Source organism: Eleutherodactylus coqui, chromosome 8, assembly GCF_035609145.1.
Source record: "Eleutherodactylus coqui strain aEleCoq1 chromosome 8, aEleCoq1.hap1, whole genome shotgun sequence".
Taxonomy (NCBI): Eukaryota; Metazoa; Chordata; class Amphibia; order Anura; family Eleutherodactylidae; genus Eleutherodactylus; species Eleutherodactylus coqui.
In genome coordinates, this window is record NC_089844.1 from 105,406,768 (window position 1) to 105,478,856 (window position 72,089).

General features: G+C 45.1%; 1 protein-coding gene across 1 annotated transcript; it reads left to right on the top strand.

The window, feature by feature from the left end:
- The first annotated feature begins 29,189 nt into the window (after nt 1-29,189).
- On the top strand, nt 29,190-47,818 carry HAPSTR1 (HUWE1 associated protein modifying stress responses). The gene is made up of 4 exons (XM_066576168.1): nt 29,190-29,623; nt 29,911-29,991; nt 39,590-39,865; nt 44,953-47,818. Exons 1-4 carry the CDS (start codon nt 29,428-29,430, stop codon nt 45,195-45,197), a joined length of 798 nt encoding a protein of 265 aa, XP_066432265.1. The 5' UTR covers nt 29,190-29,427; the 3' UTR covers nt 45,198-47,818.
- The last annotated feature ends 24,271 nt before the right edge of the window (nt 47,819-72,089 follow it).

Here is a 72,089-nt window from a genome sequence, read left to right on the forward strand (position 1 = left end):
CTATGTCCAGCAGCCGATAGCTTGCAGTTGTCACCGCACAGACCCATGGGCTCTATTTCACAGTGAGACCGTCAATTGACAGCTGTATGGAAAAGAGCCCACTTAGTGAGGCTGTTAAAAGGCGTATCAGCGCTCACTAAGGGGTTAAGTACTGCAAATTGATACTGCTGATAAAGAATATTTTTTTTCTTTTGGCATTACCCAAAACTAGCTTAATAGCAGGTTTTTTAACCTTTTCAAGCATAATCACTTTATTATGCATATTTTTGACAATCAAGAATGTATATCAGCCAGGAATTCCGCAATAAAATCTGCATCAAAACCACAACTAAGGCCTCCTTCCCACGAACGGATTTCCGCCGCGTAATTCGCGGCGAACATCCGCTGCGTTGCCCGCAGCTATTAGGTTCTATTGAACCTAATAGCTCAGGGCACACAGTGCAGAATTCCACCGCAGAATTCCGCACCGTGAAATCTCCCGTCCTCACCCGCGGCATGCTCTATTTGCCGCGGGTGTACGCGCAGACAGCTTCCATTGCAGTCAATGAAAGCTGTCCGTTCACGCTATCTCCCGCTGTAGCACAGCGGAAGATAGCGTGAAAACGCTTCCCCGCCTACCGCCGCCGCGTCATATGACGCGGCGGCGGTGGGTGGGGAAGCGTCATGCGGGACCCAGAACGACGGATCCGCTCGTGTGCAGCCGGCCTAAATCCTCGTCTTTTAATGCGGATTTGCTAGGCAAAATCCATATTACTTACCTGTAGATTTGGTGAGGATTCCACAGCAGAAAATCCACAGCATTACTGCCAGGTGTGGAGTACCCTAAATATTATCTATATTTATGTTTTAGTATTGCTGTTCTTTGTTCTTTCATAAATAGTGCCGGGTAATTTATAGCTAAATAATAATATTTATTTGTTTAGAGTGTTTTTATTTAACATTTATTTAATAAAAAATGCTTCTGTAATAAAAATGCTGAGTTCATTTGTTTTTTTTCTTTTGTAACTTTCCCATTTAGGTTGTTTGTTTCTTTTTTTTAACTTCCTTTTTTCTAGTCCTGATAGGGGGACTTTTGACTTTTTAAATTTTAAACCTACTATATTGGGACATTTGTATATTCTGATATATTATTACCTGTACATATTTAATACACAGGGCACCTGTACAGGTGTATAAGGCCATTACTGTACCTCTACATCCCTCTGTAAATTACAGTATGTCCGATCGGATGCCACATTTTCTGCCCTAGAATTCTTGCTTCTAGTAGAACACTGTTCTGTACATAGGGCACCATCTGGAGGACTGTACTGAGGCACACAAACTGCTCAGAATTAATAAAAATTAAGAGATAATACATGCTGCAATTTAAAAGGAGTACCACATTGGCCCAAAAAATGGCAATAAAGTAACTGTAAACATAATATTAGCCCTTGCACATACCACTATTCTGTGTACATGAACCCATGCAGCACTAGAGGTACATAATATGAAGTCCAAAAATACCTCTGTGTGATGCTATATAAAGTCAGAGAGACACTAAGGTGTAGCATGGGCCCATATATTTCTATGGTCACCATATTCAAGATCTGTTGACACATATTCACTATATTACTGTGACTTGGCCCATATTATTCAATAAGGGAAGCTCTATCCGTGCATAGACACTTTAAAGAGGTTGTCTGGTTACAATATAATTTTTTAGCGTAGAGGGCTTGAATTAACAAAAACAGCAGTACTTACCTATCCTTAGCCCTGGTGCCCCAGAGCTGTAGCCCCGCAGTCCTCCCCAGTCTTTGTTGTTACACAGACACTATGTAACTGCTGCAGCTCATAGCATCTGAGCAGGCATGCCAGGAGAACGGCACTTGTTCACTGCAGCCTCTGATTGTGTCCATTCTACGGCAAAGACAAAGAGGACTGTGGTACTGCAGCAGGAGCTGAGGATGGGTAAGTACCTGTCCTGAAAAAAGTATGTTGTAACAGGACACCCTCTTTAAAGTGTCTTCACAATTATATAATATCTTGGGTAATTATGCTCAACAATGTGGCCAAGCCGTCCTATTGGCGCTTAACCCAGACCAACAGCTCCAAATGTTATTTTACTGATTTTAATTTTACTTGTTACTGTTCTTCCTCCTTTGATATGTATTCTTGCACGGTGATCCCTTTTAAGCAATGAGTACAAAAGTTATTGTAGCCATGCAAACTGTTATGTCTCAACACAACTTGGTACATAATAGGTTCATTCTTAGACGTGTGGTTGTAATAGAGGAGGCCTATTCACTACCTATCACTGATAATGTGGACAAATATATGCAATTGTACATATTGGAATCTCTATGCTTTGCTTATAATATTCCCTTACTTTGCTGTGAAAATCAAGAAAATATTTGTAGAAGGAAAATTCTATGGTAACGGGACAATCCCTTTAATATTTTTGCCAATACAACTCATAAGGAGCATACCTGCTAAAAACTAAAATCTGATTTTTCATACCGAGTAATTCAAAAACAGTGAAACATGAAAAAAATGTTAAAGATTTGGGTCTAGTTTGTGATCCGATGCCCAAAGTTTATAAAATCTAAACTCATCCTAAAATCTATAAATAAAATTGTACTAATCCCAGGGAATTTCCGAATGTTCTTTCTCCGTATATTGTGTTTATTTTGACTTGTGGTAGGTGCTTTCTAAATTCCATGATCTATAATAACCTGCTAATTACATTCACGTGTATCTACCCATCTCAGCTTCCTGCATTGCACTCGTGTTACAAATACATACTTTCATTGTTTACTTACTGACACTTCAAGGAATGATCATGTGTGCTCAGATAGCATTCAACCAGTAGAGCTGGTTCACTGTCATACAACAGCATTCTTTTGTGAAATCAAGGGTAATACTCCATAGCCTTTAGCCTGGATTTGTATTTCTGAAACAATGTCTGATATGTGATAGGAAAACCAAGTTTCCCTGTATGTGTTACAAGGATAATAGGTACCTTTACACTGCAGACTTCCTGCCAAGAACAAGTATCGATCAACATTTTTACAGCTTGCTTGGCACTGATTCAGCTCCTTTGAAATAGAGTGATTAGCACTTCTGTATGTATCCGAATGATCATTAGTATAATTGTACAGGCACGTAGAGTTCTAATGTTGTTGGCAGCACATCCCTGTTTATACAGGGTAATATGCTGCTGGGAATAGATGATATTTGAACAAAGTCTCATTTCTGATCATTGGCCGGTGTAAAAAGCTCTTAAAGGGGTTGTCTCGCGAAATCAAGTGGGGTTATACACTTCTGTATGGCCATATTAATGCACTTTGTAATATACATCGTGCATTAAATATGAGCCATACAGAAGTTATTCACTTACCTGCTCCGTTGCTAGCGTCCCCGTCGCCATGGTTCCGTCTAATTTCGGTGTCTTCTTGCTTTTTTAGACACGCTTGCGCTGTGCGGTCTTCTCCCTTCGGCTCAGCTCGGCAACATCGGCGTTTTGGCTCCGCCCCCTTGTACGCGTCATCGCGTAGCTCCGCCATGTCACGTGCCGATTCCAGCCAATCAGGAGGCTAGAACCGGCACACGTCATGGGGCGGAGCTACGCGATGACGTGTACAAGGGGGCGGAGCCAAAACGCCGATGCTGCCGAGCGGAGCCGAAGAGAGAAGACCGCACAGCGGAAGCGCGTCTAAAAAAGCAAGTAGACACCGAAATTAGACGTAACCATGGCGACGGGGACGCTAGCAACGGAGCAGGTAAGTGAATAACTTCTGTATGGCTCATATTTAATGCACGATGTATATTACAAAGTGCATTAATATGGCCATACAGAAGTGTATAACCCCACTTGATTTCGCGAGACAACCCCTTTAAGACCAGTGTTCCTTTTAAACTGCATGGCTGAGTGGCTGCTTAGTATCTACAGTGTCCCTGCTCAGCTACGCTAACATCTCACATACTCTTCCTACTCAGCCTTCTCTCTACTCTCTATAATGCTCTCTCACAGAGCTCCCGCTCTGTCTCACATCACACTGCTCAGCTTGCACTGGGTGCATCTTCTGTCCTCCTCTACTGTGTCTTGTGCCTCAGAGTAGGAGAGACCAGAGAACAGGCATGCTTCCCAACCATCCCAGGTTCTGCAAGACAGTCCCGGATTTGGGATGCTGTCCCACAATCCTGGGCACTAGGAGGCATGTCCTTTCCCTTCCCCCTGACAAGCATTTAACTCACTTGTAGTTCAGGTCAGGCGGCAGTGGCCCCGCTGTTGTAATTAGTCTGGCCCCTGACCTCTCTTGGCATCTGCGTTCCTGCATGCACACTCCGGCAGAGATGTTAGAGGTTGCACTGTTTACAGCAGTGGCACTGCTGCCACTAAACCTGGACTGCAAGTGAGTTAAATGCTTGTTGGGTGGTTGGAGATCCACTATGGGGTTACTATTATGACTTAGGCTACTAATGTGGGTCACTATTACTACAAAGACTACTAACAGATTTTGCTATTACTATCGGGGGGCACTCTGAAAGCACTATTACTAGTGAAGCCACTATTACTATTGAGGTCACTATGTGGGTCACTATTAGTACTGGGACCACAATGGGGGTCACCATTACTAATGGGCCACTAACAGGGTTAGTATTACTACTGACACCATTACAGTGGTCACTATTACTGTGAGGGGATCACGGAGGGACACAAATACTGTAAGGGAGTCACTGAAGGGCACAATTAGGTGATACAAAGGGTGCACATTTGCATAAAAGGGGCGTAACCTGTCATGAACATTTGCTGCAGTACAGTATGCGCGCTGCTACAGTTGTTCCTCTTCCCGTTGTTCAAAAGTTGTGAGATATGGACAGAGGCGTATCTTGAAGCTCCCGGGCCCCGATGCAAAACTTGTAACAGGGCCCCCAACTATAATGCTTTACTCATAGTACTGGGTTCCCTATATGGAGAAGAGAGGCCTTATGGGCCCCCTAAGGCTCATGGGCCCGGGTGCAACCGCATCCCCTGCATCCTCTATAGTTACGCCCCTGGATATGGAACAGTTGACAGACGACAGGAAATGCACCCTGTGTGATGTGAGAGAGTTCATACTTTGAGCATCATTAAAGTAATTCACAGTGTGCGCAGAAGGTAATGGTGGGGAGGAGCACTATTACTGTGAGGGCCACAAAGGGGGTACTATTACTCTGAGAGGGCACAAAAGGTACACAATTACTGTGGTGGCATCAATGGGTGCACTATGAATGTAGGATAGTGGTAGATAGCAAAAATAAAGGCAGAACTCCAAAGTTGGGTAGCATAGGAAGATGGAAAGGAGAGTGGGGATTGTGGGGGATTCCCTGTTTAAAAGAACAGACACAGCTGTCTGCAGACTTGGCATAACCTCACGAGAGGTGTACTGTCTTTTAGGTGCACAAATCAAAGAAGTGTTTTATAGGCTATCAAGACTCTTAAGTTCCACAGACTACTACCCATTGCTACTAACACATGTAGGGACAAATGACACTGCATAAAAGGACCTTGCAACTATCTGCAGAGACTTTTAAGAAGACATAGACAGAAAATTGAAGGAACTGGCAGCATAGATAGTCTTCTCATCCATCCTTCCAGTGGATGCCCATGGAATAAGGAAATGGAACAGGATTCTAGAGGTGAACAACTGGTTACACCAATGGTTCCGAAAGCAAGGATTTGGATTTCTAGCTCATGGAGTGAATTATCTATATGATGGACTCCTTGCTAGAGACGGGTTACACCTTACAAACACCGGAAAGCATATATTTTGCAGGTGCCTTGAAACACTCATTAGGAGAGCTTTAAACTAGAATAATATGGAAAGGGAGGTGAAAGGCCAGGCAAAAAACATACAGCTAGTGAATACAATTGAGAACCTTGCTATTAATTGAAAGTGGAATTGCTATTAGTGGAAAGAAAGAACAAAGACAAAACATTCAGAAGGAAAGTAGAGGAGCAAGTGACACCGATTACAAACTAAAATGTTTTTACACAAATGCACAGAGCATGGGGAGCAAACAAGGAGATAAGAGCTCATAACACAGGAAGAGAAATATGATGTCCTAGGCATCACGGAAACTTGGTGGAATGCTACACATTCTTGGAATACAAGGCTTGAAGGATACAAATGATAAAAAACAGACCTAATAAAAGAGGAGCAGTATTAGATTGCGCATCTGGGACCTGTGGTTCTACAGGTTTCCATGAGCACAGCTTCACAGGTGAGGGTTAATTGAGGTGGCTGGGTGTAGTGTTTCTCCAGCCAATCCCATCGGGTCCGCTGCACATAAATACCAGCAACTCTTGGTAGAAGAGGCTGGTTAGTTTACTCATTTTATCTTGTCTTTGCATTTTGTATTAATCCCACTCAGAGCTGGTGTTATGCCTGCTTGTCTGAAGTGTCTCACCTTACCTGAGGACGGTCTGGACACCTGCTGTCCCTCCCCTCCCTGCGTTCGAGTAGTGTGAGGTACGGTGACCACACAGGTGAATACAATGGCAGGTTTCTTCCTATCCCTTTACAGGTGCGGCCTCCATACATCTGATGTCTTATGTGTGTATCAGATGGGTGATGCCTGACACTGTTCCCTGTATGACAGCACGGTGGCAGACTTTCTTTACCTTTGGTGTGAGGACACTTGGACTAGCTATGGTTTACTATCTGTATGCATGTGAGTTCTGGGTGGGATTGCTGTTTTATGTGGCATGCATGACCCTGTGTGTTGGTGTGAACAGCGACTTGTTCCGTATGTCTGTGCAGGTGGCCCGACATGTGCTCTATGTGCAGTCCTGTTCTATGTGGTTTGCATGACCTTGTGTGTTGGTGTGAACAGCGTTTTGTTGTGCATATCTGTGTAGGTGGCCAGACATGAGGTGTGAAATGTCTGTGTTTAGTGTGTGTGAACAGTGTCATGTCCTGTGTTTTGTACATATCTCCAGGGCCCAAATCAGGGATAGCCAGGTCCCAGATGAAGACAGTGTGGCTGTCCTTATCAAGATAATCACTCTGCTTTAAGGAGGGGGTTCCCCACTTTCCCTTATTAGTAAGGGACAGGTGTCCTTTCATCTTTACCTAGACAAGTGTAATTGGTCTATGCAACATTATGAGAGTTGTTTTATTAGGACACCATTTTGTGTCCGTGCTGTGGTGCTGCACTTTCATGCGCCACATGGACGTAACAAAGAGGTGTTGTATGGTATGTTAGGAAACCATACATCTCCTCATATATTCAAGCTGCAGAAAATGGTAGTTCTGTAGAAATTGTTTTGGTAAGAATACAAGGAGAAAACAGAAAGGACACCATTATAGGCATTTACTATAGGCCGCCTGGACAAGCAGAAGATATGAACTCTTTCAACATCAGATGGCTAAGTTCTCAAAGAAAGTATGAAATTGTGAATATGGGAGATTTTAACTATCCAGAAATTTGTTGGGAATCTCTCTTAGGCAACAGTAATTTGTCCAATGTATTCTTATCCGCTCTTGCTGATAACTTTATCTTACAAAAAGTAAAAGAGAAAACAAGAGGAACTGCTATCTTGGACGTAATTCTTACCAACAGGGAGGAAATGGTTAAGGAACTAAGGGTGGCTGGGACTTTAGGAGGCAGTGATCACGCTATCCTTGAATTTGGGATAACAAGGAGAGGAAGACCTGAGAAGACTCAGACCTCAAGATTGGATTTCAGAAAGGCAGATTTTAATGGACTCAGGAAGAAGGTAAGAAGGATCCAATGGCTGGATGTTCTTAAGGATAGAAATGTCCAAGAAAGATGGTATATTTTGAGGAATGAGATTCTCAAAGCACAATCATTAACAATCCCTAAAAGGAAGAATAAGAAGCATTTAAAGAGACCAGGATGAATGAACACAGAACTTAAATACATACTAAAAAGGAAGAAAAATATGTTTATCAAATGGAAAGTGGGGGGAATATCTAAAGAAGAATATAATGTGGTCTTCAGAAACTGTAGGACAAGTGTCATAAAAGCTAGAGCTAATAATGAATTTAGGCTTGCAAGAGAGGCCAAAGGCAAAAAAGGGATTTTGAGAGGTACATCAAAAGCAAAAGAAAAGTCAAAAGATGCTATAGGATGTTTACAGGATGAAAATTATGAATTGGTTAAAAATCATGTTGAGAAGGCCGAACTTTTGAATTCTTATTTCATATCTGTTTTCTCTGAGAGAGTAAATGCAACATCAGCTTCCTTGTGCTATTGGGGAAATAAAATAATGCAGCCTATTTTTAAGCAGAGAGATGGTGAGAGAACACTTAGCTAACTTAAATGAATTCAAGTCTCCAGTTCTAGATCAATTACATCCTAGAATACTAAAGGAAACAGCGGAGGTAATTGCTAAAACACTCACCGTAATCTTTGAAAAATCCTGGACAACAGAAGATTAGAGAAGGGCAAATATTGTACCTATCTTCAAAAAAGCGAAGGTGAACCCAGGAAGCTTCAGGCCTGTGAGCCTGATTTCTACACCAGAAAAATATTTGAACAAATTGTTACACATCATGTATGCAAGTACTTGGATGAGAATGGAGTAATGAACTAGAGCCAGCATGGGTTTGTAACAAACAAGACAGACTAATCTTATTTCCTTCTTTGACAGAATCACAGATTGGGTTGAACAGGGAAGTGTGGTAGATATGGTATATCTTGACTTTAGTGAAGCATCTGACAAAGTATCTCATACAAACTTCTTGAAAGAACATGAGTCAAAAACAAAAAACTAAAACTTGACTTCTCTTTATTAATTCAGCAATGATGTTTTGAGCTGTAACTAGAGATGAGCGAACGTACTCGGTAAGGGCGATTTCGCAATCGAGCACCGCGATTTTCGAGTACTTCACTACTCGGGTGAAAAGTACTCGGGTGCGCTGTGGGTGAGCGGGGGGTTGCAGCAGGGAGTGGGGGGGAGAGGGAGAGAGAGAGGGCTCCCCCCTGTTCCCCACTGCTACCCCCCACTCCCCTCTGCAACCCCCTGCCCCACAGCGCACCCAAGTACTTTTCACCCGAGTAGTGAAGTACTCGAAAATCGCGGTGCTCGATTGCGAAATCGCCCTTACGTTCGCTCATCTCTAGCTGTAACCTCTTCTTCAGACTACAAGATGGTGTATAGCCATGAGGTCATGCTTGGCTATATACGTGGGACAGATGAGCGGTTCATATGCACTGCCATTATACAGTTGGGTTCAGAAGTATTTGAACAGTAACACAATTTTCATACTTTAGCATTTGTACACCACCACAATGGAAAATCATCAATATATATGATTGAAGTGTAATAATAATAATAAACTTTATTTGTATAGCGCCAACATATTCCACAGCGCTTACATAGACAGGGGGGATACAGAAAGACAAAAGTACAAAGATTACAGAACCACGGGGGTAATGGGGTGATACAGAAGGTAAAGGGGCTGGAGATGTGCACGGTATGGCGAAGTGGAGAGTGAGGGATGCTATACACATAGACAATGGTCAGACATTTAGCCGTGTGACGGCAGAAACAGTATGACTGCAGGAGCGGTTTATGATGGCTAGCAGGGATTGCAGTCAGTAGGTCAGGGAGCATGTTATCAGGTGGAGTAAAGAGGGGTTTATTTAGGGAATGCGGTATGCCTCCCTGAAGAGGTGCATTTTTAGAGCACGCCTGAAGTTCTGCGAGTCCTGGATCGCTCGGGTAGCCTTTGGTAGTGCGTTCCAGAGGACCGGTGCTGCTCTGGAGAAGTCTTGGAGGCGGGAATGAGAAGTTCGAATTAACGGGGCGCTCAGTCTGGTTTTGTTAGCAGAGCGGAGAGCCCGGGCTGGTTGATGTATTGAGATGAGGGAGGCGATATAGGGGGACACTGCACTGTGGAGGGCTTTGTGGATGAAGGTAGCGAGTTTAAATTGAATTCTGTATTTAACGGGCAGCCAGTGCGGTGACTTGCACAGGGCAGAGGCGTCCGAGTAGCGTCTGGACAGGAAGATGAGCCTTGCCGCCGCATTCAGGATGGATTGGAGAGGGTAGAGTCTGGTGCAGGGGAAGCCGATCAGCAACGAGTTGCAATAATCGAGCCGGGAGTGGATGAGGGCGACAGTAAGCGTTTTTAACGTGTCTACAGTGAGAAAAGAGTGGATTCTTGCGAGGTTCTTGAGGTGCAGCTGACATGTTCGGGCTAGAGATTGGATGTAGGGGGTAAAAGAGAGATCAGAATCAAATATGACCCCAAGGCAGCGGGCATGTTGTCTAGGAGTTATGGTGGCGCCACACACTGAGATGGAGATATCAGGAGGAGGTCGGTTAGTGGATGGTGGAAATACCAGTAAGTCAGTTTTAGGGTGACTACCCACTGGAGTTTTTTTCCCCCGGCGAAATTCGCAGTATTTTTTTCCTGCAGGGGTCTATGGGACTTGTAATGTTAAAATCGCGATCGCGCAAAATCGCAATTTTAACATTACAAGTCCCATAGACCCCTGCAGAAAAAAAAATGCTGCGAATTTCGCAGTGAAAAAAAAACTCCAGTGGGTAGTCACCCTAAGAGAGGTTTAGTTTTAGGTAGAGAGAGGACATGGTGTTAGAGACAGCAGACAGACAGGTAGTGATGTTTTGGAGTAAAGGTGCAGAGATGTCACAGGAAGAGGTGTATAGCTGGGTGTCATCAGCGTACAGGTGGTATTGGAGGCCAAATATCCTGATGGTTTGTCCAACAGGGGCTGTGTAGATAGAGAAAAGAAGGGGGCCGAGGACAGAGCCCTGGGGGACCCCAACAGCAAGGGGAAGAGGAGGGGAGGTAGAGCCAGCAAAGGAGACACAGTGTAGACTTTCAGCTTTAATTAAAGGGGTTCATCAAAAATATGTCATTAACCATTTAAGAATTACAGCTGTTTTTCGTATACTCCATCTATTTTCACAGGCCCAGTATTAATTGGACAGCTATCAGAATTATTAATATTATTTTTAATACCTGTACAGAATAGGTTTGCAGTCAATGACTGTGTGAACTGTGGAACATATGGGGGAAATATATAAAGACAGGCATTTTAAACCCTGGTCTTAATATAATTTCTGCCAGCGCACAATGCACCTAATATATGAAGAGGTGCATGTCTTTTCATATATTAGGTGCATCTCAGCTTGTCTGTGTACCTACACAAAAATATACACCAGGTCCAATCTGGCGTCCATTTATGGTATAATTTACCCCAATTTCTAGTGCAAATTATACATAAATATGTCTGTCCAGAGCATTCACGCCCCTTGCTGACAAGCCACACTCCCTTTTCAGGAAAGTGGTACCGAGGACAAGAAGTTATAAAATTTTTGCACAAGCAAAATGTTTCGATTTTTTATGTCAGAATATGGCATAAGAAAACTATGAATTTCCACTGTGGACTTCCCCAAATTCTGTGTTTCCTACCTTGAGGTGCTTTGCCAGGCCTTCACTGCAGCTACCTTTAGTTGCTGAGTATTTATGGATCTCCCTGTCTACACTACATAGACTGACAGCAATCTCCCCTTTTGTGTATGGGGAAAAAGCTGTAACTATGCAATATGGGCAGAGAAAGGTTGATGTGGCCCGCCTCCCTGACTCAGAGCTCAGTTCCAAGTCAAGCTTCAAAGTGTGTTTATTCTGAAATGCAACATACGTGAGGGGTAATAAGCATACCTGTCCCAGCTTCATGCTACCCATGGTTTAGGCAGCATGAACCTGGTGACAGACTCCCTTTATATGCTTCCACACAATATGGATAAATTTTAATCTACCCAAGGTTCTGCTTTGTAGCTAGGGTATCTGATATTTCCAATGTGTTTTCTCCAGTAGAAACTTTATCTAGCTGCGTGAGCTTCAGCACTGTCCATTCTGACTGTGGTTGTTTATCTGTTCTACTGTTGTGCTCTCCATTTTTCATAGTTTTAGTTTGTGTTTGGCCCAATGTCTACGGGCAGATTTGAATTGCGGAATCATTTGGTGGTAGCACTTCAATTAACACTTGTGAATTTGATTTACAGGTGCCATGTGCAGAAAAGAAATTGCAGCATGCTCCATTTTACCACAGATTCCACTGCGATGGACTCCATAGATCTCTATGGAAGCGAGCGATCCACAATGCATCAGCAATTCAACTGCGGATTTGTAGGCAGATACCTCTCTGGCTGCTTGGAGACCAAGCAGGGAGGTGGGGGAAGGCAGTCACTTTGAGCTTGCGATCGCCCACAAGCATTTAAAAATCATTTCCGCACTGACACATAGGACGTAAGGCCTAAGTTAGTCGTCTGCAGAGTTGCTTAAAGACCCTAGTAGTCCCAGTGCATGGGTATCATGAGGCTCCCCCTGTACCATTGCTTTACTGCTTTCATCCACAAACTTTTTTATGCCTAAGAAAATAATAAATACTCATACTCACCTAATTCTGCATCATGCACTCCTCTGTATAGCTTCCCCCAATCTCCAGGCATTTCTAGGTCCCATGGTCACATGCCTGTCTAAGCATGTAGCCAGTTACTAGTCTGAGCAAGACTGAGAATGGTGAATGGCCAAGCACGGATATGTGTTTAGATGGGTATGTGACCGCTGGAACCGAAAGTGAGCAAGCACAGCTGGGACTGAAACTGCAGAACCATGCAAGAGGTTAGTATATAGTGGATATGAAAAGTCTCCACAGCCTTGTTAAAATGCCATGTTTTTGTCATGTTAAAAAATTCAACAAAGATTAATCATTTCAGATTTATTTCTACCTTCAATTTGATCAATTATCTGTACGATTCCATTGAAAAACAAACTGAAATCTTTTAGGGTGGAAAAAATGTGGTTGCATAAATATGCACATCCTAAAACTAATACTTGGTTGATGTACCTTTGACTTTATGACAGCATTCAGTCTTTTTGGATAGGTGTCTATCACCATGGTATATCTTGACTTGCAGTCTTTGCCCACTCTTTCTTGCAAAAGCGTTTCAAATCTGTCAGCCCTCTTCAGGTCAACCCACAGACTTTCAATGGGATTCAGGTCTGGGCTATTCCAAAAGTTTGATCTACTGGCAAAACCAATCTTTTGTTGAATTTTGGAGGTCTGCTTTAGGTTGTTGTGCTAAAAAATTAAAATTCTCTTTCCTTTCTCAGCTTTTTAGCAGAGGCCTGAAAGTTTTGTGTCGAAATGGATTGATATTTGGAACTGTTCATAACTCTCTGCACCTTGACTAAAGCCCCAGTTCCAGCAGTAGAAAAACAGCCTCAAGGATCCCTAGCTCACTTAAATAGAAGGGTAATTGCTATTTAAACTGCAGCTGGGCTATGAGCACTGAAAGGGATTAACTCCCTCATAGCTGGTAGAAAATAGAACAAAGAGTGCATTCAAACAGTGGAAGCAGAGCAATGCCCACGTCTGCCCGTAAGAGCAAGAAGTTGACAGACACAGGTAGCAGACCCAACAGTACCTCCTCCTTTATGCCCCCTCCTCCTCATGGATCTATGAGCTCCAGATTAATCTCCTGGGGCTATGGATTTATTAATATCAGCAATTGTATACTCAGAGTGATGTATGATCTTGCAGAAGATCAATGCAACTATTTTTTACAGTAGACCCATTATGGAGAGAGACCACAACTTGTCGTTGAGAACATGAATAGCTAGTTTCACAACATCCACCTGAAAACAGATAATCTCATCTGCAACCGAACCATCCATGGCTTCACTCTTGATGCCAGTTGTGGACAGGGGGACAGGTGGAGCTACTTGGTTGCTTGGGAGGAGTGACATTGTCACATCATTGCTTCCTATTAGGTGAGCAAAGAGGAGACAAAACATCGTCATGACTGACCAAGGCTCTCTACGTCACCTTTGCAGGATACTGTAGTGATAAAGACCTCTCTGGCCGACTCTGGAGGATATGAGGCACTGAGGAGAGACAAATAGGTGGTATTGGAAGCAGGCACCTAGAATGGCACATCCTCCTAGAGCTCCAATAAAAGGTGGGATTATGCAGACAAAGCCAGACCAGCACTAGCAACAGAGAATTCATGAACTTTGGGAGAACCAGCAAGGAAATTTTTTCTGAGTGGAGAGCACCTACTTTCAGATTAAGTGGCTCTGTGACAAACTGAATGGTCTCGCAAAGGGTACCTCCACTTACAGTTGTCACCACCACAGGTCTCTCCAGAGGTCAGGTAGGAATCTAGTAGTGGTTCACCAAGGCCTGATGCCCGAAATTCCCTGCCGAACCAGAATCCAGACAAAGTGACATGGGGAACTGCGTACCGCAGTTGGACAATGTCACAGCTAAATACAAACCCAGAGGACTAATTTATACCTAGGGTAGCTATTCCTATTGACCCTAGGCTGAAGAGTTTTTCTGACTTAGGAGGACGGGTATGGACATTATGCCCCTTGGCACCATGGTACATATACTAATTTTTGGCACATCTGCGTATGCGCTCCTCCTCTGATTGTTTGAGCACATCAATCTGCATGGGCTCAGGGTCATTAGACAAAAAGGTAGTAGGCCGGACAAAAAGTGGTCTCTAGTACTTGAGTGCCAGGCAGATTGATATGTTCTCCTTGGATGCCTCCTCGGTCCTCCTCTGGAAACAGAGATCAATTTTTCTGGCTAGGGAGATTAAAGCATCCAGGGAAGTTGGAATCTTGCGACCAGCCAACTCGTCTTTGATGTCATCCATTAAGCCCTCCGAGAATGCCACTACCATGGCTTCATTGTTCCAATCGAACTCTGAGGCTAGGGTTCTAAATTTAATGATGTATTGCCTGACAGTGAGACTACCATGACGTAGACATAACAGGGAGGAGGAAGTAGTATGACCAGTCACATCAAACACACTCCGAAATGTCTTTACAAATATACTTAGGTCAATAAATCTATAGGATCGTCTCTCTCCCAAAGAGGGTTCAATCAGGCTAATGCCTGTCTGGAGAGGTGAGATATCATAAAAGCCAGTTTAGCAAGGTCAATAGGGAATTGGTGAGACAACAGCTCGAAGTGTAGTGAGCACTGATTAATAAACCCACAGCATTGTCTGGGATCTCCCTAGCAATGTGGGGGAGCAGGTAATCGAGGACCGAATCCAGTTGCAGAAACTGACTGTGGGAATGGAGACGGAGTTGTGTCTGCTGTTGAAGACTGCGGTACCGCTGGATCAGAAGATATGGAGTTCAGGCGAGCGTTCATATTGTACAAATATGACAGGATCTGTTCTTGGCAATCTTGCTGCTAAACCAATTCTTGGAACAAGTCTGAAATACCCCTGCAGGCAGGGTCAGTGGAATCTATGGTCTCAGAATACTGTTAGGGCTCTGGGTGTGGACCCACTGTGCTAACAAACCAAACCTGGCTTTTAGACCAGACCTGGTATGGCTGGCAGCTGACCCCAGTGGTCAGAGGTACTGAAGCAGGAATTCGTAACTTGCCCTTAGCTAAGAAGGAGGATGGGAAGACCCCTGCCTACAAGCAGGGTAGATGTCCTGATAAGAACAGCACCACGCTGGAACCTAGGGACTGACTATCCCAAACAGGAAACAGGGACAGTGTAAACAAAGCACAGAACAGCACTGACTACCACAGAAACAGGAACAATGCACAGACTGGACAGACACACACAGGGTAAAGCATAAGGCAAAGAATATACAAAATACACACATACAGGTACAGGATCAAACAGACAAAAAAGACCTGAAACAGGCAACCTAGAAATGCTGAGTGTCAGAGATAAACACACATCAATTCTAAGGCAAAGAGGGAGGGTCCCCAGCTCACTTAAATAAAAGGGTAATTGCTATTTAAGCTGCAGCTGGGCTGTGACCACTGAGAGGTGTAACTCCCTCATTGCTGGTAGAAAATAGAACAAAGAGTACATTCAAAAAGCAGGAGCAGAGCGATGCTCACGTGTGCCCAGAATAGCAAGAGAGCAGCAAATGTAGGTAGCAGACCTAATACTCTTGCAGACCATATAAATGATTACAGTACTATTATATCCAGTGATGATAGGTGACATCCCCTCTGACTGGAGTTGTTCACTTTAGCCCATGCCACCATGACCAATTCTCCCAACCTCAACTTGTCTCTGCATAATTTGACATACAGACATCTTTGGCTCCTTACTTTTTTAGCACCATCCCTTAGCTTTCAAGTCCTCTACACAATCTCCCCATCCATAGTGTCCCAGGCATAATTTGCTTCTGCTGTCGGTCGTAGCTAGCACTGTAACCCTCGGGTTCTCTACAACAGATGCTGCATCTTCTGTCACTTTCCCAGTCTTTGTGGGGTGGAGGTGCTGCCAACTCACTCCTTAACAGACACGTCTCTGGCTATTTTAGGCACTCTTCCCTGCTTTCAGGTACTTGAACAATTAGTCTGTCCTGTGAGCAAAGGTATCCTGATTGTTTCCTGGTTTTGATCTATGCATATTCTACTCACTCAACTTTTTTGTCTTCTCCATTTCTGACCTTGGCTTGCTTATTGACCATCTTACTCTGTCTGATGCCTGACCTGATCTCAGCTCTGTTCCATGAACACATCTCTGTTTGCTGCTGCAATACTGTAGTATGGTAACCCTGACCACTTTATATCAGTTGCCACTTAACCAAAACTACCCCTGAGGTACTGGTGTGGGGGTTCCCTACAGTGAAGATCATATCCCGATTGGTGAGGTTAAAGGGTGAATATCAGAGGACCCCTGGTGCAGCTCACAAATCTAGCCCTAAGCTAAACTGGTTTGTGACACAGCTGGTCAATATCTTAACACCCCTTTTTAAACCCATCAGTAGTAGTGCCCGATTATGCACCATCGTTAAAATGGCCCCTTGTGCCCAATTAGTTACAACAACCTGTTCTGCTATGCCATGAGTAATAATGACCCCTTATGCCAGCATCAGTACTAATGTTTCCTCTCATACCACCGTCAGTACTAATGGTCCTGTTCATCTCATCACACCACAACTCTAATCATTTGCATATCTGCCTCAGATGTAACTGCATGACAAGTTTTACAGCAATATGATAACTCCTTTTAAGGCCTTTTTACACACAACGATTATCGTTTAAAATTTGCTCAAAAGCCATTTTTGTGCACCCTTCGTGCACTTACCATGCCTTTTTGTCTATTGCTGAGTTCAGCTCACCTTAAAATCCACTGTCCCTGATAAGAGGGACCACACGCTAAGTTCTCTGTGGGCACTGCTGATAACATTCTTTCAGCTGCTGTACCACTGGAGAACAATAGTGATGTATTTAGAGAACAGACCACCCGCTGTTCTCTAAATACATGCAAATGAAGCTAGTTAGCTACTAATGGGATGACGAGCCCATTGGTAACTAATGCAAAATGATCACTCAAAACTGTCAGTTTCTGACAAATTTTGAGCGATCATCTGTGTGTGTAAATGGACCTTTAGGGTGAAGTCACACGAACGTATATCGGCTCGGTTTTTACGCCGAGCCGATATATGTTGTCCTCGTGTGCAGGGGGGGGGGGGGATGGAAGAGCCAGGAGCAGGAACTGAGCTCCCGGGCCCCCTCTCCGCCTCCTCTCCACCCCTCTACACTATTTGTAATGGGAAGGGGCGGGGCTAAGTTCCGAGAATTAACCCCACCCCCGTCCCACCTTTCCCCATTGCAAATAGTGCAGAGGGGCAGAGAGAAGGCAGAGAGGGGGGCAGGAGCTCAGTTCCTGCACTTGGCTCTTCCATCCTCCCCCCCTTGCACATGAGGACAATGTATATCGGCTCGGCGTGAAAACCGAGCCGATATACGTTCGTTCGTGTGTCTTCACCCTAAGGCACTTGACTTTTTTGACATAGACAATATATATGTATTATTTTTTGAGAGAAAGGAACATGGAACTTTTATCTTTTATAGACCCTAGAAATACCACTGGGGTCTGCACAGCCAAGTAACATGCAACATGCAGTAGGGAGGTGGCAAGTCCAAAGTTTGCCCTAGAGCTCTATGCAATCATCCCTGAGTGAATGACTATTTAAAGTGACCAAACAGCTTAATTTGTAAGACCTCATGCATCTGGCTATTCCATGTACGCTGACCAATACACTGTGTGTGACCTTTGTGTAAAATCCGAGGCAAACAGAGGCACAGTATGGGTCCAAAGGTTTGGAAGGATGGCCTATTCAAGATGCTTGTGACACATATTGTGACTATATGTGTGTATGTGCCCTCAGTATAGAATAAAAAAACACTGTGGGAAATCGCTCTACTTCACAATTCACAAATCCAGATTGGCATACATGATTGTTTGCATACCTAAAAAAAACAGTAATGGATAAGCATTAGTTTCACTGCATCAAATTATACAAGAATCTGGGCATAATTGAAAGGGTATTCCGGCTGTGGGTACTTTTTTCCGCCACCAACAGCTGGCTGCATACGGACGGATTTGCATTCCAGAATCCAGAGCGGGTGTCCGCCTCCAGATTCTGCAGCAAATACCTTTCACAGAATGCAATGGAAAAGCGTTTTTTCATGCCCACGAGCAGAAATCAATTGCGATTTTCCACTTGCGAGGGAAAAATTGCACTATGCTCTATTTGAAGGCGGAATCCATGCACACGGCTTCCATTGAAGTCAATGGAAGTCGCCCGACCCATAAACCTTCCGCAATCATCATTGTGGAAAGGATACACGATCCGTGTCATCGCCTAGCAATGGTGCGCCATTATCTTTACTGTGCATGTGCGCTGGCTGGCACATCCGCAGTACAGAATAGAAGAATCCGGACAGGTACGCGGGGGTTACTGGCCGGGCATAGGGTCGGATTCCGCATGTCGTGCGCAGTCGGCCTAAATGTCCTAGAAGCTATATTATATGTCGACAGGATAACATAGGTCGGATATTGAAATTGAATATCTTTTTTTGATGTTTAACATCAAAGACCCCAAACGCTGTCCCGCTGTGCACTAAAGATGGTGCCATCTGCTCGGGCAGGATAGTACAAATTAAACAATGCACAGCGCCCACTGCACGGTGTATGTGCCCTCGAGACGTTCTGTCATCTGACAGTATAGACGTCATCCTGCTGGCATACTGACATCTGGGGATGCAATCTGCAGCAATGTGAGAACGGCTCCTAATAGTATTATAAACTTTTGTAAAGCAATCAAAGGCAGCATATTTTCATCCACTCTGTACGGAGCCAGAGATGCAGAACGCACATATGCAATCCGAGTTGCGTTCATGAAGAAGAACAGGCACTGTGACGCTGGCGGCTATAGCACCTGCCCGACCACTAGGCCAGCAGCACTTACGGTTCAGATCAATGGGAGACCAAACAGCTGACAAGAGGGGGGGGCTTCAAATGAAGTATGGACTTACAGCTGCATACAAGCAAGTTTCATACACATTGTAAATTACAGTCTTTATTTATATGTGAACAGGAAAATAATTAGGATAATTTTTGAGCCCCGAATTATCCCTTTAACTATAATTTGTGTCTTCATACAGAGACATTCCTCTTACCTGTAATTGAATCTTCCTTGTCAACTCGGTTTTTGTCCGTACAGGTTTCTCGATTCATTCGCTTTTGTTTATCATGATTATAGCAGCGGCATGCTAAAACCGGCTTATAAAAGATAGCTAATTATCTTTAATTGACATGGATTACCGATAAACAAAACTGGAAGACATTTCTTGAGAATATTAAGCAATATTTGCTTTAGAAATTTTGATCTGTTTGGGGACATTTGTCCAAATCCAAACTGGATATATTGTTGTTAGAACATTTCCATACATTGTACACAAGAGTCCCTGTTGTAAAGTGGACGATGCATTCAGAAAGCCAGCCATAGTCTATAATGAGTGATATTCTTTTTTTTTTTTCCTTATCAGACTACATACAATACCCTGAAAGGACAAAACAAAATCAAGTTAGGCCTCATGTCCACTAGCTAAATGGGATTGTGGAATCCGCAGCGGATTTTGCCCATAGGGAATCATTGGCCATCCGCGGGTGCAAAAATCAATTTAATGGACCGCAGATGGCTAATGATTCCCTATGGGCACAATCCGCTGCGGATTTTGCCCATAGGGAAGCATTGGCCATCCGCAGACCATTAAATTGATTTTTGCACCCGCGGATGGCATTTTAAAAGAATTGCGTTTTTCACGCGTGGGAGAAAAAACGCGGCATGCTCCATTTTGCCGCGGATTCCGCGTGGATCGGCAACATTGCTATCACATTGAGGCCTCATGTCCATGGAGAAAATCAGATCCGCTGCGGATTTGTAATGCGGATTTGGGCTGCGGATGCTCTGTAATTGTCTTTTATTTTTCATGCGGCAGATCAATTGAGCTATGTGCTGTATGAGCTCCCGCACGCGTGATCCGCACTAAAATGGAGCATGTCCATTTTTTTTCATGCTCCAGAAATTTTTTAATTACCATCCGCGGGTATTTATCTACCCGCGGGTGGTCAATGCATTCCTATGGGGCGCGGATCCGCGTGCGGGAAAAACGCTGCGGATTTTAATTCTTATTTTCCCAGTGGACATGAGGCCTGATAGTGATGTGTGCAGATATCTGCATGCAAAAAAAATACCATTTAAAGCAAATCCGCGGCAGATTCTGCGCGGATTGTATTTTTCGAGTGGACATGAGGCCTTAATAGAAATGTGTGCAAATTTATTACCAATGATAAACGTTATTACCATATTTACAAACAGTAAGTATTTAGACACTATGCTATAACACTTTATTAAGCAGGGGACTCCCAACCTACTGCCATTAAAACATAATGTCTAAGCCTCTGGACTCTGAACCTGCTTCAAGACCTTGACACCCAGACAAAACACGCGGTCATCAATAGCAGATTGGTGGGAACTGAGCCTGTAGTACTATTCCTTGGCGGGGAAGGGGAAATTGATGACATTAATGGGGTTTTAGAGCTTTTCTAAAGCTACATCACTGTATAAGGGCTGCTGCATATGAACGGATTTGCATTGCGGAATCTGTGGTTGACGTCCACCCCACGGTTCCACAGCAAATGTCGTCTATAACATGCTATGGAAAAACAATTCTTCCTGCCAACTCGCGGAAATAAATCGCGATTTCCATAAGTGGAGGAAAAAATCGCAGCATGCTCTATTTTTGTGCGTTGTCCACACGGATGGCTTCCATTGAAGTCAATGGAACCCGTCCCCTGACTCGCAGCCCTTGACATTGCGGATAGGTTGCGGGAACCCGCGTCACGGCCTGGCAACGGTGCAAAAAAACTAAAATGTAAAAAAAAAAAAAAATCGATATTGCGCGTGTCCGATGACAGCTCGCCACGACAATCTGCAGTAGAGAAAAATAACAAAAAAGACAGGTACATGCGGACGCCGGACGGGCACAGGGTTAGATTCCACTGTGGGTCCCGCATGCCGAGTCCGACCTGTTCATGTGCAGGCGTCCTAAGGAAAAAGTATGTAACTTTCCAATGTACAGCTATATTGTATATACAATATTTCCAATACTTATGTTTGCTACTAGAAATGAGCGAGCTACTCGCTAAGGCAAACTACTCGAGCGAGTAGTGCCTTATTCGTGTACCTGCCTGCTCGTCTCTAAATATTCGGGTGCCTGCGGGGAAGAGCGGTAAGTTGCGGGAGTGAGCAGAGAGGATCGGGGGAGAGAGTGAGAGAGAGATCTCCCCCCCCCCCCCATTCGTCCCAGCTCTCCCCCACCATTCCCCGCCGGCACCCGCATCTTTAGAGACGAGCGGGCAGGTACTCGCATAAGGCACTACTCACTCGAGTAGTTTGCCTTAGCGAGTACGCTCGCTCACACAGGAGCGAGTATCGCTAGCTCTCTGACAGAGCGGCCAGCAGGTGGGCAGGTCAGCTGGAGATTTCACTTCTCGTTCTCCCCCACCCCTCTCTATTCACTAAACACAGCGGCCGTTCAGTACTGAACGGCTGCTATTTACACTGAACGATCATTATTCAGGATCATCGCTCATCGTTTATACTGTGTAAAATCCTGAACGATGATCGTTCAGTGTAAATAGTAGCCGTTCAGTACTGAATGGCCGCTGTGTTGGCTTGCGCCGCTGAGCCTCCAACTGGGCATGGTCGTGTGTGACAATGGCCGTAACCTTGTGGCGGCTCTGCAGCTCGGCAGCCTCACGCACGTGCCATGCCTGGCCCACGTCTTTAATTTGGTGGTTCAGCGCTTTCTGAAAAGCTACCCACGCTTGACAGACCTGCTCGTAAAGGTGCGCCGGCTCTGCGCACATTTCCGCAAGTCCCACACGGACGCTGCCACCCTGCGCACCCTGCAACATCGGTTTAATCTGCCAGTGCACCGACTGCTGTGCGACGTGCCCACACGGTGGAACTCTACGCTCCACATGTTGGCCAGGCTCTATGAGCAGCGTAGAGCTATAGTGGAATACCAACTCCAACATGGGCGGCGCAGTGGGAGTCAGCCTCCTCAATTCTTTTCAGAAGAGTGGGCCAGGTTGGCAGACATCTGCCAGGTCCTTGGAAAGTTTGAGGAGTCTACCCAGGTGGTGAGCGGCGATGCTGCAATCATTAGCGTCACCATTCCTCTGCTATGCCTCTTGAGAAGTTCCCTGCAAAGCATAAAGGCAGACGCTTTGCGCTCGGAAACAGAGCCGGGGGAAGACAGTATGTCGCTGGATAGTCAGAGCACCCTCCTGTCTATATCTCAGCGTGGTGAGGAGGAGGAGGAGCATGAGGAGGAGGGGGAAGACACAGCTTGGCCCACTGCTGAGGGTACACATGCTGCTTGCCTGTCATCCTTTCAGCGTGTATGGCCTGAGGAGGAGGAGGATGATCCTGAAAGTGATCTTCCTAGTGAGGACAGCCATGTGTTGCGTACAGGTACCCTGGCACACATGGCTGACTTCATGTTAGGATGCCTTTCTCGTGACCCTCGCATTACACGCATTCTGGCCACTACGGATTACTGGGTGTACACACTGCTCGACCCACGGTATAAGGAGAACCTTTCCACTCTCATACCCAAAGAGGAAAGGGGTTCAAGAGTGATGCTATACCACAGGACCCTGGCGGACAAACTGATGGTAAAATTCCCATCCGACAGCGCTAGTGGCCGAAGGCGCAGTTCCGAGGGCCAGGTAGCAGGGGAGGCGCGGAGATCAGGCAGCATGTACAGCACAGGCAGGGGAACACTCTCTAAGGCCCTGCACAGCTTTATGGCTCCCCAGCAAGACTGTGTCACCGCTCCCCAGTCAAGGCTGAGTCGGCGGAAGCACTGTAAAAGGATGGTGAGGGAGTACGTAGCCGATCGCACGACCGTCCTCCGTGACGCCTCTACCCCCTACAACTACTGGGTGTCGAAGCTGGACACGTGGCCTGAACTCACGCTGTATGCCCTGGAGGTGCATGCTTGTCCTGCGGCTAGCGTCTTGTCAGAGAGTGTGTTTAGTGCGGCTGGGGGAATCATCACGGATAAGCGTACCCGCCTGTCAACCGACAGTGCCGACAGGCTTACACTCATCAAGATGAACAAAGCCTGGATTTCCCCAGACTTCTCTTCTCCACCAGCGGACAGCAGCGATACCTAAGCAATACGTAGGCTGCACCCGCGGATGGAAGCATCGTTCTCTATCACCATCAAAAACGGGGACCTTTTTGCTTCATCAATCTGTGTATAATATTCCTCCTCCTCCTCCTGCTCCTCCTCCTGAAACCTCACATAATCTCGCCGAACGGGCAATTATTCTTAGGCCCACAAGGCCAAGTCATATAATTTTTGTAAACAATTTTTATACGTTTCAATGCTCATTAAAGCGTTGAAACTTTCACCTCAACCAACTTTTATTTTAACTGGGCTGCCTCCAGGCCTAGTTACCAATTAAGCCACATTAACCAAAGCGATTAATGGATTTCACCTGCCCTCTTGGTTGGGCATGGGCAATTTTTCTCAGGTACATTAGTACTGTTGGTACACCAATTTTTGGGGGCCCTCGCCTACAGTGTAATCAAATGAATTTTTAGCCCACCTGCATTACAGCTGACGTTACATCAGCTGTGTTGGGCACTGCAATGGGATACATTTATGTACCGCCGGTGGCTTCCTGGCACCCAGCCATGCTGTGGGTCCACAGGGAGTTGTAACTGCATGTGTCCACTTCTAAAGAACCCCAGTCTGACTGGGGCATGCAGTGTGGGCCGAAGACCACCTGCATTAAACATGACATTACCTCAGCTGTGATGGGCAATGCAATGGGATATATTTATGTACCGCCGGTGGCTTCCTGGCACCCACCCATGCTGTCGGGCCACAGCGAGTTGTAACTGCATGTGTCTACTTCTAAAGAACCCCAGTCTGACTGGGGCATGCAGTGTGGGCCGAAGCCCACCTGCATTTACTCGTACGTTACCTCAGCTGTGATGGGCACTGCAATGGGATACATTAATATACAGCCGGTGGGTTCCAGGGAGCCACCCATGCTGTGGGTGCACACGGAATTCCCATTGCGGAGTTGTACCTGCCTGTGACTATTTATAAAAAAACGCGGTCTGACTGGGGCATGCAGACACCTTGACAGAATGAATAGTGTGTGGCACATAGGTTCCCCATTGCTATGCCCATATGTGCAGCTCCTGATGGAGGTGGCACAGGATTGGATTTCTCATTGCTTCTGTACAGCATTGTGGGCTATTGCCCCGCCCCTTTTAAAGAGGGTCGCTGCCTAGCCGTGCCAACCCTCTGCAGTGTGTGCCTGCGGTTCCTCCTCATGGCAGACGCACTTATAAATAGACATGAGGGTGGCGTGGCATGAGAGCAGCTGAAGGCTGGGCAGGGACAGTTTGGTGTGCACTGTGGACACTGGGTCGTGGGGGGGGGGGGTTGGGCAGCATGTAACCCAGGAGAAGTGGCAGCGGAGTGTCATGCAGGCAGTGATTGTGCTTTGTTGGAGGTAGTGTGGTGCTTAGCTAAGGTATGCATTGCTAATGAGGGCTTTTCAGAAGTAAAAGTTGTTGGGAGGGGGGGGGGGGGCTCTTGCCGGTATTCTGGCTTAATAGTGGGACCTGTGAACTTGAGATGCAGCCCAACATGTAGCCCCTCGCCTGCCCTATCCGTTGCTGTGTCGTTCCCATCACTTTCTTGAATTGCCCAGATTTTCACAAATGAAAACCTTAGCGAGCATCGGCGATATACAAAAATGCTCGGGTCGCCCATTGACTTCAATGGGGTTCGTTACTCGAAACGAACCCTCGAGCATCGCGAAAAGTTCGTCCCGAGTAACGAGCACCCGAGCATTTTGGTGCTCGCTCATCTCTAATTTTAAACTAATTGGGTTTATTTTTGACCATTATGGTCAAAATAGGTACTTGAAATGTTATGTTTGCTGGACTGTGGTTGCATAAAAGATGTGGCAATGCCTAAGGCTACTTTATTATTGTGGTATGTCATTACATGTATACAACATTTTGGCAAGTTGCTGGATATTACACCTCTTGATATACACAAGTTATAGACAAGGCGCTTTAAAGAGAAGTAACTTTATTACACACTTGAGGATAGAAAGAAACACATTTTTGATGTTTACAATTATCACATGTTCTGAATAAAGTAAGACATTTATTAAATATTGGTCTTTGGAAATGTTGGATGTGATTCAGTTAAGTCATCCTGCCACATAATGTAAATATACGTCATGCAGTCACAGGTTGTATGGACCCACTGACAATGGCTGTGCTTGGAGCTAACTCTGATCGTGGCCATATTACTTAGGTGCCTACAACTTTAGGCTGGATTCACACAAACGTATATCGGCTTGGTTTTCATGCCGAGCCGATATACGTCGTCCTCATCTGCAGGGGGGGGGGGGGAGGATGGAAGAGCCAGGAGCAGAAACTGAGCTCCTGCCCCCTCTCTGCCTCCTCTCCGCCCCTCTGCACTATGTGCAATGGGGAGAGGCAGGGCGGGGCTAATTCTCGGAACTTAGCCCCGCACCCACCCCGCCTCCTTTCATTGCAAATAGTGCAGAGGGGCGGAGAGGAGGCAGAGAGGAGGCGGGAGCTCAGTTCCTGCTCCTGGCTCTTCCATCCCCCCCCCCCTCACACGAGAACAACGTATATCGGCTCGGCGTGAAAACTGAGCCGACATACGTTTGTGTGAATCCAGCCTAAAGTTGTAGATATTAAATCCAAAAGTAAATGGGAGTGTAATTTAGGCAATCTTACACAGTGAGGCGTCGCCCAACTGCAAGTCGTATAAATATAATATAACACATTTGTTCCACTTGTCTGCAGCTAGCTGTCACATGACTATTTTGGAGCTGCAATACGACTATTAAAAACCATTTAAAGCCCAGGCGAGTCGCAGTTGCATGTGACTTTTCACGGATGTCAATAGTGGAAAAGTTGCTTGCGACTAAATTCGAACCAAGTTGGATTTCTGCGCCAAGATCACTGGCAATTATTGGGCGCACCATTGCAGTGCGACACTGTGATCTTCGTGTTGCACAACATGTCTCTGTGCAGCCCCAGCCTACGGGTCCGCTTACCCCAAACACTATACATCAGAGTCCGCCCGGGCAGCCTGTTCATACAGGCAGATTAGCTCGTTCAAACGAGAAATTGTTCAGTCGTTCACATTCGCTGTATAAGGGCTCTTTCACATGAGCGCATATACGGCGCGTTTTCACGCCGGGGTGTATATACGTGCCCATGAGAGGCATTGATTTTCAATGCATCCGTTCACACAGGCGAATATACGGTGCATAAATACACCGGCAGCGTGAAAATTAGAACATATACGCGGCCGGCACATATCCGCTCAGCCAAAACATAGTTCTGGAACTATGTTTTGGCCAATATACGCCGGCGGGTTCCATAGACTTCCTTGGGAACAGAGAAAGAGAAGGAAGGTGGAGGCATTTATGCAGCGTCCATTGCTGCGAAAAGCTTACAGGTGCCTCTATATAGGCACTGGAAGGTATCCCGAGGATTTTGGCAGAGCGAGGGATTTCTGGGGTGCGGTGTATTTTTTTCGCTAAAAACAACGCTCACGGTCGTGTGAATGGACAAGACCAAATCTTAAATTGCATTGGTCGGATGTTTTACAGTGTAAATCCGGGCTCGCGCGAACGGGTCGGATTCTGCATGCGGATTTCCGCAGCGTTAGACCTGTGATCACTCATGGAAAGTAACTGCAAATAACTGCAGATGCATCTGTTTTTCTGCGCGGATGTAGGTGTATGCACAGCATATCATTCGCATGGAAGAAAGATCTTTCGCTCCTCTTCGGCCCGCTTTTCTATCTATTTTCCTCTGAAGTTACGAGCGTTTCTGCCGCTCATACACAATGTTAATTGCATATGGGCCACAGAAATCTCACATCCATTGACTTCAATGGGGGCTGTCCTTACGGAATCAGCACTAAAATAGAGCATGCTGCGATTTTACTAACACTCGCGGATACGAAATTCGTATCCGCGAGTGTGATTGAAAAATCAAAAATGCATAGCTTTCAAGGCCTGCATTTTATCATGGATCTCCCGTGCTGACAGCAATCCGCAATTAAAATCCGCTCGTGTGAGCCCGGCCTAAAGAAAAAAGAAATAGAGCGCAACTTTGTTTGTCTCCTCGTTTATACGTATAGGGAGATGTGTAGAATCTAGAATGCACTTTACAGCAAACGAAAGTTGGAAGTGAACTTATTTTACGGGCCAAAAAATGATGAGTGATGTTTGGATATCTTTATTAGCCGCCTCCCCTTTGTCAATGGATGACAGCGGTTAGTAATTGGACTTTCTTTGAATCTTGTTAGGCCCAGCCCAATATGGACAGTCGTGGTTGAGTGGGCTGACTGGATCGGAAAAAATGTTGCTTAATATTTAAACTTATCAATAAGATTGTTATATAACCCTTTTTCGTTTTTTTGGGTTAGTTTTTACTTACAGGCTGGGGTGGGGGGGATAAGGGCTTTCTCGCAGAAGTGGTTTTTTGCAGCGCACCACGTGCATAACTCCTGCGTGGGTGTATGCAGCAAGTACGTAATGACGTGTACTTGCTGCGTGCCGACAATCCCCATGCACTATCTGGGCGTGTATTCGCACATAAAACGTGCCAAGATAGAGCATGCCGTGATTTTTTTTGCGCGCTGTGTGTGAGGCATATTTGAAAGTGAATGTGAGATCGGTACCGCGTATTACGGCAGTCTACGCTCCTGTGAGACTTGAGGGTTGCTGTTTTGTATTGCATCCAATATCGTGTTCCTAAACGTGCGGATGCGAGGTGTTTTTCTATCCAAAACGCCTCACATCACTTCAGTAAAATAGCGATCTTCTGGCGTGGTTTTCAGGCGCGCCAGAGGACCGGCAAGTGCTTCCCATTGTTTTCAATGGGAAACCTTGCATTGGACTCGCATGCACGCCGTTTTTTTCGAGTACTATCCTAAGGCTGGGTTCCCATGCGACGGAAATCTTGTGGCTTGTCCGCAGCGGACTGTCGGCAGCGTGTGAACGAGATTTTTGCAAATCTCGTCCACTTTGCTGCTTAGTCTCAGGTTTGAAAATGCACACAGAAATTCCGCCCCGTGTGAACCCAGCCTTAGGGATCCCCACCAATCAGCTCACTGACGTGCTAGGTGAGCACTGCTCTTCCTTCAGCCAGGAACAGCACTGTACACTGCATGGCGGCTGTGCCCGGTATTGCAGTTTAGTCCTATTCACTTGAATGGGACAGATGAATGTCACCTCGCAGGGAGCGGCACGCGCTCTTTATTACGTTTACACACTGGGGGACTCGTTTGTGAGAAAGCAAAATATTTTATCTCGGCCAACCCAATCAGTAGTGCCGTCCCTAAATAAATCCTGCCTTATTAATTTCAGGAAGGGCAATATTTCTGGCCGTGAGTCAGGCGCAGGCAGCCAGTAATGTGCCCTGACAGCAATATCACAGAAAAACAACACCAGAAGAGCAAAGAAAGTACAGCTCCCCCAGCGAATGCCAGCCATAACAACCGAGATTCACGCGCATGCGCGCTCACAGCGTTCGGCCTTCCTGTAAAACCAAGCTTGACTGAAGCATTCCACCCTTTGTGACGTCATTAGACGTACAGCGCAACCGTCCAATCCCAAGCCGTTCCTAGAGTTCAAAGCAACCATTCCCCCAATAGCAGCAAGCGGAGACGCCAGTGGGCGGTTTTCTCCCGCTAGCAGGTTTTCAGCAAGCTTCCACTTAGTGTCAGGTCAGCGGCGTCACAGGTTCAGTTTGTTTGGAGTCAGCACGGAGGAGCCATGGGGGTGAGGTAGCTGCCGGGCGCTCTTAGCTTTCGCGGCCGCTTTCTTTTTAGTACGTGACGCGGACTTCTCCTCCGACCGAAGACGTAAAGCGAGAGGGCGTCAGCTGAGCGCCGTAACCGCTCAACACCCTACCCCGGAGGAGGAGAAGCAGGCCCGGGGGACGGAAGAAAATGGAGGACAAGAAAGAGGAGGGCGAGGCGGAAATCCAGGAGCACGGCCCTGAATACTGGTTCACCAAGTGGGAGCGCCAGTGCCTGGCGGAGGCCGAGCAGGAGGAGCAGCCGGAGGGCGACGCCGAGGACGGGCAGCACAAGCTGTGGCATCTGTTCCAGAACTCGGCCACCGCCGTGGCGCAGCTCTACAAAGGTCAGTCGTAGGGGGGCGCTGCGGCCTAGTGCGGCTCCTCGGAGGCCGGGGCACATCCGCAGCCCCCACCTCACCGCAGCCCCGAATAACAAGATGGCGGCCGCTTACCTCACAGGGGTAGTTTCGCGGGGAGCCTGGGGCGGCGCTGCTGTGCAGCCGGGGCGGCTCCGGACGGACGTGACAGCTGTGTGCGCCCCGACAAGATGGCGTTCCGTCTCCTCCATTGTGATGACAGCTCGGTGCCGCGGCGCTCCCCGCACTCACCTCCGCCTCTCTTCTCCTTGCAGATCGCGTGTGTCAGCAGCAGGGACAGCCGCTATGGGCCACCTTCCAGAACGCCGCCACGGCGGTCACCAACCTGTATAAAGGTAGGTACTGGCCCATGTGGGGCTGACTGTGCTTCCTGCCTGGGACACTAGGGGGCGCCTCCCCTGCACGGGCTCTGAGCATGCTGCTGCCTGGGGGGTCCTGGGAGGGGTTTTACTGGAAGGCCCTTACTAGATCAGCAGGGAGCTGTCTGCTTCCAGGGCTGGTATGGCTGCAGATAGCGCTGAGCGTAGCGCAGTGGCCCGGGGTGGTACTGCAGCTCCCAATGAACCTGGAAGTCGCCAATGGGAAATGTTAAAAATATACGGCTATTTAAAATAGAACAGAACTCCCTGCAGTCAGGACCGCTAAGGACTGGCTTGGTTTCTCCGTTTACACGGCTGCGGGAGCGCTTGGTTCTTGCGGGACGGATGAGTTTCAGCGGGGCCGTGTAACGCACTCCTAAAGTTGTAAGGGAGTGGGATGGGGGGTGTGTGTGTGTGTGTGTGGGGGGGGGGGGGGGCTGCGCTGCCATATCTAGCAGAGGGGGGTGGTTGTTTCTAAGGCGTACAAATGTGGCAATATGGTGTCCCTGTATTCCATGGGGCGGTACTATAAAATAATACAATTTCCGGTCAGCCATCTTTATTTTCCCATAAGCCTCCCCGTTTTTCTTGCTGGACACCTTGTAGTTACTATTAGGATCACACGAGTTCATGGGATTCTTGTATTCTAACATGACCCACACGCCCGGCTCTGGCATCGTGTGTTTCTTTTATATATCTTGAACTTGCAGTCACTTATACAGCACAATGAAATCCCACAAGCCGTCTATGAGCCGCAGTCCTGGGGGTCTTCAGTTGTCATGGCAGCCGGGGACCCCCTGAACAGTATCCCACAATGTAGGTTAGCGGCTATGATCAGCATTGGCGCTGATCGCAGCGGGTGCTTCCTGTCCGACACCCGCCTCGTATGGAGCCAGATCGGCTTGTGATCCCACTCCATATAAACCCCGGCTGTGGTGCTGAGGAGTTAGTTGGTGCCATGCAAATATAATCTACTGTCCAGACTCCTTCAAGAGCTTGCGGTGGGGGAGAACCTCAAGGGTCCTGGCTCTTTACCTCTTCCACAACAAGGTGCCCCCTTGTTTGCGGATGGACGCCCCTAGATGTGTCCACTGGAGACGAGGTGCTCACTGTACGATGGGTCATACAGGGAGCATGGCGTTCTAGCTCATCGAGTGGCCATCACAGCGCACCCATCATCTCAGTCCGGAGCAGGCGGACTGCCCATCGGACAGTCCGGTACACGCAGCGGGTAGCTTACCTACTGCTGTGGATATAATAAAGGTGCTGTGCTGTCTGTTCCTCCTCCAGTCCCACGGCTGTTTATTGCACTTATTTTGCAAAAATTCCCTGCCTTGCTTTTAAAGGGGTTGTCCAAGTAAATAGGGGGGGGGGGGGGGGGTATTTTTTTTCTTTTCCCCTCAGACCAGTGCGTGTTGTTCCTAGAGGACGGGACACTTTTCAGCGATCTCGTGCTTCTGCTTTATGGCCTGTCAAAATGATCTCTTTTGTCATGAGGCTCTCTTTAATCCCCCTTGTTTTATTATTGGGGGTAATGTTTACAATAAAAACTAATTTAAAGCTATAAATCTTTAAAAAATAAAATAATGAAGTACAGGAATGGGTTCACCATTTTGATATAATTTTGTAAACTCAGACGGGGTAGATGAGGCGCCGGTTTATCTTGAAGGACTGGGGGGGGGGGGGGTTCTTGTTCCCTTATTTTTTCCCTCCACATCTATTTCCCCCTCGATGTCATAAGACCTCTGGCGAACACTGTTTTTCTCAGTTTTGTGCTATAACTGGAACATCCATACTTGCCCCAGTTCCAGGCGAAACCTTGAGTATTGCGCTTAGTCCTTAAAGGGGTAGAGGGGACCAGTCATCAGTTCCAGAGCCATTTAATCCCCCTCCATCACCCACAAAACAATGATGCACTGCACATTTTTCTTTAACCTATTAGACTTGCTGGGTAAGGCGGCCAGCAAATACCGACCATGGCCTGCTATGGAAAAACTCTTTCCCCGCACATGAGCAGAAATCAGTTGTTTTGTTTTTTTTGTCTTTTTTTTTTTTTTTTCTTTTTTTCTTCTCCCACTTGTGGAGGGAAAACTGCAGCATGCTGTATTTTTAAGCGTCTTCCATTGGACTCAACGGAAGCTGTCAGACCCATGGCCCTAGCAACAGCGAGGGAAAAGCAAGGTTTAAAAAGACAAACCAAACACTACTGTGCACGTCCGACAGCTCGCCGTGTGGACCTTCTGCAGTACAGAAAAGAATAGACGGGTAGGTGCGGATGCCAGCTGGGCGCAGGGTCAGATTCCGCTGTGGTATCCGACCCGCCTCGTGTGCAGGCAGCGTAAAGCTTATATAAAATCGAAGGTGTTTACATTTGCCGCGTGTCGTGTAAACTACCGCTGAGCGGTCTGGTGGGCGGGCCGGATGCCTCTGTAGGCCTGTGCATCTCCCTTAACACTACCCCTCTCTGCTACTGTGGCATGAAACGTCACCAACACTGATGAAACTGTCGTGTGTGTGTGTGTGTTCGTCTGTCCCTTTTGTGGGCAGATTCAGTGTACTGCGCCAGTCCCAGAGCTCCCCTGCACAAAGGAGGTTCATCACCCTGTTCATGGAATCAGTAGCAGCGAGGGGTGGTATTAGGAGAGGTCCACAGACCAGCCTGCCCATCCAACCACTGAGCTGTATCTTACATGTTCTGATGGAAATGTAGAGACTTCAGTTTTTTTAGGTACGCTTTTCCCAGGAAGTCTAACGGAATAAGTTTAGTAATGGGTATTATGTGGTCTTTTGGGTGAAGGGGTTTAATGGCTCCAGAACGCTAATCTGGGATCCCCTTGGTGAGCCACAGTAGAAGATCTCATCCTCTCCCAGGTCCCCCCTGCTCTACAGTCATACTCTGTGGCTGGGGTGGGGTTGGCTGATGTACCACATGACTCCAACCTGTATACAATGTCACAGGGGGACCTGGAGGAGGTGACAATGCTCTTATTGTGGTGGAGCATGGGGAGCACAGATGTATTTAAGAATATTTTTTGGCAAGTTGTGTAGGTCCCCCGCCTCCCTTTTAAAAAGTACAGGAAATAGTCACCCATTGGGTTTTCCCGCCACTCCAGTGCCACGGCTTTAATCCTCGCCTCCCTGTAAGATTTTGTTTACATACAATCTGCAGCAGGTACCGCATGCTTGTGGCCACTGTAACCAAGCCCTGGCCTCAGCGGTCCCATTACCATATACCACTGAGGACCTATAGACACAGCCGTGTGTAAAGGGTCAGTATGGCCTGTCTTATAACATTGCTTGTAATCTTTTTTTTTTTTTTTTTTTTCCCCCCCTTCATCAACTTCTAACTTGAACAACCACTTACATTTACACACTAAGATGTACGCTTAAGTTCTGCCTTTTTCCCCTTGTCATGGATTTATCAGTTCTGTCAGATTCTGCCAGTATCGCCCACCCCTCAGCTGGTGTGCTACTAGCAGTTGGTAGTCTGGGAAGTGCAGATGGTTCTCCACTATTAAAACAGTTGTGGCAGTCACATTATGCCCCTCTAGACACACAAGCGGGCCAAGTGTTCCCATGCAGGCTACAGGGCTCTAGGAGCAGAACCTGGCACAATGGTGCTAGAGCTGACCTTCCTCCTATGGTGGCTTTGGCCATGGATAACATAGAGCTCAGTCAAGCTCCATGACTTAGTCTTATCCTATGAGCTGGATGGAGGTGATGGCACTCTATAAGGTTTCTTATATGGACAGTAGCAGGAAGGGGTGCTTGCCCCTATCAGCAGCTGGTCGTCATGCCCTTACCATGTCACTATAGTGGAGCTGGTTCTAGGTTTACTCTTACCATTGGTAAATGGGGGGACAGTGGAGTTTCAGTAGTGAGTGATTACTGTTTGTCCTTCAGCTACTCCTCCCCTAAAGCATGTGTATTGGGGGAGTAGTGAATTATGCAGAAATGTGGTATGAAAGGTGGAAGCTGAACTGACCTATTGTCTACGGGGTCCATTCGGTGGCATCCAGTTACATTAGAAGACTGATCTGTTCGGAAACTTGGTGCAGATGTGAACGAGCCCTAAACAGAGTGGTCTTCAGGATGGAGTATTTGTGATACTGCTTCCCAATCGTACTCATTAACCCCCCCAACCCTTAACCTCCCGCTTTGTGTCTTGTACTTAGTAGAACATTAAAATGAGTAAAGGGTTAAATTGTCGGATATGGTCATTTCCGTCAGAATGGCCTCACTGGCTGCACCTCAGGCTGAGAATGGGTGAATGAGGGAACTAAATAGTAATTTTATAGAATTCTTTAAAGAGTACCTGCGCTATTTTTTTTTTTTCCTCTAAATGTACAGAATAGGCGATGCTAAGCATTTTTGCAATGTTATCAGCCTATTCAATACATTTTTCTCTTAAAAAAAAAAAGCATCCCTCCACTACTGGTATGCTGCTGGGGGAACACAGGGCTGAGAAATCTGTCTTCACCTTACTGCACAGCAGAGGGCGCTCTAGATGTGTCTGAATCTATTCTGTAGAGAGCCGGTGTAGTCCCGAGTGTTCTGCTGTGTATGAAGACTATTATATATACTTTATTTGCTCTGACACCATTGTTTCCACCCTATCCTCCTTCCCCGTTTGCTTTACTGTCCTTCCCGCTTGTATGCCCCTGCTATTCCCAGGCGCTGTGAAGGGGAGCTGTTCTAGTCCACAGGCTACTTCTTGCCTTCACAGCTCGCTCACCAGGATCTGATACACTGAAGGGGGTATGGCTGTACATTACTATATTATAACCCGGTGCACTGAGAGCCCATGTCAGTGTATTGGATCCAGCAAGATCACTGAAGGGAAGACTCCATCTGGAGCATAGACAGGCTTCCCTTCAGTGTCCAGGGATGGCAGTGGCGTATGAGGGGGGAGTTTATGGGTTGTTTGACCATGTACGGTGTGATCATCTGCATGGCTGTAGAAAATGGCACACTTGTTTGTACTTGCACTGCTGCCTTAGGCTGACCGGCTTTGTTTGAAGTGCCTTGATGGACCCCTACAAATGCTGCTTCTACAGAGTACGGTTCATATGATGGGAGTGTTACCCCAACATGGGGAATGTCCCAGAACCGCTCTGGGACTCCGCACTGCAGTAGCACATCCTCCGTTTCTTTATGTGCTTATTGCCTAAAATGCATATCTAGATCTCTGCACCCGAAATCAGCAATTACACTAACCCCATACACACCATGGAAAGACTTGGTAAACTAAGGGTGTGCTGGAGGCCGTGGCGTGGGGAAATTGACATTTACCTACAGAGTTGGAGTTACCGGATTATCACTGCTTGTTAACCTGACCCTTGCATTAAGATTACTTGGGTGTCATATTCAACTATGACTAACACTAATTGGTTTAGTTGTGTTGTAAGTACAGGCAGAACATGAAGGGGCATTTTGTATCTTCAACTTCTGTTGAAAGTAGGCGATACAAAATAACATGTACTCTTTCAGCGGGGTGGGGGGTGGACAAAACTAAATGCAGAAAAGGATGACTAGTTCTTCATCCAGGGGGAGAACAGTCTGGAATAGATGAAAGCATTGCATGGTGGGAACTGTAGTCTGCTACCCACAAACGCTGCTGCCTGCACCATGTGACAATTAATGTAAATGCTTGGGATGTAGTATTGTGTGTAATGGCCCTGCAGTCTTAACTGAAAGCAGGAATACCCCTTTAGGTGAAGGTACTTGTATTATTGATTCTGTATTGTGTCATATTTACCACTCTACAATTATAAAATAAAGTGAAAAAAATGTGAGTGATAAATGATGGCCACAAGTATATCTAGACAAGGTATTATTGTAGCATGACGCCACCAGGAAGTCCTAGTGGAGCCAAAATTGACAGGAGGGTGACTCCCCTAGATGCTGATCGGATGGAGAGCAGGCTAGGCTGTAGATCCTGCAAGGCCACTAAAAGTAGCAGCAAGACGCATACAGCAGCACCAGGTCCAAGGGGCTTCCTCGGTACCGTCCCAGAAGCCGGAACCCCCCCCCCCCCCCCCCTCATTGTGAACCGCAGTGTCCTGCGCCACTGCCTCACAAGAGCCCTCACTCTCTCCCAAGCAATGTAACCTTTCAGCCTACTGCAGGTAGCCCACACGGCTGCCGGAGATGCACTGAGAGCCGGTGGCCGCACACTCCAGGGGCAGATGGTAGGGCCGCCCCAGAAACTGCCACCCATCCCCCCCCCCCCCCCCTTTAAATCACCACCGCAGCAGGAAGCCCACAGGGCTGGCGGCCACAAACTCGTGGAACAGAAGTGGCCACTCCCCCACCCGATGTAAGTTTTTACTCACTGCTGCAGGGAGGCCACAGGGCCGCCACACTGTCCAGGAACACAGTATGCATCACAGAGCTGCGCACAGGGGACCGAACATCGGGGGACTGCTAGATGCATCGCGGCTCCATGAGGGACGGGAGGCAACAGCGCCAGTACACTGACACGGAGCAGGGTAAGAGGGGTGCAGCACAGCGGCGGGTAACAGACAGAGGGCGGTCTACTCACTTGCATGGGACGCCGCTTCAGCCATTCCGGCATGTTGCATGACCTTTAGCTATTCTGCCAATCGGGGGCTAGGGGTGTGACGGGTGTTTTCCAGTGACGTCAAGATACAATAATACCTCTAGGCAATGCAATAGAGTAGCAGTATAGCAATAGCAATCTGTGCTAAAGACAAGAGAATTTCAGCCAGATAGTCACTATTGAGGGCCTGCTAGCTTTACTAGCTGCCCACAGTACTAAACGGCCGCTGTGTTAAGTGAATGGAGAGGGGCGGGGGAAGCGAGGAGTGAAATCTCCTCCAGCCGCCCCGCTGAGAGCCAACAATACTCGCTTCTGTTCAACCGCACAGGAGCAAGTACATGCAGGGACGAGTGTTGGGCATCGCTTGCCCGACAGTCATCCCGTGTAAATGGGGCTTATTGTGCCAGTGCTTCTGAATTCTCCGGTGTACTGGGTGATTACTGCCGTGACTTCTGGTAAGGACTACTTTAGTTTGCAGTTACCCATAGTAACCTGTGCTGGAATTTCTGGCTGCTAGACTCAATGTCCATGGACCAGGTCAGAGCATGGACAGGACATAAGTGGAAGTTCTTAAATTGCATGCAGGTAGAATCAGAGCCGGCTGCAGCAGATACGATCCATGGAACAAAGGTATACTGCAACATTTCTTAAGACTGTGTTAAAAGATTTAAAGACATCAAGGTCCCAGAATACCCCTTTAAGTGTTACCTGATCACTTTGACCAGGTTTCTGTGTATGACTATTTAAGTGGTGTGAGGAGCATTGTTAACCACTGGTAGATCAGAATTTTGGATTGTGTTACGGGCAGTGGAGGGGGTGATGGAGCAGAGCTTGGGGTGGGTTGCAGTGATGCTAGTGATCATCGGTGGGCCACAGGGGTGCTTGCAGCAGTCCACAAGTTAACAATTTGTCTGATGCTGGGGAAGGATCAATGTGGGGAGGCAGTTTAGTGAATTGGTGCTTAAAGTCGAATTGTTTCCCTAAAGATTCCACCATACAGAACTTGTTTAAAGACCTTCATACATTTAATGGGAGTGTGGGAGAGGGCCATGCTTCGTTGGGGCACAAGGAAGTATTAGTTGATGTGGAAAACCTCCAACAAATATCTGTGTGGCTGTCTTGATTCTGGTTTTGCAGTTGGTAATAGTAACAGGGAAGGATTGATTGTGGAGGAGTACACTTGATCCCTTGCATATTGGCTAGTTTATAGTTCTGGTCATGCCAAGCTTATGGCTTTTAGGCCAACCACCAAGCTCTTATTGCAAAATATGGCTGGTTAGGGCGAAGAGAGGGGAAGTATTGACAAATCCCCACCCCAACTGGGCATACTTTGTGCCCCAGTTACTTTGGCAATGGTTCAGATTTTGGAGAACAAAACCACATTCTGTTTTAAAATGTGTGAAGTCTGCATTTTTCTGTGGCTCAAGAAAACTTGACTAGATTAACAAACTTTGTTTTCATGTACATAACTAAAATTCTTCTGTCCTTTAAGTCTTCTATCTGGAAATGGTTCTACATTGTGGGGAGTATTAAAGGTATCCCTAAATAGGGGTACAACAGGCTGCTTTCAGACAAGTGTATTTGGTCCATGGTTTGGGGACAGTAATGCGGAGCTAATATAAATGTCTATAATCATACGGCTGTATCTTTCACTTTTTTTTTTTCTTCCAGGCCGCATAATTTATCTTCTATGTTTTTTGCCTTCTATATTGTTGTTTTCTATTGGGCAATTAGAGATCAGTATTTTCCTAGTATAGAAAATATACAGACACAAATGCTGATCAAATACAGATGACATATGGTTGTAATGTCTGTAACATGGAGCCGTATCATGGGCTGACCGAAGGGCTCACCCACATGGGTGTTTGTGGCCTGCATAATTCATGGTGCTAAAAGTCCGTTACTTTTTACTGGGCCCCATGCACCTTAGACTTTTCATGCACGTTTTACGCATTTGGGAAATAAAACAGTGCATGCTCTGTTCTGGTTTGTATTGCGTTTATAATATAGGCTATGGGGATTTAAAGAGACTTACCTACTTTTAGATGTGATGTCTATTCCTGCCCTCTTGTATCAGTAAATATATGGCTGCTTTCTGTAATTTACCAGTTTAGATTTACCTTTTTCTTTGTTTTTTTTTTTTTTTTTTTTTTTTTTTTATAGTGCTAAAAGTAGGTGACGCGCTGAGTCAGGGATGTAAGTGTTAGGCTGGGTTCACATGGGGAGCAATTGCCCTGGAACTTCTGTGCAGACTTTCTGCACAGAAATTCTGCTCACGACTTTTTATCCCGGGATAGCTAGCAAAGTGGTCGAGATTTGCAAAAATCTTGTCCACGTGTTGCCGCCAAGTCGCGATGAAATTGACATGCCGCACGGCCTTCAAAGACGCGGCATGTCAATTCTTTTCCCGTTTCCGTGGCGGCTGTTCTCCTCTCTCTATGTGGAGAAATGGTTGCAACAGAATGCAGGTGGCGAAGCTGCTCCAAAATCCGTGGCAAAAAGCCGTGGGTTTTGAAGCTAGATTTCTCTTGTAAATCTCGCAGTATTTCCGTGCGGTCATTCCATGGGATTTCGGTCCCATGTGACCCCAGCCTTATACTTGCCTTCCCTGATGTGAGCGCTGGAAGCTGCTGCTCAGTGCATTGAGTGGCGCCCTAAGTCTGGCCGCCCTCATTTTATAATGGAGGACTACTTTGGCAGTGCTGCTCAGTGCATTGCAGCAGTGGCTCCCAGTGCTCACACTGAAGGAACAATGGGGGAGGTAAGGGCAACACTTAGATCCCCAGACTCAGCACTTCACCTACTTTTAGCCCATAAGCTTGCTTTATAGTGTTAAGAGTAGATGACACACAATACAGCAAATTTGCATGTAGATTACCCACTTTAAACATTTTGTGGGCCTGTAAGTGAGCCCTAAAAGTAGAAAATTATTTTACATTTTTCCTTTTTAAATGTCTGAGAAATGTGTTTTTTGCCTTTAAATTTTAATTTGGCCTTTTCTTTCCATTTTAGAAAGTGTGGATACCCATCAGCGGACCTTTGATCTTGGAATTCAGGTTGGCTATCAGCGGCGCAATAAGGATGTTTTAGCCTGGGTGAAAAAGCGTCGACGAACTATTCGTAGAGAGGATTTAATAAGCTTTCTATGTGGCAAAATTCCACCTCCCCGAAACTCGCGTGCACCACCAAGACTTACTGTTGTATCTCCTAACCGAGCTTCGCCTTCAGAAACTGACTCATCTGTAGAGACTGATTTGCAGCCATTCCGAGAAGCAATAGCTCTCCATGGTAACTGTCAACTTCTGCTTATTTCTCTTTACTGTGCATCATGTTCAATAGTTAACCCTTTCTGTAACATTGGAGAAATGAATTGTAAGAGGATGGCTCCACACGTTGGCAGCTTGTGGTAGTTGACTGAGTGGCGAATTAACAGGGAAACTAGTTTTAGCTGCCACGGTGCATTTTAATCCTTTCCAATCCAATTTGTATCCTGGTTTTCCTAGGGGGCTTACTTTTTCTGCTGTTATACAACGACGCTATCTGCTGGCTAAAGCCAGTACTGCATGAGGTGACATGTTCTATAGGCTCCGACAGCAGAGAGGCTGGCAATATACAGTAAGAGAACCCCGACGGATGTCTTCCAACATCGGAGCTGTGCAGCCTTAAATCATAATGTCTTTACAGGTCAGACAGTGGATTGGAAAGGGTTAAAGCCACGCTGATTTCAATGTCGGCGCGGTTTTGGCTGCTCAATGTGTGAACTCTGGTTTAGGTTCATATTCGAAGGAGCGATCGCCGGTCAAAAGTGTTGCATACTGGTTTCAGCAGTTTTATTGAAGTTCAGAATGGATATGAATGTGTGGAAGTTGATTTGCTTTGAGGGGGTTGTCTGATAGATCTATAGATATGGATATATATAATTATACATTTCTTTTCCTTAATTCATGCTCTGCATCTTTAAAAATAAACCAAATCCTCCTATAATTACCCTGGCTCTATCCATGCCGGGTCTGTCGTGCTGCAATCACCCCATGCATCCTATGCACAGGTTGACTGCAGCTTGTTACCATCGTCCGAGGGGAGATAAGTGGTGATGATACTGGGTGCCAGGAGAGAAGTATAGGATGCTTTACACATGGAATATGAATTAAATGTAACCCCTTTGTTAAGCAAGAACTGCCAGAAGATGTGTTCAGATTTACATTTTTCACATGTGAAGGAGCTTTGTCATAGGATTCCTGTGGGAAGAGCCCCTGTGCCTGTGACACCCATTGACCTTACTTCCTGTATTGATTGCTTGGTGTGAATACTAAACATCAAATCAACCAAATTAGATAACCTCTGATAGAAAATGTCAGCTGACTTCTTACAGGTTTACACCAACAACCATAATAACATGGAGCAGGCATGCAATGTTTTCATGAGGAGGTACATGAGCACAGACGCTTTTCTCACACATGGTCTGCAGTGTCAGGACCTCGGCCGGTCTCGCATGACTGGATTTGAATTTCGGATTCCTTGGACTGCATGGTTGATCTGCAGTAAAACATGGGCATTGAAAGTTTAATTTTATTTTTTTAAAATTTTCTTTCTCAATCGAGTGTACAAAAAATGATGGAGTGAATTGTTGCCTGTGTGATCTGTCACTCCCTGCTTGTGGTTTTTCTATCTTGTGGACAATACGCAGTTTATCTGCATAGAAAATCGCACACATCCGCAATTTTCTGTGACCATATGCAATTGCTTTCCATGATGGATTGCAGGTCCTCTGCTGCGGATATGTATTCGTGTGATCCCGGCCTTCAGAAGTAGTAGATTAAATCAAAATAAACCCCCAGTATTTTTAAAGCCACACGTTCTTTTTGTGTCATTAATGAACTACCAGTTCTTGTACCAGATGGTCAAAACCAGGTCTCCACTTTGGCTTTCACAGGAATTAAAAAAGGGTGAACAAAGATGATTTGTCTAAAAACAGCTCCCTTGTGGCCACAACATAACAAAAAGCTTCTACTTGCCTCTCCCTGCCCCTCACAGGTCCTTGACCGGCTGCTCCGGGTCTCGCTGATGTATTTCCAGCAGGCTGCCTGTAAACTCGTTGCATCAGCTGACTGCAGCCTGTAAACAATACGTCATCAGGGAGACCCGGAGCAGCCGGACAGGGACTTGTGGGGGGCCGGGAGAGTATAAGCTTATGTTGTGGCCACCGAGGAGCTGTACAGACAAAACGAATACAAAAATAAAACCTTATTTCTCTCACGTGTGCCAATTTAATGGGTTACAGCAGACACCTTCCCCCCCCCCAGACCATTATGCAAAGTCTGAAGCAGAGTTGTTGGCTCACCAGAGATTGGTAGCGCATTTGTACGATATGCCATTAATAATGTCAGTAATTGAGGACTGTGTAAACGGCCAGAAATGGTGACCGTTTTCTGCCACAGTTTTCTGGAGAGACCTAGTTGCTGTGATTGGACAGTACTGGTATATCCTACTGCCTTTTAACAGGCCTTTCTTTTGCCGGCCTGTTTCCTGTAAGCTACAGGTAGCCATCAGACACAACAGATGCTTGCTGAGTGATTTCCTTGTAAGTGTAAACTCCCTCTGCTTAGAGAATCATTACTTCAGAAACCACAGGTATATAAATAGTTCTCAGACAAGGTGGTTGGAACTTCCTGTGAGCAGTAGTGCTTTGCATTGCTATAGGTTTCCTTATTTTTAGTACTAATAACTACAGCAAAACGGTTAAAACAAAATGCAATATTATTGCATGATTTTATAAAATGTCACAACAGATGTATTGTGATCGCTGCATATGAATGGATCCACTTCCAAAACCTGCAGTGATCATATGTTATCCCACTTGGAAGGCCCCTAATTTGCTAATTAACTCTAAAACCTCTTCTAAAACAGTGTGTGCCATGGACTTGAAGGGGTTTTCCAGGGAGAATAGTACTGGTGACCTATTTTAAGGATGGGTCATCAGTAGTTGATCGGCTGGGATCTGTCACTCAAAACCCCGACCACTCAGCGAGCGCATGTTGTCAGCGACACAAATACAGAGGTCCGAGCAGAAGTCTCCGCGCCGACCTCTGTGTAGTGGCTGGCACTTGTACCTGCAGGCACAGCTCTCCTTGAAATCAACGTGAGCTGTGCCTGCAGTTACAAGCGCCGGCCACTACAGAGGTCAGCGCAAAGATTTCTGCTTTGACAGCATGCACCCACTCAGCTGATCGGTCGGGGGGATATCGAGCAACGGACCCCAGCCAATAAACTACTGAGGATAGGTCATCAGTAGTATTCTCCCAGGATAACCCCTTTAAATATCCACAGCATGACTATCTTATGCAGATTTTTTATTTTTCCACTAAGGGCAGATTCACGTGGGTGAGCATGTGAATGGACCCATTGAAAAGAATGGGCCTCCTTTTTTTTAAATTTTTTTTATTTTTTTAATTGTACAATTTTTCAGAGTAGACCAAAAATGTGAAGTAGCTCTATTTGGATGTTTTTCAATTTGTCAAATGTAACCCCTGGACAGAGGGGCTGAGCGTACTGAAATGCTGTGAGTCCACCTCCGTTTCAGACCGTTCAAAAAAAAAAAAAAAAAACTGTTGGCTACATTCCTGTTAAGAATGGTAACTATCGTTGGGTAATTCTCTCCAACTATTTCCTGCAGCAAGTAGGGCAGTGGCCTGAATGCAGAAAACTGCTGTAGAGTGACCTCCTCATCAGTATATAGCGGCCAGTGGCATGTTCAAAAGGCATTTGTCCATTCTGGACTATAACCATCAGCAGATGCTTCTAGCCAAGAGGTAGTTTACTGCTGGTGTCACCAAGGGAAGGAAACCTTACATGCTGCTAATTGCCTCCCTTTGTAATGTAATGGCACTAAACATTTGTAATTATGTTGCAACAAGTGAAATTGGGCAAACGCAAATCTGTCCTAATTTCTGTGGTTTGTGTGTGACACTTGGCTCCTCATTTAGTGCTTTGTCTTTGATGTGGGCAGTACACAGGCTGACGTACAGGTGTATTATTGCACACTCTTGATGACCTCCATTCTGCATGGCATCATCAGTATTGGTATAGACAGGAGGGCTTGCTTGTAAAGGCCCATTTAGACACTATCGCTCAAAAGCCATCTTTTGAGCGATAATCATTGTCTAAACGCTGCCACTGCGCACTATTCGTTCATCGCTGGTTTCTAGCAAGCTGTTATCAGTGCCGCAAGCTAATTTTTCTCAGCGGGCAGGCGCTGATGGCATCTTTTTTCAGCTGGTATCCCGCTGGGACTTCTCAGCAGGATACCAGCTGAAGGCTCCAAGAACAAAGCAGCTATCGGCGCTCCTGCTGTTTGTCAGAGCTAGCAGCTCAGTGAGATACCAGCTGAAAGCTCCAAGAACGAAGCAGCTGTTTGCATATACAAAACAGCTGCTGTTCTCGGACTAATTAGCTACTTAAGAATTATATGCAAAGATCGATCAAAACTGTCACTCAAACTGTCGTTTAAACGATCATCTTTCAGTGTAAATGGGCCTTAACATTGCAAGGAGCTATCCTAATTACCTCTATGGCACCAAAGGGGTTTGGAGTAATTTCAATAGACATTGGCACAAACCTTTTTGCGAGTAAGATGGGAATACCCTTTACATTCTGTCACCACTATAAAAAGTGGGCATTTAAGGTGTACTGAAAAATAACCATGTAATTGGCACTTGAGACCAGCAGTAAGTAAGTCTAGCCTGCACCATATGAATATCCTATTACTTGCATATGAATGTTGTCCAGGTGGGATAGATAAATAATATATGCACATTGTGATAACCTTGAGGGTTGGTCACACAATGGGACGCCATCTCCTGGGCAACATGGGCAGCACACATGCATAAAGTTACACAATGGATTTAGCTTAAAATCTGGCCTTCACTATTCTATTGATTCTTTCAGCACAGGCAGCGTTCACACCAGATAAAACATTCACATGTACAGATGCATCAACACAAACCATGGCTGTCTGGCTTCTACCTAAGCACTTGGACTGATGAGGGAGTCTGGCAGCAGGCCTGCTAGTAAGGGCAAATGCCATTACCATTAGTTTCTTCTGTCATGCCTCTCAGTGAGCAGCATACATCTCTCTCCAAACAGCCAGAAAGTGAGGGGAGAGCTGATCCTGAGAGGTACACCTTGTTGAAGCCTCTCAGATGCTCCATCATCCAGCCCAGCATGCTCTTCTCTGGGTTTCCCATTGCAGCCTTCTGTAATTTCACCTTCCTCCAGTGGCCACTTTTGATAACTGCGGTCCAATAATGCATTATTCATGTTTGCCTACACAGATGAAACTTGTGTTTTTTACAATTCTCTTTTTCTTTTACTTGTAGGTCTGAGTGGTGCAATGGCTAGTATAAGTGTTCGCTCAAGTACTCCGGGCTCACCCACCCATGTTGGTGGAAGTTCTAACACCAGCCGTAGGAGAAATGGACTCCTTGATGTTGATTTGAATACCTTCATATCAGAGGAAATGGCACTCCACTTGGACAATGGTGGCACTAGAAAGCGTACCTCAGCCCAGTGCAGCAACGTCATTACAGACTCGCCAACCAATAAACGCAACAGAATGATCTAATCCTACAAAATTCTAAAAAAAAAAAATCCACCATGCTGCTTGAAAGCCACTTTATCCTCAACATACTGTCTGAAAGGAAACATCTTCCTTCCCTTTTCACTGTTCAAAACAAGTGAATTCAACAATTGCCATAAGGAAGTTCTAAATATTACCTTAGATGCATATTGGCTTTCTTTGAACTTTATACTTAACAGAACATCTGAAATTGTGTAGTATATGGTAAGATCATCCTAGGTGAACATCAGTCCATTAAATGCAAAGTGACCTTACTTGTATTTGCAAAGGGAAAAAAAAATCATTCACTTTTTTTTTTTTTTTCCTCTGTATTGCTTCAACAGTATTGCCATTTGAGTTTGCCCGAGACATTAGAGGGCATACAACAGTTCTGTAGGCTTCCATTGTGTTTCCATACACTGTGCAAATCCTTAAGTTTTTTTTTTTTTTTTTTGTTAACTTTGTGTGATTATGTACAGAGGTGCTATGACGGTCATACATGGTGAATCCATTTGTGTTTTGGATTCACTTTGTATGTTTTTAGAGCTCTGACATGCCAATCTTAAAACGTCACCAAATTCTTCTCCATAGGCTTTTAAAATTGGTCAGTTTAAGCATATGTACGTACTTATTTACATGCTTGTTGTAATCTTGTTAGGTAACTGTAACTGTATAAGCCACACTAAACCCTTAAAATCCAGACTTTCTATAACGCTCTCCTTGTACATTTTTGATCAATAGTGTATTTATTCTGTTAACTGAAGGTATAATTTTCACTCTGACCCCCCCCCCCCCACCCCCTTGTAATTTTTTTTTCTTTACAGTCTCACACTTTGCCCCAAACTACATGTAATGAACAATTTAGTCATATTGGGATTGTGTTGAAGTGTATTCCTTCTGAGAGAAGGTGACTATACCCTTTAGTGGTACTTGGTGTCCGTGGCGTGCCATCTGACACATTTGAGTGCTTGCTCCAGCTTCATTCGTTGCCCTAGACTGCAAAAAGGTTTGTTTGAATGGTCTGATTAAAACTTCCAATGGCTATCCAGTTTTAGACTTTTATAGTGCTTTAAATCTCCCCTTCCCATGTAAACAAACAATATTTAGGAAGACTAAGACTATACGTCCATTATTTACCTGTGTCTAAGCTTACAGTTGGAATTGAACACTATACGCGCTGTACTGAGAGATGGTACTGTACCGCTTTGCAAGTAGCTCATGGATGCCCCAAGCAGTAAAAGGGCTACCAAAAAAAGGCTCCTTTGTATTACTTTGGTGCACAGTGTAAACACATTGAACTTATTCCTGGCCACTTGAGAAATATCCAGCTTTGTATAATGTTGAAAATTTTGATCTGTATAACTTTTTGTATTATTGGAATGTTATAATTTAGAACTTGCAACCAATTATGCGGAATCATTTGGCCTTAATCTGCTTATTTTCTGAATCCATGTGTTTGTCACCAGATTTCATCCGTGACATTGTGTAAACTGAACTTCATATATACATTTTTTTTTTTTTTATGGCAATAAAGGCACTCCTGTGAACAGTGGTGAAATAGTCTGATAGTTGGGATTGGGTTGTAAGGAGAACAAAAGGATGGAGTGCCTTGTGTGTTCCCGTACCGTGACCTTGGGAGCGCTGCATGTTTATTCATCAGTAAGATGTGCATATCTGCTGGTCATCGGTGACTACAAATCATGGCTTGGCATGAATGTTGAGCACCATTACTTTTGAAGTTCAGTTTTTGGAGATGGAATGTTTGTTTTTTTATTTTTGTGGCTGTTTTGTTAGCAATCATTTTGTCAAAAGTACAAACCATGGTTTTCACAACTTGGCTTTTGCTATGATTATATTAAAGGCAGTCTGTTGGCAACTTTGAGCCCTGTAAACTAGGTTATGGGATTCAAAGGTGAGGGAATAGGGGTTTCATTCAGCTGCTCTTTATTTTCACAGGTTGGTCCTCTGTTCCAATGCTGTGCCCCTGAGAAATCCACATGGCTCATTCACATGACACTGCATGTGTTGGTTTCTCTTAGGCATGGCACTGGAATGGGGACCAGGTGCATATAAAAAAACAGCTCCCTGCAACCCCATTTCCCTACCTTTTTTGAGCCCACAACAGTTTTATGGGGTTGAGAGTTGCGGCCCGGTTCCCTTTAGTCTATATTTAACGCGCTCAACTTGTCACCTCACCACTTGCGGTGCATTGAGTTAAATAGGTTTTGCATTCAACATCCTTGGAGATCAGTTGTCCTTGTAATGTTCCAGATATCAGCCGTATTGGACTTAAGACAGTTCACATGTATGAAGTGCTGCTGCCAAAAGGAGTGTATGATAGCATGCACCTCTGACAATCATCTGCGTTGGTATATGTACATGTGCTGTCTGCACTTTCAGTAACTTGTCTAAACAAGTATGATGGAGGGGCTGCAAAGAGTTTCCTGTTAAACGCATTAGAAGTAAGGTCACCAGTTGCTTGGGATGTGCCAAGTATAAAAGCTGCCCTGTTAATGTTGTGCGTGAGCCGTGTTTATTAAAACAATTGCCAATTTCCTTTGGCAAGTTTAAGTAACAGTTCTGGTTTTGACTGCAAATTTTAACTAATAAAACTTCACCATTAACAACCTTCTGGTGCCTTTTTACGCTTTACCGCAAGTTAAATGATGGCTTTTTACCGTTTTCAGGGAAGTATTGTCCTAAGTGGGTAATCTTACTATTGCACTGGTGAAAATGAAGTATTACCTTTAAAAGGAATTGGTGGAATTTCATGAAACCTAAAAGATATGTATAGTCATACCCAGAATACATGATAGCGAATTGGACAGTTTATTACTGTTGGTACTGGTTTCAGTTACAAGTGTGCCTACCATGAGTACCTGATGGAAGTTACCAGTTTTCAATGGTGGTCATGAAGGGTATGATAACACAATGTAGCACTCAGTCTACATATTGGCAGACAGTCACTGTGCCTTCAACCACTAAAGCTCCTTTCACAGTGGACTATTCTAGCTTGCCCAAGCGCACGATTAGTGCACTGACCATGATCAGTGTTTGAACTCTTGAGCTGGCGCTTATTTTATGCCGGCTGAAACTGAACAGCAGGTGAGAACCTCACGATTCTTCGTCGTTGGCTGCGGTTTAAGCTGAACTCGTTCAATCTAACGCAGTATCACTCTGTACTGCTGTCATAACTGATTGCTCCCCACCAAACCATGACTACAGCAGTCGGACCTATGTGACACTCTGCCACTCTGCTGTGGGTTCACGGTCTCCAATGCACTGACTGATACGCTGACTGTTATCACTTTGGCCCAGACAGAATCGTGACTCGTCGCTAAATTGTTCTCAGATGTCCAGTTGAATCTAGCAGTACTCCAGGTTAATTGTTGCTGGCAGTGAAATCTGGGTAATGGAATGTGCATATGGAGGGCTTAAACTGCGACCTGTTTACAAATGTTCATAAGGGTGAGGTGGACTCAACCATTACTCAGATCTGTGCTGCAGTTGCCTGTCTCTCATGCAACTGCCATCCGCACCACTTGGTGGTCTTCACGTAGCGTTGTCCTGTGCGGACTGTCCACTGCGTAACCACTCTACTTACAATGCACTACAAATCGGCCTCTTCCCATGTTGTGTGGTTTTTTTTTTGGTTTTTTTTTTCCCTTCTCCCTTAAATTACAGGATCTGTTCTGAGCTCTTAGTTTGAACTTGTAGGGGGGAAACTCAAGCTGTATGCTCTGAGGCTTGGGCCCCTTCTCTGTGCCAGAATGGAGAGCTGATTTGGTGAGTGGTTACAGTTTTTTTTTTGGCAGGCTTGGGCTAACCTTGCAATTGGCTTATAGTCGTTGGGTTACATGCTGAAGGTATTGTTGAAGCAACATTTTTTTTTTTGCCCCTTTAACACCACAGGATGTAACTTTACATCCTTACTGCATGACAGTTAAGCACAACAGGATGTAACCTTGTGCCCTGTGGATGGCACGGGCTTAAGTGAGCCTGTGCCATCCTGCAGCTACGACTGTCTGCCAGCCTCCCGCTGCACCAGCAGGGATCAGTGAGAATACTGAACATTACTGGCATGTAAAGGCTTCAGAGCAAGCTCACTCTGCCATCATTGGCCATCCACTATGTAATTGTGGGTGGACAATGCGTTGCTATATCAACTGGGCGCGGGCAGGCCTGACATCGCTATGGTAAGCGATTAATACATTTTCATAATGCTCATAGCTTTTCTTGTTCGAATGATATATATAAAAAGAAAACTAAGCCTGAGTGCTTATTTTGTTCATTTTACCTCCCAAAGATCTGCAATAAGTGCTCAAAAGCTGTATGTACTCCAATAATGGTACCAATAAAAACTACAGCTTGTCACGATATCTCACAAAACTGTCACTGGGAAAAATAGTTATGGGACTTTAAATGTAGCGATGCAAAAAACTTAAGTGCCAGTTTTTATTGTGTAAAAACCGAAAACAAATATTGTGTTCTTGTACAGTCACAGAATTTACCATGTCATTTATGCCATAGGGGTTAACACATTTTTTCCCCCTCAACATAATGGAAAAATTGTTTCCTTGCCTTCCAAGAAACTTTTACACTATATTTGTACCCCAAAAATGTTACCAGTAGTTTGCCACATGAAAAACAAGACCTTGATGGGTGGGGTGGGGGGAGTTATGGCTTCCCCAAAAAAAAAAGTTTTGCATCCTTGTGCACAAAATGGGCTGTGTTCAGAGACTGTCACCTACTTTTATCCCTACAGGCCAAGCTTATAGCCTGAAAGTAGGTGACCCGCTGAATGTAGGGATGTGTTAGACTTGACTCTCCATTATAAAATTAGGATGGCCTACTTGGTATTCAATGCGTTGTAGCTGCAGCTTTCAGCTCACTCGGCTAATGACCGGGACGGTAAGTATATCACATCCCTGAACTGAGCGGGTCCCCAACTTTCAGCCCATAAGCTTAGTTTATAGGGCTAAACGTAGATGGCAGATTCTTTTTAAATGGTTGTATACTATAGTAGTCCCCATCTACTTCTCCCCATGAGACGCCACGTATACAATGAGGCAGTTTAGCAATAATATAACGTTACTTGTTTAGGTAAAGACTCATTCGCTTAAGACATTTCTCACAAGATCCTAACACACAGTAGACATTTGTGAGCTTTATTACAAGTTCTGTTACAAGATCAAAAGTGGCTTAAAGATCTGATTTCTGGTTGATATAGTTTGTGCTCACATGGTTGCAATTGCAAATCGCCCTTAATGTACTATTCTAGGCTCCTATGACTCAAGCACATGTAAACAGTCCTACATGCCTGGATGTGGTTGCCTCTAATTTTGTTGCAAGATATTTTTGAATATGTGACAAATGCTAAATCCCAGTAGTTAAAGGCCATACAAGAACAGAAAGATATGAGGTAGCCCATGCTGCATTCTATGGTACTTGTCATGGTCTGGCCAGTCTGACACTTCCCTAACATTACTGGATCGAAATTAATAGGTTCTAGGTCACTTTTTTTTTTTTGCCTTATGTCTGTGTAAAAAAAAAAAAAAATCTTTACATGTTAGATGGACTTTTTGTGATCTCTATATGTTAGAATTTTTGGCCAGTGTGGCCAACTTAGAATAATTAGTCTTTTTTTCCATTTTTTTAATTCTTCCCTAAATGTGGAAAGAGTAGTTTTACACCTGGGGGCTGTGTGGTGTCTGGGAAGTCCTGAAATCTCTCATGGTCATTGAAGTTAAATAGTGTCATGACCTACAACTTGTAGCCCGTTACCTCTGTGAGATCCTAGAGCTACACACCGATGCTTGTGTGACACACCCCCCTGTTGTGGGCAAGTCCCTGTGTAGCCATAGCTTAAGGCTGGCTTCATCCAGCAGATTTTGGAAAGACTCCCCATGTGTTAAGTGATGCTCTTTGCAGCTAGAAATAGTGGCCACAGATGTTAGCTGTAGGTCAAGACTGGTTTCTTTTTGTGGTGATATTCTTGTGTGATGCCTTGACTGGTTTAGTGTGGGTTTTTTCCCAATTGCAGTAGGTGGTAGGTTTGGCATCTATCAATTCTACAGGTGGTTGTGATTTTCAGCTGCTGTAAAAACGCAGCTAAACAGCCACGTAAAAATGCTTGTGTGAAGAAAGCTTTAGACATTCACCATGTCTCAATCTACGATGTCACGTGTATACCAGGAAAACGTCATTGAAGGAAATGGGTGCTTAATGATTGCGATAGGCACCATCTGGCTAGAATTGTCTGTGCAAACAGACAAGTGACCGGCAGAAATTACATCCATGGTCAACACAGGAGACCCCCACATGCATATCCTACAGGTCATTGCAGCATTCTTTGGCTTTCATTGGATATGGGTGCAATATACCCCATTGTTGACAACGGACACAGTACCTCATCTGGGCTTGTGAGGTTGCTAACTAGATCCTAGGGATTAGCAATGTGCGGTAGTCCAGGTGAGTCATGTACTAATTCTTTAGGGCTGATATGCCAGACACCATGATGTCTTACTAAGTTACACAAAGCCATGACCCCCAGCTGTTAGCGAGGCTCTGTACAGGCTGGGGGTGGTTCCATACTGTTGTAGGATGCTTTCTCATGGGATGGGTTGGATCTACTTGTCTGACTAAACACATTGACCGATGCCTGCTTCATTTCACTGCGCGGTGACCATTTGCAGCCCTTCATTGACTTTATGTACCACCACAATGCTGGGATATTCCAGTAGGATAATACACCATGCCATTGGGCCGAAGTTGTCTAGAATTGGTTTGAGAAGCATTCTAGAGAGTTCCAATGAATGGTGTAGCCTGCAAGCCCCCCCTCCCCCCCCCCCCCCCCAAACATGAGCCCAAACAAATATTTATAGGATGTGATGGAGAAGTACATCACATCCAAGATCTTGGAGCTATCAATACTACAGAGATTTGGGGGCTAGACAGATAATATGACTCGCCATCCCCCAAATGTCTTACATCACATCACTAGAGGGGATTCTACATAATCTTAGTTGCTATCCCTTGGCTTTTGGCATGTCACTGTGTACATAATACATAAATGTATTGTATCAGTGTGGAGGTAGTAGGTATTCTGCTCTGGCTTCATTCATAACTACTGTATGTAAGACTGAAACAAAACATCCATCCAGTTCAGCCTATTATCCTACAATGTTGATCCAGAGCAAGACAAAGAAACCCCCCAGCAGGGCCACATTTAGAGCTCATGCTGGCCTAGGGCCTTTTAATGCTCATGCTCACACTCCCTGTTGGTGAGTCAGGGTAAAGCTGCTGCCTATACACTTTGTTTTCCTGACAGCTATCGCTCTTGACTCTTCCATACACATGCACACTCAGGCAAGAGTTCATTGGGGAGAAGGAATTAAATTACTGTTAGATGCCTATGCCAGAGACTTATGTTCAGCATGAATACATGTTTTATATATGGCAACAGAACCAAAATTACTATGTAAATACTGGAAGAGTATCTACATAGATATGGTACCAGAACCAAGCTTACTACATAGATATGGTACCAGAACCAAGCTTATTACCTAGATACAATAACAGAACCTAGCTTATTACATAGATATGGAACCAAAACGAAGCTCTTTACATAGACTTGGTACCAGAAAAAAAGCTTACTACATAGATATGATAACAGAACCAAGCTTATTACATACATATCTTATTAGGATTAAGCTTTCTACATAGATACAATAACAGAACTGAGCTTACTTCCTAAATACAGTATGGTAGCAGAACTGACCTTTTTACATACACACAAAGAACCTAGCTGTTACGTCTGCTCGGCGCACTAAAGAGCCACACCTCTGGACGGATGCGAGAACGTGTCCTTTTAAAACTGCAAACGCTCAGCATTTGCACTAACAAATTGCACCTCTCCAGGCTGAGATGGAAGGACCCCTGTCCCTTACTCATCAGGAAAAGTAGGGAAACCCTGCCTAAAAGCAGAGTGCTTGTCCCAATAAGGTCAGCCCCACTGTCTTCATCTGGGACCTAGTTTTTCCTGATTAGGAGCCTGGAGAGATGCGCTAAAAACATGCACTGAACACAGAACACGATAGCACATAAAGCACGTCTGGCCACTTGCACAGACATATGTCGCTGTTCACACCTAAATACAGAGTAACACAAACCACATAGAACAGGATTGCTCATAGAGCACGTCTGGCCACTTGCACATGCATATCAAACACGTTGCTGTTCACACCAACAGACATGGTTGTGCATACAACATATAACAGGATCACCACCCAGAGCTTAAATGCATACAGATGGTAAACCATAGCCAGTCCAAGTGTCCTCACACCAGGGGAATAGAGAGTCAGCAACAATGCTGACATAGGGAACAGTGTCGGGCATCACACATTTGACGTCTGGAGGCCGCACCTGTCGGTGAGAAAAGAGGGTCTGCTTATTATACAGATGAGGGCTACAGGTGTCCAGACCATCTTCAGGGAAGGAGAGAGACACTTCATACAAGCATGCACCACACCACCTCTTAGTATAAACAGTGCTACATAAAGCTCTAAAATGACCAACAACTAATAAGAAATGCTGGTTTTTATATGCAGCAGACGAGGGGATTGGCTGGCGGGGAATATCACACCCAGCCAGCTCAATTAACCCCTTGTTGTGAAGGTGTGCACAAGGAAACCTGTAGAACCACAGGTCCCAGACGTACAACCTTAACACTAGTTTGCTAAATAGACACCGTACCAGAACTAGATGTATGTGTGTCCATGTCAGAAAAAATATTCACCTGCATTGAAAAAAAAAATGAATCCATCAAAGAAAGCACATATAGTAGACATACAGTTGTGTCCCCTTTTTGTAGTGAATGTTACTTCAATACATTCAAAACATGGTACAAATCTCGCAAAATTTACAAATCTGAATGTTTTCACACAGTGATGCACATTTACACACATTTAGTGGTTTTTAAGGTAAGCCCACTAGGGTTATAACTTTTTTGCAACCTCATATTCCTGAATCCTAATTTGATGTACTTTTGCCTAAAAACAAAGAATTTAATTATTTAAATATTTTTTTTCAGAAAAGCTAACCCCGAAATTATCATCGGATTTATGGATGTATATAGAATCTATATACATCCATATATCCAACTAGCTGATATACCCGGCCTCGTCTGAGTTAATTTGATACAGGTGTTTACGTATAAGTCTATATCAGCATGGGTTTATGAGGGATCACTCCTGTCAAGCCAACCTGATCAGCTTCTACGAGGAGGTAAGTTCTAGACTGGACCGGGGAGAGTCACTGGATCTTTTGTATCTGGACTTTTCTAAAGTGTTTGATATTGTGCCACATAAAAAGGTTGGTGTATAAAATGAGAATGCTTGGTCTGGGTGAGAATGTATGTAAGGGGGTAAGTAACTGGTCAGTGATAGAAAGCAGAGGGTGGTTATAAATGGTACATACTCCAACTGGGTAATTGTTACCAGTGGGGTACCACAGGCATGGCCATATTTTCCACTAGGCACTGGAGGGCGAGTACCTAGGGGATCTAGCCACAAGGGGTTCACCCCAGGAGCAGCCAAAAATATTTATTTTTAATGTTTACTTCTCCAGACCCCTGCTTGACTTGGGATTTGTGCTGCAGGGCTTGGCTAATTTCTGGCGGCAGCCGAGCCAGCCACAGTCTAGCAGGGCCGGAAATGTTCAGCCACTGGTATTAGAGAGTGGGGGTTACCCAGGGCTCCATGTCAACCCAGACTCCGTAGCTGCAGTCCACTCAATAGTGGACTGCAATGTAGCCAGGCGCCAGGTCGGCTGAAGTGGGAATGGGAAAGGAGCAGGAGAGATAAGTGTGCCGAGGTGATGGCCCGCTGTTTACCGGTCAGCTGCTTCTCTTTACTTTACAGCTCCTGCACATCAGCTCGCCTGCAACAGCTGCTTGCCACCATTCCTCCACTTCTCTATTGCCCGGAACCATTCATGGTGTAGGAATATATCTGTGTGTGTGTGTGTGTATGTATGTATGTATATATATATATATATATATATATATATATATATATATATATATATATATATAGTTTCCCTTAAAATAAGACAGGGTCTTATATTAATTTTTGCTCCAAAAGATGCATTAGGGCTTATTTTCAGGGGATATCTTATTTTTCCATGTACAACAATCAACATTTATTCTTTAACAAAATAATTGCAATCAAAAGACCCCCCAAGACCCAAAATAAGAAAGTTTGACAAGTGCCGGGCTCTCATATATACATCGGGTATTCCTGCTGGCGTCATGTGCTGTCAGGTCCCTTTGGCGTTCCAGCTGCTCTCTTCCACGTTTCATTGCAGCCAAGTGTAGCGGTTGGCTCTTCCTGGTGACCGTAAGCAGCCACAATGCTCTAATATAATGAGCTCAGTGACGCCAGCTGGACTACCGGATCTGTGTGTGAGAGCCCGACACTTGCCAATCCTTATTGTTTTGGGTCTTGTCGGGTCTTTTGAGTGTGATTCTTTTGGGGGTGTCTGCTTTTTTTGGTGAAAGGACTATCTGTCTTGCTGCATTCTATTGCCAATTGGTTTTACTTTTTTACATGTATAGCTGCCTGGACACAATTTTAATTGACTTTTTTATGAACTGTAACAAGGGCTTATTTTTGGAGCAGGGTTTATATTCCGAGCATCCTCAAAAATCCTGAAAAATCATGCCAAGGTTTATTTTTGGAATAGGTCTTATTTTCAGGGGAACGGGATATATATATAGTGTGTGTGCAAAACTATTCCTGCCTATGTCCCTGTATGTGTATATTAAATATTTGTATGTGTGAATGAAAAATTGCCTGTATGTGTGTCTCTATACGGATAGAACTCGCACAGAAAAAGAACCCATTCACTTGAATGGGTTCATTCACATGAGCGATTTTACTCTTGGACTGATAGTCTAAGTTTGAAAAATCACTGCATGTGCTATTTTTGGGTGATTATGCGATTTGTTTGCAAGTGCGATCTATTTTAAAGCATTTTACTATTGGAACCACGTGCAATTTATTTATTTATTTTTTTTTTTTCATGTGTGTGCAAATCGTGCATTTTTAACTTAAAAACACATCATAAATGGACAAAATCACATTTAAAGTTGTCAGTTTTTCACTGACCTACATCGCACTCACCCATGTAAATACAGCCTAAGGCGGCTTCACACTTCTTCCTGGGTTAGACTGATGACATTTAATGCAGAATTAACTTTAAAATGCTGAATTTCTCCTGACATTTCATCTTCCCCTGTGAATACAGTGGAAAAACTATTTAATAGATTTGCTTCTCCTCATCACCCTCTACAATTTTTCCCTCATTATTTTTTAAAGGACCAACACTTTCAGGTTTAATTTTTTTTTTACTATTTTTAGTACTTCAAAACATTGATCATATTTAATGGAGTGTCCCTGCCAGTATACAGGGATTTTCCCAAAACCATTTATGACATACCCACAGCATACTGTAGGTAAAAATGTGGGGCTCCCACTTCATCCCCAGACTCATCTTGATCTACACTATAAAGTTATGTCCTCTATGAATTTTAACAGTTGTTTCTGTAAAAACGATTAGAAATGGCTATCACAGATTTGTATGCACTCCCCATCCTGAAACAAATCATGTAAAGTAAACACCTTAAAGTAAATACCCCAAAATGATGGTTGAAAAGTATGACTTGCCTGCCAAAAGCGAAGCCTCAAGTAGATATACCCTTCTAAATGATAACAGTTATGTCTGGTAGAATGTGAGGAAGTAAAAATGAAGAACACTTGCTTGGTCCTATTGGTTCTGTGTTAGAGGTGTTCAGTGTGCAAGATAGTTGTATAACATTGTCCAAAAATATTTGACGACCAAGTAATACTATATCAGACGACCCTGATTGGCTACTTTATTTGAGACTCTCATCTAGTAGCACGTTGGACCTCCTCTAGCCTTCAAAACTACAGCAATTCCTCGTGGCATAGATTCTACTAGGTGTTGAAATAATTCTGTAGGAATATTGACCCGTGCGAACAGGAAACTTCTTGGAGTTGCCGCATATTAGACGGCCGTACTAATATGTTCTGAACAGCTGACAGAAAGGGTTCACCGATTCATGCTGCTTGTGCCAAATTCTGACCCTCCACCAGCATGGTGCTGCAGAAATCTGAATTCTTCTGACCAGGCGATGTTTCTCCACTACTCAGTGATGCAATTTTTGTGCTCTTTTGCCCACTGACGTTTTGACATCCTGTTTCTCTAAGACAGCAGTAACACTGGTTGTCTTCTCTTATGGGCCATCTGTGCTGAGAAACGATGAGTTATGCATTCCGACACATTAGTTGGAGCTCCAGCAATGTATTTGTGGTGCAGAGTGTAAGCTCTCGCCTACGACCTGGAGGTTGCAAGTTCGATCCCCACATGCGTCAGGTAGCCGGCTCAAGGTTGACTCAGCCTTCCATCCTTCCGAGGTCGGTAAAATGAGAACCCAGCTTGGTGGGGGGGTAATTAAGTAATAATTACCTGAAAGCGCTGTGTAATAAGTTGGTGCTATACAAATACCAAGATTTTATTTATTTGCACTGCCTGTTCATCAGAACAATTGACAACCTCCTCCGACCCCTTTCATTGACGAGTTATTTTCATCCACAGGATCCCTTCCGCTAGATGTTTTCCCTTGGTCGCACGATTCTTGGTATGCTCTTGACACTATTGCATTAGAAAACCCCACACAGTTTGCAGTTTTTGAGATGCCACATTGCTGAGATCACTGGATCTTCACATGCTAAAGTGGAATCACACTACACTGGTCCATGGAAAAGGTGCTCACTTAATGCGGCACTCTAGGGTCACATGTCTAATTTCCATACTGGAAAACTCCAATTGTGAAAGGAAAGGTGTGTCTAATAAAGTGCCCATTTAGTCTAGTAGGTGTAACTTTATATCAGTTGCTCCAAACTATAACACTTGCACCAAATTGCAATACGATGTGCTAATTAAGTGAATATGACACATATTCAGTAAATTTAACATCTTTGCCAATGGTAAATTGTCGGCAAAATGACACATTCTGTAAACTCGCCAATTCTTCTTTAGCAGATGCAGGAATGAGGACATCTGCTGGTCACTTCTACAAATTACAACTGCAGAATTAATTTCTGCTAAAAAAGGCTAGAATCACACAGGCAAGTTTTGATGCATTTTTTAAACCAAACACAGGAGTAGGTACAGAAGAAAAGAGATGCACGGGTAAAGAACACTTCTCCTTTAGGGCGCCCACCCACTGGCGATTTTTTTTCCTTTGCGTTTTGCGTTTTTTCTCAAGAGCAATTAGAATTGAATGTGTTCCTGTCCACTTGCGTTTTTTTTTTCAGTCCGTTGGAATTTTTAACATAGGAACTGTCAGTTGCATATGTGTCCTTATTTTTCTCTTAATGCACCCATGAATGTTAATGGAAATTAACGGAAAAGATGTGAAAAAGCCGCGAAAATGCCGCAAAAATCGCCGCGAAAAACGCTGCGTTTTTCACGCATGAAAATCGCAAACGCCAGTGGGTGGGCGCCCTTATATGCGGAGAGAGAAGTGGAGCAAACTCACAGTGAAGACTGAGACTAAAGGCCTGGGAAAATACCTTGGTGTTAAAGTGCTTAGATTGCATATGGTAGACAACAGGAGGTGCTACCACCCAGATTAAACCACCGATGGTGAGAGGGTAGAATATGCTAAAAGAAAAATCTGCTATGTAGGCGCAACTCTACGGAGGTTCCAACAAAGGTACCAGAACAATGGATGAATATTAGAGATGAGCGAGCACCAAAATGCTCGGGTGCTCGTTACTCGGGACGAAATTATCGCGATGCTCGAAGGTTCGTTTCGAGTAACGAACCCCATTGAAGTCAATGGGCGACCCGAGCATTTTTGTATATCGCCGATGCTCGCTATGGTTTTCATTTGTGAAAATCTGGGCAATTCAAGAAAGTGATGGGAACGACACAGCAACGGATAGGGCAGGCGGGGGGCTACATGTTGGGCTGCATCTCAAGTTCCCAGGTCCCACTATTAAGCCACAATAGCGGCCGGCCTACAGTGGGTGTGAAGGGGGTGTGAGTCAGACCTGCCCCCTGATTGGCTCAGCCTGAACCAATCAGAGGCAGGTCTGACTCACACCCCCTTCACACCCACTGCCGGCCGCCGCGGCTGAACTCCGTCTGCCGGGACAAGGTAAGTATATATATTTTTTTTATTTTAACACATTTCTGGATGAATTGCAGGGAAGGGCTTCTATATTTAAGCCCTTCCCGACAATTCATCCTGCGATCGCCGGCAGCCCATTGCTTTCAGTGGAACCTGCTGTATTGCCGGCTCCATTGAATTCAATGTAACTGTAACTGCTGTGGCAGAGAAAAATGATTTGTCTTCTATATGTTCTCAATGGGGTCGGCGCAGCTGCCACCGGCCCCATTGAGCGCATATAGAGAAGAGAACAGGAATCGCAGATCGCAGATAGGTGCGATCTGCGATTTCTGACTATGGCCTAAGAAGGACCGTTGGGGTTCTTGAAGCCTAAAATAACTCCTAACGCTCTCCCTATAGCAGCTCCGGCATCAGCAGCACTGTCCCTGATCTCTGTCAGAATGCATCTGTGGCGAGCCGCGGGCGGGCAGATTTTAATACTCGGGTGACACCTGATCTCGCCAGCCACTCACTGCAGGGGGGTGGTATAGGGCTGGAACATCACAGGAGGAAGTTGTAATGCCTTCCCTGTCTTTCTATTGGCCAGAAAAGCGCGCTAACGTCTCAGAGATGAAAGTGAAAGTAACTTGAACATCGCGTGGTACTCGTCACGAGTAACGAGCATCTCGAACACGCTAATACTCGAATGAGTATCAAGCTCGGATGAGTACGCTCGCTCATCCAACTTCTCGTTTTATAATTAATGATTTTTGCATTACAGGGTACTTTATTGTGTGTAGTACTGCATTGTGTGATAAGAAGGTAAAAACACAAAACCAAAATTGTATCTCAGGTGATGGCATAATTCAGAAGTTAGATCAATAGAAAACACTTCAGAAGGCACTCACATAGGAGGGGAGTTCAGAGTCACCAAACCCCCTATAATCATCCAGGTCTGCTTGTAAATAATTAGTATCGGTAGCTAAGTCAGCACAAAGGATGAAATCCAAGTTCCAAAATGAGGAAGAGCTTGAAAAAGGAGGTTCCTAGCAGCACCCTCTGCAATGTCTTGATGTTGTATTGTCCTGTTGGTTATGGAGTAAACTCAATCTCATTTATGAACTTGGATTTCATCCTTTGTGCTGACTTGGGTACTAATACTAATTATTTTCAAGCAGACCTGGATGATTATGGGGAGTGGTGGTGGTGGGGGTTTGGTGACCCTGAAATCCCCTCCTATGTAAGTGCCTTCTGAAGTGTTTTCTATTGCCCTAACATCTGAATTGTGCCATCACCTGGAGTGCTGAAATACATTTTTGGTTACTAAATCTCATGGACAAGACTGTTTAGACCCTTGGATCAGAGGCATAACTTGAAGCTCCTGGGCCCCAATGCAAACCTGGAACGGGGCCCCCAACTATAATGCTTTATTCATAGTACTGGGCTCCCTATATGGAGAAGAGAGGCCTTATGGGCCCCCCAAGGCTCCTGTGCCCCGCATCCCCTGCATCCTCTATAGTTACGCCCCTGCCTTGGATTACTCCTTCAGCACCCTCCCTGTGGATGTCCTATATTGGATGAGGTGTATTGTGGCTGCAACCTCCACTGATGTTTTAAGGCTATCTAGGACTATAAGTCTGTGGTCTCATGGGGTGGAAATCCTGCGGAAATCTTGCAGTATGACCACAGCAGGTCTGCATGAAATACAGCAAGGCGTTGGTTTTGAAGCGGCTTTGCCGCCTGTATTCTGCTGTGGGAATCTCTCCCCATAGAGAGGAGTGAGGCTGCCGCAGAAACAGCGATACAATAGACATGCCACAGCTTTGAATTCCGCGCTGCATGTCAATTTCAGCTCGGCTTGGCCGCAACAGGTTCCCTGCAGTGTGTGGATGAGATTTTTGCAAATCTTGTCCATTTTGCTAGTTAGTCTTGGGCTTAAGATTGCTAGCGGACATTCCACGGCAATTCCGCCAAATGTGAACCCAGCCTAAATGTGACGGTTTGTCTCTGGGACATACTGATCACACCAGGTGAGTCCTTTTGCTTTCTATCCACACTACCATTTTGGAGCGCTGTCCTATATTTAATTCTATTTATTGGAAGAGTGATGAGTAAGGATTTGGCGCTCACTGGAAGGATACTGAAAAGTGTAGTAGGTGAGGGGTCTTGATTGCCAGGTGAAGACGAATATTCCTAGGTGCTGTAAACAATCTCATAAGAGAGAGCGGCTAGAGGGAAACTCCAATCATGGCATGAAGGAGGAAGATATAAATGAGATAAAAGGAAAAAAACCTCAGCGCTCGCACCATAGAATAGGTAGAAGTAGAGTATACTGAAGAGATTAAAGTTATATCACTTACTTCAGGGAGGCGCCTTTAGGGTAGGCGCCTCCTAATCCAAATAGGCGTATCAAATATGGTGCCGATCAACAATGATGAACAGGTTCCACGATTTTAATAAAATAGAATAAAATATAATACACAACGCGTTTCGGCCGCACGGCCTTTTTCAAGTGTACATTGTATGAATAAAACTGGACATATATAGTAATAAAAGTACCTTGTAATCTTGTGACAAATGAGGATAATGATTATCCTCATTTGTCACAAGATTACAAGGTACTTTTATTACTATATATGTCCAGTTTTATTCATACAATGTACACTTGAAAAAGGCCGTGCGGCCGAAACGCGTTGTGTATTATATTTTATTCTATTTTATTAAAATCGTGGAACCTGTTCATCATTGTTGATCGGCACCATATTTGATACGCCTATTTGGATTAGGAGGCGCCTACCCTAAAGGCGCCTCCCTGAAGTAAGTGATATAACTTTAATCTCTTCAGTATACTCTACTTCTACCTATTCTATGGTGCGAGCGCTGAGGTTTTTTTCCTTTTATCTCATTTAATTCTATTTATTGGTAGTACTTTGTAATTTTATTATGCTATATTCCGTCCCAGCTGTGGACTGGCAGCCTAAATGAGCAAAATTGGCTTCTCATTGGGGTTTTTGCCTTTCTCTGGATCAACACTAGTGGTGGGGAAATAGGCTGAAATGGATAGACATATGTCTTTTTTCAGCATAACATACTATGTTACTATGTCTTTCTACTATTTATTACTACGGTGACTGCAGTATGAGCTACCTAAAGTGATCGAAACAAAAGAGCAGCCAGGCACCTGGCCCACCTGTAGTCATATTTTATGACTAATTGAACAATGCATCTGATATTGTACCTCACAACAGCTGATATAGAAGTCTTAGATACAGGGGTTATGTATGTTAATATGACAGAATTAGAGACATCTCGGTCATTTTCTTCAAGTATCTACAAGCTATATGTAATTATTTAAAAGAAAGAATTATTTAAAACATTTTTTAAAAGAAGGATGGTATTCTGAATATAATTTTTTTAACTCTTGGCATTTAAACTAGATTTTATCCAGTGTCTCGAACTTCCTTTCTCTGCCCTCTGGCATGGCAGAGGAGATTATTTAAATGGACACTAACTTCTCAAACAACTTGTGCTTATTTGATAGTCAATGTGACAACTAGCAAAACTGCTATTTACATGACCTAAAATTATATTTTTATGCTGAAAAATCACTCTAAAATGCTGTCCACTAGGGGTCTCCCCAATATCCTAGACAGATATGTTTATTCCTTACAGTATAATTATGTAACCCAAGACAACCCCACTTTGTCATAACTCCTGCCTACAAAATCACTTATATTTACATGATAGAATGCCTCTTACTTGAATTTTTTAATTTTTTTTCAAAAGCAGCCCAGGTCGTCATTGGCTATTGTTTTACTGCTGTTTGCACGGAGTTTGAGCTCTATTAAGTTTCTCTAAATCGATTAAGTTTCCCATTTATATTTTCCTATTTTTTCACCCTGCTGTATGAATTCCACTTGCAGGTGGGGAGTGTCTTAAGCACCCCTTCTATCAGTACTGTACTGGTCAGGATTTCCTCTCCCACATGTCCCATGCTTCTTTGCATAACCCCACTCTAATCAGCTGCAAGGCAGGATCTGAATGCCTGCCCCTTTGTTATATGTAATTACTAGTAGTGTCCTCCTGTCCCTCTTACTAGAGAAGTCAAATGCCTAACGACAAGCAGTGGATTGCAAAGGTGCTGCAAGGGAGACCCCTAGTGGCAGCCACTGCAAACTTAATTTTCAACAAACGTAAGTATATTACAAGATTCATGATAGATGATAGCCTGTTAGATGAGCAGAAGTTGTGTGAAAAGTTTGTGTTCCTTTAAGGCATTATAATGTACATGTACGTGACGGTGATTTCACTGACTCAGAAGTTGAGGTTGTGCTATTACCATGGGAACCTGATGATGATTAAAAGAAGAGCTTCCTGCTGTAATTGCTCAGATCAGAGAAACCTGTGTTGATTAATCTCTTAGATGCCATCAATAGCAACTTTGCCATCTAAGGAGATATACCAGGAGGAAGAGGCCCCCTCTGTCATTCCCCTTTGGGATCTCTGATAGTAAGCCTTTTAGCATTACACTGACAGGTATAGTACTCTGTAACAGAGAAGTATTGCAGTGTGTTATATTAGCAATCAAGCATGGTCAAAAAATGTAAAAAATAAACAAAAGTAAGTGCAATGTTAAAATATTAAATAAAAACCCATATAAAACTATTTTTTCCATTAAAATCTGCTTTATTATGGCAAAAAAATAAAAGGTAAAAGCACATATAATTGGTATAGTTGCAACAATAAAAATCTGTACTAAAAAAGTAATACATTATTCATCATGCATGGTAAATTGCTGCACCACAAAAAATAAAATATAAACTGATCAGTGTGCGGTGCTTTCAGTGATTGACAGCTATCTGTGTATGCATACTTATGGAAGACTGTCAGAATGCCCACTGGACGCCAAAGCTAGGAATCACTTTTGCAGTAGAAATGGAAGCAGGAAGCTGCTGCAAAGGCAAATAAAATTATTTAGTGCATCAAAAAGAGGCTTAGATTAACCCCTTGACCCTAAAGTATGTACATGTATGTGAGGGGCATTATTATTGAGCAGGGACCTGTATGGGACACTACTACTGAGTGTGAGCCTATATGGCGTATTATTACTTTGTGGGATCCTATAAGGGGAATTATTACTGTATAGGAACCTATACAGAGCATTATTACTGAATGAGAGTCTATATGGAGTACTATTAAAATTACTGGTGGGCCGGTGGAGGGGATGAAATTATTGGTAAAATGTAAAAAAAAAAAGTTATACTCACCCGTGTCACTCCTCCCATATCACATGATCACTCTAACTGCAACTCAGTGGGTGAACAGTGCTAGTGCCGATTTGGACTACAGAAGAAGTAACATGCGTGAGTATTACTTTTTTTAGTACATATAACAGGCACTGCTACTGAGTGGTGGTGCTGTGGCGTAAGAGAGCTGGAGCCAATTATTACTGGGGGCTGGAGCCAATCTGGGGCATTATTACTATGTGGGGGTCTATATGGGGCATTATTACTGAGTGGGGCTGGGGCTTAAGAGGGGAAGTATTACCGAGTGAGGCCCTATGAGGGGAATTATTACTGATTGGGGGCCTTTGAGGGGAGTTATTACTGAGTGGGGTCTGGAGCCTATATGGGGAATTATTACTGAGTGGGTTCTGGGGCCTAAGAGGTGCATTATTATTGAGTGAGGGCCTATGAGGAGAATTATTACAGAGTGGGGGCTGAAGCCTCTATCGGGCATTATTACTGAGTGGCAGCATATAAATGGCATTATTGCTGAGTGTGGGCCTATGAGGGGAGCTATTAATGAGTGGGGGCTGTAGCTTATTTGAGGCATTACTACTGAGGGGCAGCCCAGGAGGCGCATTATTACTGAATGGGGGCCTATGAGGGGAATTATTACTGAGTGGGGGCTGGAGCCCATATAGGGCATTATTACTGAGTGAAGGCCGATGAGGGCACTATTACTAAGTGGGGGCTGGAGACTGTATGGGGAATTATGACTAAGTGGGGGCCTAAATCTGAATTATGATTGTATGGCAGACTATGAGGGGCATTATTACTGAGTGTGAGCCTATGAGGGGAACTATTACTTAGTGGGGGCTGGGGCCTATTGTGGGGCTTTATTACTGAGTGGGTCTGTAGTCTATATGGAGCAATATCACTGAGTGGGCGCCTATATGGGGCATTATTACTGAGTGTGGGCCTATGAGGGGAACTATTACTGAGTGGGGCTGGAACTTTATGTAGCATTATTACTGAGTGGGAACCTATAAGGGTCATTATTACTGAGTGGAGGCCTATGAGGGAAACTATTACTGAGTGGGGTGCTGAAGCCTATCTGGGGCATTATTACTGAGTGAGGGTCTATATGAGACATTATTACTGAATAATACATAATTACTGAGTGGGGTTGGGTCCCATGGAGGGGCATTATTACTGAGTGGGTCTGGAGCCTATATGGGGCATTATCACTGAGTGGGGGTCTATGAGGGGACTTATTACTAAGTGGGGGCTGTAGCATATATGGGGCATTATTATTGAATTGGGGCCTATATGGGGAATTATAACTGAGTGGTAGACTATAAGGGGCATTAATTCAGAGTGGCGACCTATGAGGGAAACTATTACTGAGTGGGGACTGAAACCTATATCGGGAATTATGATTTAGTGGGGGCTGGAGACTTTATGTAGCATAATTACTGAGTGGGAACCTATATGAAGCATTATTATTGAGTGCATGCCTGTATGGGGAATTGTTACTGAGTGGTCGCCTGTAGTGGGGCATTATTACTGAGAAGGGGCCTATATGCAACATTATTACTGAGTGGGAGCCAGAATGGGGCATTATTACTAAATGAGGGCCTATCTGGGGCATTAACCCCTTAACGCTATAGGACGTACAGTTACATCCTGCAGCGTCGGGTTATGTATGAAGAGAGATCGCGGGTATTGTAATAATCATACTGACCAATAGAATAAAGCTATCATATTATTTTTGTTGCAGTTTGTGTGCCATAGAAACAAGACACACCAAAAGATGGCGGAATGTCGTTTTTTTTTTCATTTTACTCTACTTAAAATTTTTTAAAAGTTTTTCAGTACATTCTATGGTAAATTAAATAGTACAATTGAAAAATACAACTTATCTCACAAAAAACAAGCCCTCATACAGCTACAGCGAAGGATAAATGAAAAAGTTACGATTTTTTAAAAGGGCGGAAGAAAAAACGAAAATAGGGAGAAAGGGCCGTTTCATTACGGGGTTAATACTGTGTGGGGGTAGGGCGTATGAGGGGCATTATTACTGGGTGGAGGCATATGAAGGGCATTATCACTGAGTGGAGGCCTATATGGTGTATCATTACTGTTTCGGAGCTTATGAGAGGAATTATAACTGAGTGGGGGCTGGGGCCTATGAGGAATATTACTACTGAGTCGCGGCCTATGAGGGGCATTATTATTATTATTATTATTATCTGGGGCACTATGGATAGGAAGATTATGTAGAAATCTGGATAACAAGGCCAGGTCCCTAGAAAAGTGAAGTGTCAAAGACGTCTGTGTCTAATTCTGCAGATACATGTTGTGACCGGGAGAAGTCACCATGATGGTCTGGACTACATTAAGAAAAAGGGAAAGTGAACAACTCCAGACATGGCAGATGTGATCACTGGATATAACGGTACTGTAATAATTTATACAGTCTGCAAAATGCCTGTGTAGATCTAGTATATACTACTTAATGGTCACTGTATAGGGCCGTAATATTGGTTATTGTTAGAGATGAGCGAGTATACTCGCTAAGGCACATTACTCGATCGAGTAGTGCCTTAGCCGAGTATCTCCCCACTCGTCTCAAAAGATTCGGGGGCCGGCGCCGGTGACAGGTGAATTGCGGCGGGGAGCAGGGGGGAGCGGGGGGGAGAGAGATCTCCCCTCTGTTCCTCCCCGCTCTCCCCCGACGCTCCCCGCCCCCGACGGCCCCTGAATTTTTAGAGATGAGCGGGGAGATACTCGGCTAAGGCACTACTCGCTCGAGTAATGTGCCTTAGCGAGTATACTCGCTCATCTCTAGTTATTGTATAGTGTTTTTTTCAGCAACACTGTGAAGATATTATGTGGTCATGGTCTTTGCATATTATTTGGCCCTTATACAGTGTTATTATTGGTCATATTGATCTTTGTAGTGGTCTGTATTCAGTGACAGTGTGTTGGCATTAATCACTTTGTGGTGTGTGAGGGATTAGTGTTTAGGATCGGTAGCAACCTGGGCATAAGCAGTCAGAGACAGTGACACATAGGATAAAGTCTTTAGTCCAGGCTTTGCCTGGGTTTATTTCCAAGCAAACAAAAGCAAAATACAGGCCTTAACATCAGGCAAACATAACGTAACTCCTGCTCGTCCGAGCACTTACTAAACATGTAGCGTCCCTGTCTACGTACTGGTAAACAAATGGCTCCTGCACACAGCCAGCTAGGACTCTCAGACCTGCAAAGGTCTCAGCTCTCCCCTAGGCCCTGTAGGCCCAGGCTTTATAAGGCCTGGTACCAGCCTCACCTGGTACGTGGGAGTGACCATCCCACCCTTCGCTTTGGTCACTCCAGGAAAAGCCGGCCCGGATTATGCGGCTTGGAGCCACTTACACACTACAACGTATTAGTAGCTTAATGCTACTAACACTATACTGCCGGCTTCCTCAACTGAGCCCAGGCTGCTCGGTGGCACGTATCTGCCCAAGCGCTCCCCAAGGCAGCATAGGAGAGCATCCTAGGCGAAATATATCTGCCCTCCAGCACTTTGCCGGTCACCTTCTCACATAGCCCCCCCCTCTGTTCGAGCCTGTGGGGTCGGATACCTTTAGCCGCCATGCAATGCGTCCTTGATAAGGCATCGGCATTGCCCTGTAGCTTCCCGGCCCTGTGTTCTACCGAAAAACTGAAGTTTTGTAGTGTCAGGAACCACCTAGTGACTCTGGCGTTTCTTTCTTTTGCCTGTGACATCCAGGTTAAGGGAGAGTGGTCTGTGATCAGCCTGAAGTGCCGACCTAGAAGGTAGTATTTTAGGGATTCAAGGGCCCACTTGATGGCTAGGCACTCCCGCTCAACTATACTGTAATTTTTCTCTGGTGGCGTGAGCTTCCTGCTCAGATAAATCACGGGATGTTCCTCTCCCTCTACTTCTTGGGACAGAACTGCTCCCAGTCCCAGGTCGGACGCGTCTGTTTGGACAATAAATTCCCTTTTAAAATTGGGTGTGACTAACACTAGACGTCTACAGAGGGCCCATTTTAATTCTTGGAACGCCTTTTCTGCATCAGGGTTCCACTTGACCATGACTGACTTACTGTTCTTGGTCAAGTCTGTTAGGGGCGCTGCTATGCTAGCAAAGTTTTGCACGAACCGCCTATAGTACCCTACGATGCCTAAAAAAGCTCTCACCTGATTTTTAGTTGTGGGTTGTGGCCAGTTCTGAACGGCTTCAACTTTATTGACCAGGGGTTTTATAATACCCCTACCTATTATATACCCCAGGTATCGGGCTTCTTCAAGACCCAGGGCGCACTTCTTTGGGTTTGCTGTGAGCCCTGCTTTTCTAAGGGAGTTCAGTACTGCCTGTACCTTGGGTAGATGGCTGTCCCAGTCTTCGCTAAAGATGATGATATCATCTAAATATGCTGACGCATATTGACGATGGGGTTTGAGTATGATATCCATCCATCTTTGGAAGGTTGCTGGGGCTCCATGCAAACCGAAGGGTAGGCAGATGTACTGAAACAACCCTTCTGGTGTGGCAAACGCAGTCTTTTCTTTCGCGCTCTCTGTAAGGGGAACCTGCCAGTAGCCTTTAGTAAGGTCGAGAGTGGAAAAGTACCTGGCATGACCCAGTCTCTCAATTAACTCGTCCACTCTCGGCATTGGGTATGCGTCAAATTTTGACACGTCATTTAGCTTCCGGAAGTCGTTACAGAAGCGCAGAGAGCCATCAGGTTTTGGTATCAGCACGATAGGGCTGGACCATTCGCTTTTCGACTCCTCAATTACTCCGAGGTCTAGCATTTTCTTGACCTCCTCTGAGATGGCTCGTCTGCGGGCTTCTGGAACCCTGTACGGTTTCAACTGAACCTTTACCCCTGGTTCAGTTATAATGTCGTGTTTTATGACACCAGTACGCCCTGGTATATCAGAGAACACATCTGAGTTACGTTGTATAAATTCCCTCGACTCTTGTTGTTGGGATTTGGACAGGGACCCTGATACACACACCTCTGGGACCCCACCATGGGGGGTGCTCACTGCAGTCAGGGCTTCTCTGTCCTTCCATGGCTTAATTAGGTTTACATGGTACAACTGTTCTGGTTTCCGCCTACCTGGCTGGTATACCTTATAATTCACCTCTCCGACTTTCTCAATTATTTCATAGGGCCCTTGCCATTTTGCTAGGAATTTACTTTCTAGGGTGGGCACCAACACTAGTACCCGATCCCCAGGGTTGAAGGTTCTCACCTTGGCGGACCGGTTATATTCCCGGCTTTGGGCTTCTTGAGCCTGCTGTAAATGTTCTCTAACAATGGGCATGACCGCCGCAATGCGATCTTGCATGAGGGAGATGTGTTCAATAACACTCCTGTAGGGGGTGGACTCGTGCTCCCAGGTCTCCTTAGCTACATCAAGGAGCCCTCGGGGATGTCTACCATAAACTAATTCAAAGGGAGAGAACCCAGTGGAGGATTGTGGGACTTCACGGATTGAGAACATTAAATATGGCAGCAGACAGTCCCAGTCCTTCCCATCCTTATTGACTACCTTTTTTAGCATGCTTTTTAGGGTCTTATTAAATCTCTCAACCAGACCATCCGTCTGTGGGTGGTACACAGACGTCCGTAAGTGCTTAATATTCAGCAGCTTACACAATTCCTTCATGACCTTTGACATAAAGGGGGTTCCTTGGTCCGTCAGGATCTCTTTTGGTATGCCCGTGCGGGAGAACATGTGAAGTAGTTCCTTTGCAATACCCTTGGATGACGTATTGCGTAAAGGAACGGCTTCGGGGTAACGGGTGGCGTAGTCTACGACCACCAATATATGTTGGTAACCCCGGGCAGACTACCAAGGGCCCAACTATGTCCATAGCGATCCGCTCGAACGGCACCTCTATGATGGGCAGGGGCACTAAGGGGCTCCGGTAATGGGGCATAGGAGCTGTTATTTGACACTCCGGGCACGACTCACAGTAACGTTTTACATCACCATGTACCCCAGGCCAGAAAAAACGTTGAAGGATGCGTTCCTTAGTCTTTTCGCTCCCGAGATGACCTCCCAGCATATGCTTGTGCGCCAGGTCTAAGACTATCCTACGATAGGACTGAGGTACCACCAGCTGTTCCACAACCTCCCCACGGACCTTGTCAACCTGATACAACAATTCTTGGTTGACTGCAAGGTGTGGAAACACAGTATCAGCCCCTGGGAATTGAGGCTCCCCATTTATTACTTTAACATTTTCCCTAGCTTTTACTAAGGTGGGGTCTCGGAGCTGCTCAGTTCCGAAATTGGCACGTGAGACCTCTAAGTCAGGCATAGCGACCACTTCGTCCTGTACCTCCGTCTCACCCGCTAGTACTGTTAAGGGAAAGTTATCCCCATTCTCTTGGGTCACCCCTACTGCTGGAACCGTACCCTCAGGGTCAAACGGTTCTGGACACACATCATACACATTTGCATTATCATGAACCTTATTTGCAGACGACCCTCGGTGTCGCCACAAGTCCCAAAATAGGGGAAAGTCTCTCCCGAGGATCACGGTGTGCATTAAGGATTTTACGACGCCCACCTCATGGGTGGTAAGTTCACACGGAGTATCAAGTCGTACAAGGGCAATAGGATACTCCTTGGTGTCCCCATGCACACAAACAACCCCCATGCGACGGCTGGTGAAGGTTGTGGGATCGACCAGGCTGGAATGCACCAGCGTAACCAAGCTCCCTGAGTCCAGTAGAGCTGTCACCGCAAAGTCATTCACCTTTAGGTGACATAATGGTCGATCAGTCTCTGACGCAGTCTCTGCAGAACACACTGGCCGTGCGAACATCGACCTCCGCCGGGCAGAGTCACAGTCCATTGGTTCCACGGTAAGTGGACAGTTGGCAGCAAGATGCCCAGGCTCATGACAGCGCCAACATCGTATGGAGGCCCGGTCTCCTTGGGGTTCTACCTGGGACCCGAATGTCCATTTGGGGCTCCTCCTCTGCCCCAAACGATCCCCCTCTGAGCCGCCTCCCCTTGGGACACTTTTGACACCCCTTACATATGGAACAGTCTTACCAGGGGCTCCAGCCGACTTGCTGTTCCCGGGGTTGGAACGTCCAGGAGGCACGGCTTGCAGTAAGTCCTCCGTGGCTTTATACCTCTCGACGAGGCTCACGAGTTGGTCCACGTCCTGGGGACCTCCTTGTCCCACCCAGTGCTGGATTGCGGGGGGCAACGAGCGTATAAACTTATCCAGAACGATCTGTACGATCTCTGCCGGGGACGACTCCTCTGGCTGCAGCCACTTTCTCACCAGGTGGAACAGGTCGTACATCTGGGAGCGAGCTGGTAGGTCGTCCGTGAAAGTCCAGGCGTGTACGTGTCGGGCCCGCACATGGGTGTCCACGCCCAAGCGTGCCAGGATCTCACCTTTGAGCTTATTATAGTCCT

Coding starts and splice junctions, on each gene's coding strand:
- HAPSTR1 (XM_066576168.1), top strand. CDS start 29,428: ATGGAGGACAAGAAAGAGGAGGGCGAGGCGGAAATCCAGGAGCACGGC. Junction 29,624..29,910: donor CGTGGCGCAGCTCTACAAAG/GTCAGTCGTAGG, acceptor TTCTCCTTGCAG/ATCGCGTGTGTCAGCAGCAG. Junction 29,992..39,589: donor GGTCACCAACCTGTATAAAG/GTAGGTACTGGC, acceptor TTTCCATTTTAG/AAAGTGTGGATACCCATCAG.